The sequence below is a fragment of the Etheostoma cragini genome, chromosome 16 (assembly GCF_013103735.1).
Source record: "Etheostoma cragini isolate CJK2018 chromosome 16, CSU_Ecrag_1.0, whole genome shotgun sequence".
In the NCBI taxonomy this organism is placed as follows: domain Eukaryota; kingdom Metazoa; phylum Chordata; class Actinopteri; order Perciformes; family Percidae; genus Etheostoma; species Etheostoma cragini.
In genome coordinates this window covers 12,815,058-12,887,146 of record NC_048422.1, presented here as the reverse complement: position 1 = coordinate 12,887,146, position 72,089 = coordinate 12,815,058, and the positions used below count along the sequence as shown (strand labels likewise).

The following is a 72,089-nucleotide window of genomic DNA, read 5'->3' as shown; positions in this document are numbered from 1 at the left end:
CCATTCCACCTCAGGTTAATCTTTACCCATTGCCCCGTGTCTAACCACTGGCTAGCAGTCATAAAGCTGAGACACGCTAGTTCACCATCTAGTGGCATATCAGCTTCCTACATTGCAACTATTTTTCTGAAAAAGGAATCATATTAACAACATGAGGGTGTAAAGGGAAGAAAGGCTTAAAACAAATGTACACAAATTACATCTTTAAAAACTCTGCTCAGAAAAAGGTTGCTTACTGTTGCTTCACCCGGATGTTTAACTTTCACCGAGCAGAATGATGTATGAGCCGAGTTTGACACTAGAAGTGTTTTCAAATTAATCCAAAAGTTTGAAGTGGAAACTTGAAACCTCCACTGTAGATGTAGGAGACATCTTTAAGTAACTTTTGAAATAAAAAATTACATTTTGGGGATTTTTCAGTGAGAAACAATGAGTAGATGTAATTATAAGAATGTAGTAGAACTGTAGTAGAACTAGTTCATTTAACTTTTTTGAGGGATCAAATACCAGACACAAAGTTGTTCTCCAAAGCAGCAGAATTTTCTTTTTTACATGTTTTATGTAACATGTTTTTTTAAAATGTTTATTTACAATTTTGTCCGCTTGTAAACTGGACCTCGTTCTTTCGGTCAAGACCCAACCTTCATGACCACAGGTGAGGGTAGGAATGAAGACTGACCGGTAGATCGAGAGCTTTGCCTTCTAGCTCGGCTTTTTTTTTATCTCAACTTTGCGATAAATTGAACGTAATACCGCACCCGCTGCACCGATTCTCCGACAAATCTCCCAAAGTATATGAAATCTCTTAAAACGTGCCTGTAAGAATTAAAGTAAAAGTTCCTACCGGATTGATAACAATCGTAGTCTGGTGCTGCTCCTTCTTAGGCCTCATACCAAATACATCCTGAACATATTTCTCATCTGCCTGGTAGAAGTGTGGTTGAGACATTATGATGGGAGCTCCTGGACACACAAAAAGATTCAGTTAGAAGTTGAATAATACATCTGCAATGCTAACAGATACCCATTTCTAATGGATGAAGCCATGGCCTGGAAGAGAGGTCATCAGGGGGGTCCCAACCTTCTCTGGGTCCCTAAACCACAACAGCCTCAAGTTGGCGTGTCAGCAGTGACTGGCCAGGTCACTGCCCCTCTCTTCCAGCCAACCGAATAACATTATGAAAAATACAGAAAAAAAACAGTTCATGATGAAACAGCTTTTGCAGAACATTTCCTTAACTACTCCTGGTGAGTTTTAACTGTTTTGGTCCACAAATGCTCCCACACTGCCGACTTAAGACGCTTTTTTTTGGACAAATACAAGCCTGGGATGTTAGTTCCACATTTACATGTTACTGCTCTTCTTCCCAACGCTTTAGGTGAGTGGCACTCACACAAACAGATTTCACCGTACACACAAATGTGACTCGCAAGATTTGTTTTGTCAACAAGGCAACAATGCAGGAATCAGGACACCGCAGATATCATAGTTTCCACACTTCTTACAGTAATGAAACTGTTATTTAATGTAACTGTTGTTATGGAAAAATTGGTTAATCCCAACATCCCTACTTCTTACCCTGTTTACATCGGCTGACATTCAGGAGGCCGGAGCCCAGGCAATTTCCAGCAGGGACACAGAAGCCTGCGTTGGCTGGGTTCACGGTATGATTGGCAAACACCTTGCTCGGGGGACTGAAGAGATACCCAGGGATCCCCTTCACCGTCACATCCTCCTCATACACAGCGTACAGAGACCTTGGAAACAGAGTCCAGTGCTTGTTAATCTTTTCAGGCAAAATTCAGTTCCGTAAAGCAACAAAGGTGGGGGTTTTGGGCAAATGTTGTACATGAGCTACGTGGTAAGCTGATTTACTGAAAGCCTGCACAGCACATATCGTTTTTTTTTTTTTTTAAGGGTTTAAAAGGTTGTGCTAACTTGTTACTGTGTCATAAACCTCGTCTGTGCTGCACTCTCAGTTCTGATGTATGAACCCTCAAAGAGAGTGGATATTAGTTTCTAAAGCAGCACTAAATAGGTAGTAACCTAACAGTAACCTCATTCAAGAGGCCAACACTGACCAGCCATGCACTCAGCAAAGCTAAATTGGTATAAACCCATATATCCAGACATAAATAATGATGAGGGAAAGGCTTGGGAAGACAATAATAGGATGATTGAGGGGAGAGCCATTTCACTAGCCAATTCAAGCCTCAGAGACAAGACCAGAACAAGAATGATTCTCTAAAAATGGAAATAGAAAGGCCAACTTAATTAAAAATTCATTGTATATTACCTAAAGCTGAAAGGTCAGCTGTGCTCAATAGGTAACCAGACAAAATGAAAGGCAAAATGAAAGAAACAAAATAAAAACAAAAACCCCATCAACTAAGAATGGCTTTAAGCTAATAAAGAAAAGCAAGAAAAAGTACCCAAATGGGGTCAAATGTGAAAGCTCACACAACTCAATGTTTCTTGCCTTTAAAAAGCCCAAGATATTTGGGAGTCAAGTATAGACAATTATACGTAATGATTTGGTGCATTCCCAATTATATTTAACCTCCCAGCAGCCCTTGGTCAGCTCACCTGCACAGGTCAGAGGAGAACATGTAGAGTGTCTCATTCTTGGTGATGACTGGATGGAAAAATGCTCCGTTGGTTCCATTGATCATATTGCACTCATCAGATGACCACCAATTCAGCTTGCTGCAAGCATACACACAAACAAATATTATTGGTAATGTTTTTAAATCAGATCATCATTTATAAATATAAAAAACAAGGACTTTCGGACATAAACAATGCCCAGCACCCAACCACTTCCTAATGTTTTCCTTTGTGAAGGACTACTAACCAATCTTTTAGGCAAAACCCATGTTGTTTAAATGTTTTAAATAGTGGGGGCTTGAAAAGACTTGGTAAACCCCTGCTGTAGCTTTGTGTTTAACTGACAGATAAGAGTGGCTCAAATCTTCTTACTCAAATCTTTGCAAGAAAGCAAATATGTGGATTCCCCAAAACATCTATCTACTACTACAGCGCAAGCTAGCTAGCAAGTCCAGTATAGAAAGTCATTGTTATACATTTCTGACAGATACAGTCGGAAAAAGGTTGAGACTTTCTTTCATCCATTTCAAGTGCAACAGAGAGGACTAACATTGGTGTGGCTTATAGACATGAATAGCTCTGATGAAAGACACATATACACTGTGATGTGACAATGGCAGGACAAATCCTATCAAATAGGGGAAAAAAGCCTTAATTATTTGACTGTTTTGGTAATCATACCATCAAAATTGTGTAACCCAACTCTCATCCATTTAAACTACATGTAATCAATTTTTATCACTGAGTGGATTTACAGAGCAGGAGATCATTGTCATTTCTTTGCTGGAGGTGAGAATAAACATTTCCTGTACCTTTCACCGTTCCATGTATCCACTCTGGAAAAGTCCTTGTAGTTTTGCTGTCCAGTGAAGAAGACATAATCACCATCGTTTGAAGCATTGGTCTATAAGGAAAAATAGGAATGTTTTCAAAAAAACAGCTCCCGCACAAGAAACTCTTGATTTTCTGTGATTATAAAAAAATAATAATACACTCTCTGTACAATTATCCAATATATTTTCAAACTCCAGCCTGTTAAAAGCGTACAATAGCATAGTCATAGGCTTAAATGGGACCTTATAGAAGAGTCCAAAAACATCGTCCAGCTCGGGTATAAAGGTTCTGAGGGCTTTGAGTAGGCCGTCTTCATAACCCCACAGCAGCTCTCCCACTGTGTGGGTGGTAAACAGGCCTTCCCCGGTGCCCTGCATGTAGGAGGAGATCAGATTGGCGATGATAGCCTGGTCCTTGAATTTCTCCATCACCGTCTACCAGGAGAAAGAAGGGAAGACAACCTGTTGTGTAACGCCCTGATAGCATAAGCTCCTACGATTAAACTAGTTAATTGTGTAGAAGCTGTAAAAATGGCAAAAACATGCAGCATGTGAATTAAAAAGGTTATAAACATAACAACTTTGTATTGGATTTTGTAGTAGCTAAAATCATCTAATAACTGTTTTGGGGAGGGGAGTAAGTAATTTATTTTATATTATTGAATAATAGCTGTAACCTGTGTGTGTTGTTACTCCGTATAGTGAAGTACTTCTTATTTGTTTCCAAAGCACTGCTACTCCTTGTAAGTACATAGAAGACATATTTATCAATTGATCTTTAATATCTTGCTTTAAAATATATTACACAGTACTAGTGTTGTTATTATCTTTGCCGAGGCTTCGAAGCGTGTGTTGAGAAATCCCGGAAGTTTTCCGGGACGAGCGTATCGAGGCTTGTATCGTTTTGGACAAATGACACTACTTTCCAGTTTTAGAATATTAATATTGCCCCTGCTGCTGTTATAATATGACCGAAAGATTGATTTACACACATTTGAAGCCACATTCCTCTCAAGGCAATCCGTTTATTATACACTTATGTTATACAATCATTATACCAGCAGAAAATACACACTATGTTGAAATTAATGGATTACATGGAATTAACTTTTTCTCTTAATTATTATTTCTTAAAAGGGCGCTATGCTGTTTTCCTGCAGGTTTCTCTATAAAGCTCCCCCTACCACTTCAAAATAGATATTTGGCTCCTATGTTTATTTGTGTCTGACTCCTCGCTCGGTCAGTCTGCCGTTTCCTCTTTATCTCTTCCTCCGACAATGCTTTCCTAGCTTTCTGATTATTTTTTTCTGGCTCAGCCATGACCATAGAGTAAAAAACCCTAAAGCTTCCTGACACCGAGGCCTTTTTCCACTCACAGGCGCTAGGGGGGAGCGAGACAATCACCCCAAAAATCATATAACCATTCCACCGACTCTGAAGGTGTTCAGTTAAGGTAAATTAAGCTAAAATAAACTACACGTCAAATCATTTTTCCCAGCAATGATTTCTGTTATTTTAGGTAGTTTTTATCATGCTGTTAGTTCCAAGTGTAATGTGATGCTGTTAAAACAGGGTGAAACGTCATGGTTGACAGCTGTGATTACTCGCAATTGGTTGGATGGGTGGATGTGCGGGACTTGGATACTGCAGCTCCACCGGCAGATCACTACTGCGCGGACTCTGTACATGATGGCAGTGCCCTTCTACTGGATTTAGGCTTATTTTTGTACAGTTGGAAGTGAAAATGTGTCGTCCATCTCTTTTTTTTTCAGAGTCTATGATTCTAACACTACTAGTAGTTTATGGATTTCTGCGGCTCACCATTGCAGGGATGTTAACTGTCCTGATGAGGTCACTCTCTGGACCTCGGGACATATTAGGCTGGAATACGTAGGTCTTAGTGTTGACAGCTGCTACTTTAGTGCCATTATCCTGGAAGTCCACTTTCTCCATAGGCCGGTACTCTCTGTGTAGAAAAACACAGAACCAACAGGGTTAAGGTCAAAAGTTAACGGTTGATAGTTCCGTGCCACAGTGCTGCCGCCAAAAGTGTTGAGAGAAAGAAAAACTTTTAATAAGGTTGCCAAGAATCTTACAGTAACTACACATGCAGTAACTGCATCTTAGACTGCAGAGAAAATGCTATTGTTAAATAATGATAAAGTTCTGTATTCAAAATCCTAACTTTGGCTCAATTATAGCATAATGCTGTCATTTTCTTTCATGACTCAAATTCATGTGACTGTCAAAAAAAAGAAAACACATCCTTGTTGATGAATGCTGCTGTGATGCACTTTCTGGACAAATCTAAACTCTCCTCCACAAGTGAATCTCAACTGTTTTAAACAACCAATTATAATCTTCTTGCAACTTACAACATATATACAGTACGTGAATGAGTAGGTAAGGAAATTACTAATAATGGCCTTTTATCAAAAAGCTCCACAGGAGGTGCTTCAAAGTGCTCCGGTGTAACTGATCAGGGATTCAGCAGAACATTTGTGACCATCTGGTTCAGCTTCCAATGAGGCTGTAAAGATGTACAGAGTTGAAAAATATAAGCAAGCCATCTCAGGTATGTGGTAAGTGGTTGACAGGGGTATTTAAGGTAATGGATTGGCAAATAAAACTTTTTTCCTACCATTATGTCAAAGAACTGCCTTTTGACAAAGTAAATTGCATTTTGGGCAGAAAAGGATAAAGGAAAAAAAGAATATCTCAGCAGGACAAATTGGCATCTGTCCAAAGCTACTGTGTCTGTCTGTATTAATAGACAAACAAGCTGCCTCAAGCTAGCCAGAGACAGGACCGCACCAACAGCTCTCTGCTTCTGTCTCTGCAAGATGACATGGACATTTTTGAAAAGAGAATAATTTAGCACTTGGCAGAAACACAAATTCTATTTTGTCTACTATTTACAGTAGGCACTTTGTCTTTCTGAAAACTGCAACAAAACACACAACCCACAAGTGATTGTGAGGTTTTCACAACAAGATGTACTGTAGTCACACTGTTCATATGAAAACCTAAATTAACTGTGCTATACATTGTTGCTGTAATTCTTTATACACCTTCAGGGAATGTCAATTGTTCTTAGTTAAGCCAAGAATACCACTCAAAACTATTTCTTTTAACAATTCTTGATAGATAGATTTGTAGAGTTATATTCTAACATTTTGTATTATAGTGTATAATGTATTGCTTGTGCATTTTTTTTCGTAATGTGCACCACTCACCTGTGCATCTTTGGGTCGTTTCCTTCCGATTTGTGTTTCACTTAAAGGAGAATTCCGGTCGATTTCAACATGTGGCTCTGTTTTTTATTTTTATTTGTAGTGCTGTCAGTAGCAAGACAAAAGAATACGATCGATGCAGATACTCCGTGTTATTCTCCGTCTAGATTTTACACCCAACAGGCTTAAACAGGGCAAGTTCTACACTTGTTTTTTGCCTCTAACATGCTCAAATGTCGTTGCCAGTGCCTACTCATGTGCAGTTATTCCTTCTGAGTGAACACAGCAAATTGTGACAGTATATAGAATAATAGAATAGAATAGAAGGCCTTTATTGTCATTATACACAGGTACACGGCATTTGTGCAACGAGATTAAAGCAATCCCTTTACAGCGTTTACACAAAAAATATGAGAATATAAGATAACAGTATAAAATATCAAACATCAAAAATCAAAAATATAAAGTCAGAGATACAAAGTGTAGGTAGTGCAGAGAAAAAAAGAGAGGGGCGGGGGGTGCTGGCGCACAGTCCTGAGTCCGGAGATATACATACATAAATCAGCTTGAATACACATTGTGTAAACATAGATAAGTGTTAACAATGATGTGATTGCAGTAGATGTGACAGAAAGACATAAAAGTTGTGTTAATTCAGCCAGTGCACATAGCTCTGTTTATTTCCTGTTTTCCAGTGAAGTCCACACTAGTTGAGTAATACAACTTTTATGTCTTTCTGTCACATCTACTGCAATCGCATTCACTGTGTTCACTTATATATATATGACAGATATAACTGCACATGTCTAAGCACTGGTACTGTTATTCTGACCATGCTGCAATGGTGAGCAGCAGAAATCCATGAACTACCAGTGGTGTTAGAATCATACTGTGAAAAAGTATATAAAAACATTTCCACGTCCCCTGTTTAAGTCTGTTGGGTGCAAAATCTAGCAGGAGGACAACTTGGTGTAGACTGCACCGATTGTTTTAATTTGTCTCGCTACTGACAGCTTTTTTTTTTTAAATAGAGCTTTACATGGTGAAATTGACCGGAATTCTCCTTTAATCTAATCATAAGCTTGTAAGCACCTTTGCACTTTGAAAGGTGAAACACTTTGTTTCCATCATGTGAGCTGTAGTAACATTTTTTACACTGACTTGACAATTTGGCATATTCAGTTTATTTCTATTCAAGCATAATGTTGAAAGTTTGGAGGAAGTGAAATTGATTGCAACTGCATCCCCCCCCTCCTTTGATCCATGTGGCTGTTTTTACTGTGACATCTTCACTTCTGTTTTATTGAGTAGATGCCTAACGTTAGAGAAATAAGAGTAAAGTCTTTCTCTTTTTGCTCTCTCACCTGTATGTGTAGGGTCCAATCTCAATCACAGCAGGCCGATCCCCATCCAGCACCTCCATGGGGTTGGTCAGATTAAAGAAGTAAAACTGCATGTAAATAGGGGCCGGTGGATTCTCCCAGGCCTCAAACGCCTCAGTGCCATTCTTCAAAACTATTTCCTTAGGGGGACAAAGAGCAGTGGTATAGTTCAGGCGCAAATCTGCTGATGACTAAGGTGACCTCTCAACATATGACAAACGCTACTGCAAGTGGTGAAATCTCCATTTGGATTAGCAGTCATGATATGGCATTTAATTGTGTTAATGCTGACTCCGCAGCATTCACAGTGTTGTTATCAAATTCTTTATTCTTCAACTTTGTTTGGTCACCTCTAACTTCTGCATACATTCAGCTACAAAAGCCATTTAAGTATCAAAATGTTCAGCTCTTTAAGCACATGATGGGACGTCAACTTCTTTCCTGCTATTTATACTTGTTGAAATATTAAGCTTAAAAAAAATGAATTACAGTCAATGGATCAATGTTCAAATCCTCTTGAGGCTTCTTTCTTTTGGAAAGGCTTTGAAATACTTTTACCTACAGACAACAAACTTTAAACTATTCACAAAACCTATAGCTATTACAATAGTATTCAGCTTCATGATATCTTTTACAGTTTTGTGGTATCACTGTTAAATGTTTCATACAGGCTTTTTCTGTGCATACAATGGAGTTAGGCTTAATCTCATTTCTCTGTTTTATACCTTCCCCTTAGATTTGCACGTTTACGTGAGAGTAAGGACTGTCCCGATACTCTTTTTGATCAAAGGGTAGAGATAATGGGAAGGGATACATACCCCTCAAAACCAAGCAAAGACATAAGCTTACTTGAAACGGAAGGGTACCCAGAATACACTGCATGACCGGCAACAATGGCTGCCAGATTGACCAGAGAGTCCCATAAATGAAGGCATTTTTGGCTTAAATAATTGAGTTAAAAATCATGACGGTCTTGTTTTGTGCTCTACACAGTACTGTACATATATATATTTGCAACCGTGTTCCTAATTTACACGTTTTTTAACAACGCTAGCTTGCTATGCTAACGGTACATTGTAGACATGCATGGAGTCCATTCAAATGTGAAGAAATGTGTGACTGTTGTGCAAATCAACAATTTTATTTCAACACTACTTGCTTTGGAGACATCAATACGTGCTTTATATATACCGTCCTGTATCACACCGGGCCGCAGGAGGACGCAAGGCAGCTAATCCACTCTCGGGCTCAAAACGAGCAGAAGTTTCTTAAATCATGTGTTCATGTTGTAGCCATTCATTATTGTATTGGTACTACATTATTGTAGTAATTTGTAATTAGTTCCTGTTCATGCACTTGTACATTGTTGTTGGTTATGATACGGGACACTGGTGAAAGACATGTGAGGGAAACTTTACTGGCCAACATGGATCAAACTGGTCTGGAATATCAGAATGGCTGTAGTTTATTTGTTCGTGGTCTTGTGTCTTTTTTGAGCGTGATTTAATATGTTAGTGACATGTATGTTATGGTTCTGATAGTTGATAATGGTTGTGTAATCTAAAATGTTTTTATGTCATGCTTTTGCCTGTTATGTTTAATTTATTGGTCAATAAAGACTGTTAAAGAAAGTGTTTCTGAACATCAATGACATTCAAAATGGTGATAACTGTAACACATAACACACCATGCAGTGTGTATACAAATATGTATTTCAAACAGACCTAATTACTACACAGATAAGAACATCTGCACCAGCATCACCAAAGTAAACATACAAGAACTATCAAATACATACATGCATATGACACTGTTGTCAAAACCAACGCATTCGACATAGACACACTTGCAGACGACATCTGGGAAGTTTGTGATCAGTCCTGTATGGTGACGTAACCTCAACGAATTGGTTTCTCATTTCATAGGGGTATGTTTTCACCGCTGGCCTTCCCACTCGGTTTTGAGGGCCAAGGGGTAAAGGGTAAGACAGATAATTGAGATGCAGCCTAGTATCTCGTGATTTAGTGGGTTATGACATCACTAGAGAGGGAAGCCTTGGAAAATCGTCTTAAAACCTCCTATAACTTGCTCTCACGTCCACAATATTTACTTGCCATACACAAGTTGTACGTCACAATGTAGCTATTCTTGTCTTATTTCAACCAATGTGCTAATTTAAGCAATAGGCCTCATAGTTTTTGAATTAGCTGCCTCAAAGCAACAACACCCTCTCTCCTTATCATCCACGCCAAATTTAACGATAGCATAATCCAGTCTTGAGCACAAACCTGTTTTTTAAACTGTGATATTAGAGTAATTTATACTTTAGCTACACAAACAACACGTCTAAAGCTTCGGCAACCTCTTGGGATGCTCAAAGTTAAGATATTTCAGTAATACGGTTTAAGGTTTTCGACATGTAAACCAGCAGCAGTGCGCTTCTGAAACTCAGAGGCGAAATCGAAACACAGCAGGCTGTCAAGCTAGCTAGCTAACTTTGTTAAGTTAGCATTAACAGACACCAAAATGTCTAACGTTAGCCTGTTATAAAATGTTAGCGAGAAACCAATTTTTAACGTACCTTCTCAACGGCCGACTGTACGAAATGTGTAAACACGTTAGACAAGACCAAAGCAATGCCCGCGATCAGAAGTAGTATAGACAAAGCTCCGGTGCTGTAAATGCAACATGACTTTAGTAGCATGGTGAAACAGCAAACTGATATCGAAGAAAGGTCAAGTTGGTCCCCTCGGACATTAGCAACCGTCTAGCGTGTGTGTTGTTTTTGTTTTGATGGCCCACTGCGCCCAGCCAGGAATTCTCGGTGAAGCAAAGCCAAACATCCGGAATGAAATACTTCCCTATTACCACTTCCGCTTTCTTCGACAGTCGACGGCTTCCTGGAGCATGCAATACACTACACTGATATATTTTAAATAGCCCATTTAATGCAAGTTGCAATTTAAGATGCCACAACATGACAGTGCTATTATAACTATTATGTGGTAGAAAAAAAATGTTTTTTTCCGCGTTAGCTGGGTGTTGAAGGCCTATAGGGACAATATCTGTCTTGCATTTAAAGAATCTTTGTTATTAATCGCATAACAATGACGTCATTCCTTAAACCAGTCTTTTCTGGACAATTTGGTTTCAAACTAGCCTATGTTTGAAACATCAAATATAAGCTTTTATTAGTGCAATTAAATACAATCCAGCAGTTGGAATGTTAGCATAGCCATGTTGAAATTCAGGTTATTTGAGTGTCTACAAGACCCAGAGATTTCATTGCATCTTTAAAAAATAATAATAATAAAAATGTACATTTTGTTAATCCCACAAGGGGAAATTACAATTTACACTCTGTTCTTATTACACAAAGGCCTGGATTACACACACATGCTCAGTACTCATACATGCACTAAATGGTAAGATGTCAGAGTGAGGGGGCTGCCCATGGAAAGGCACCCCGAGCAGTTGGGGGTTACGGACTGAGCTAATGCCACTGACACAGATAGTGGCAGTAGCAGTAGCACTAGTAGTAGTAGTGCTGCTACTACTGCTACTGCCACTATCTGTGTCATAGTTAAAAAGAAGAGTTTTTGTAGGTTCAAGACTAAAAATATGTCTGGCAATGCAATACCAATACCAAAGTGGACCACATGCCTCATATTTAGGTTTGTAGTAATTTGATTAAATTTGATTATATTTTGTTTGCCAATATGCACCCATTATGCAGGATATTCACTAAAAGGCCATCCAGGGTGGGGTCCTGCATTTTAACATGTCTTGGCTGTCTTTGGCCCTGGTGTTTTGAAAAAGAGGTCAATAGAGGCCTACATCAACAATGATCAAATGAATTCAGTTTATTCAACCTCCCCGTACAGTAACCCCTACATTTTAAGGGATATAATACCCTTGAGCAAGGAACTTAATTACCTTGAAACGTTTTGTGACCAAATAATAAAAACCGGTAGTTTACATAGGCTAAGAACAAGTCAAATATTTTCTCACATATACAAAATAGCTTGTATTTTAGGGTATGTATGAAAAAATTCCGTGGAGACACATTTTAGCTACTTTTAGAAAGAAAAAATAACCTACTATCTATCATTAAAACATTCTTCATAACGCAGACCAACAATGTAGTAAATACCTTTTTCACTAGGTGTCACTATCTTGACATTTACCAAGACTTCATGCCACCTACATTCTTTGGCCCTTAAATGGCAGTATGGGTATTACCTGTTGAGTCATATAAAAGGGGCCACACCTTGACTAAGCAGACTATAAGCAAGCCAGCGTCTCTATGTCACAGTCCATTTTTTTCAAATTTTTCTTTCCCTGGTTCTTTAGGCATACATTCTAAAATTACACAATTTCAAAGATGGCTTAGTGCTCATACTCATTTAGGAAATATGTTCAGATATGTCCGGGCAATATGAATAGACCACCAGACTGTAAATGATGTATTGTATACTTAAACAGACAATATTGAAACATTTGAACATGCCTTTAAAGAATAGTTTGGGTAATTATTACAGACACACAGCCAGTGAGGTAGCTCAAGTCATTATCTCCTCTTACGAAATAGCATCAACATTACACCTCACAGCTCAGACACGTTCTTACCTGTTTTGAGACGTTTCGTTGTGCTGTTGTGACACAAGCCTTTTATTATCAACACAACTTCTTTGTTTTGGTGTATTAAACCTTATGAAATACACACTGATTTTAAACTTAAAGACCAGTTAAAATATGAATTGAACTCTGTCTTTGGATCCAAAGAAGTCTGAGATTCATTAAGCAAAATGTAGCCAACGTTTTGGACCTTGGCTCACATAGCCTACTAAAAGTTTCAATATCTTGGCCCCTGTTGCATTCATTTGGACATTTTTATTAAAGCCGGTCTCCCGCAGGTCCCCCAACTTTATGAAGGTGCAGTTATAATTGTGGGCTTGAATTGGCCATTATTAGCCATTTAATCAAATTTCATTCACAAACTGACTGATTTTGTAGTTTAATAAATGGTTTGAAAGATGTGATAGCTCCCATAGACGTGTTGCATTAATACGGATTTCTGTTTAAGTGTGGTTCTGTGGGAAATACCCCTTTACCCGGAACATGAATGGGGCACAATGGAGAACAGAAGAGGGCTCGCTCTCCGCGGTCACGAGAGTACTGGGAGAGTGACGTCACTTTCCTAAACCGGGCAACAGAGCCGTTGAGTTGAGTCCCGAGCGAGAGACAGGCAGGAGTCCGTGAACAACTTTTAATGTACGCGGGCCGTGTCGGGGCACACAGTTTTCTCCTCCTTTATGCATCCTCCTCCTGTTCGGCTTAGCTTAGGTTCGCTGTTTTGTCACCGGTCCGGTAGCGAATCTGTTTTTGGCACAAAAAAGCGGTTGTGTGTTAATTTCTTTCATGTGTCCAGTCCTCCTGCGACCTCAACACATAACTGGGTAAGTGTGTCCAGTAATTACATATCATGTAAGTAGTTGTTGGTCGAAATGATATAGTCATGTTTAACAATGCCTTATAACTAACGAGAACTATTTGCGTGTCTCAGTGGTATTAAAGACGTACCGTTCTGGTTACAAAGCGTCCAATCTGATTGTTTGTGTACAATGATGCAGGTCGCGCGCATTTGATAGCATACTTTTTGTGCTAAACTAGTACCCGTGTTTGTGCGTGTATTCATCATAGACTGTATACAGAGGTTTTCATGCACAACTTCTGGGCAGTAGGCTAGAAGCAAATATGCACAGGTAACGTTACTTGATTAACCGCGGTTTAAACTGCTTGTTGTTAACAGTTGACTGGATTTGTGCTCCAGTAGAAAGTTTGACAATGGATTCAGTAGTCATTAAGTAGTTTGCTGTCTAACAGTGTGGCAACATATTTGTTTGACATCTCTCTTTATTTTTTAAATTAGCTTCCTTTATAGATGTTAAAATTCCCCAACACTTCTTATTTGTTTTCACCCCATTTGCCATTGATTGGGCTGCTAATATTTAACAGAACATTAAGATTTGCATTAGAATGTGGTAGGCAAATGTATGTTAATCTGTGGCTGGAATGCTGCAAGAGGAGCTCAGACATGGCTGTCCTTGATGCACCCGACCTACACACCCCTCTCAGTATCTGCCCACATAAAGACTTTTTGAAATTGAAGAAAGAAAAAAAAAAAACTCTTTCTAACTTGTGATTTGTGTCTGCAAAACCTTTTTAGTGCATGCATTTGAAATAGTATTTCTTCAGGACCCAACTGCCGGTTATCATTGCAAAGCGTTGAAATTGCTTACATGGTGTTCTTTGTTGAAATACATGCAGACACAGAGCAATCTGGAAATGATAATAATGAAGTGAGGGAGTAGACTTTTAAGTGGAATGCTCACAATGATATTTTGAGAGTAAATCAATGACGAGGTCATTTCAGACATGAAATACTGGAACTAGCTAGAGGCAGTTAAGGTGCAAAAATACAGTCACCAGACATCCCCATGGGCTCTGTGGGGATTTAAAACATCCTTATAGGAAACAATACGAAGCCGGATACCATTTCCAGCAACATGTTTAAATTAGAATTGCATGTGGGACGCAAAGACCATTCCCAAAACTACCCATTGATTGGAGAGGACGAGACAGGAATGTGGAAGTGCTTCTGATTTGTTACAGCTTAGGAGTGCTGTGATTATAAAAAAGTAGTGTACACATTTGCTTTTGTGCTGCTTATGAGGCTTTAATAAACATTATTTTGTTTTTATAATGAAAATGCTAATTTATTAAGGCTGTAGATTATTGCCACCGTAAATTAGTGCTGCTGCACTGGACACTAATACCTCATATGGACTGTAAGATGTGTGGATATAGCATCACAAAATACCTGATAAATCAGGTAGTTAAGTCTTCCAGAAACACATTTGAAATAGAGACAAACATCACTGAGGCTGAGTTTAAACATCTGTCTTTTTTTCTTCACAGCCTTGACTAAGTGATTGAGTGAGTTACTGCATGGATCTGACTGAACATGAAGAGCCTTAAAGCAAAGTTTAGAAAAACCGATGTAAGTACTGTAACATGTGTTCACGGCTGTGTAAAGTGTGTGTACATGCAAGCATGTGTGCACATGTGTATGTCTGCTTGATTGAGTCAGTGTCTGTGTACATGCCTTGAGCAGTTGCGGATGATTTTCTCAACCTTGGGGTCAGCAGCACCCCACGGCTTGTTGATATTTTACTATTTAAGAAGAAAAAAAACAGGTTGGAAAAATAAAAACAAATAGATTTAATCATAATGTCTGTGTAATCCCTTTTAGAGCTTACTCCATGCTCCTGTAAATGGAAAAAAGAATGACATGATCAGATTCACAGGACAACTTCTCAGCTTAATTGCAGGTGTCATGACAATTTTAGGACCTAAAAACAGGATGATGTGTTTAAGAAACTATGATCATATTATGGTGTAATCAATATGACAGACTTTTATACAGACATGTTGAGTCGCTTTGGAAGGTGACTGTGATGCAAATTGTTTGTTAAGCCTACAAAGACCACAAATCTCCTTAGATACTGTGACTCTGCACCACTAGATGAGGTTTTAATCCTGATGACAATGAATCAGTCTTTAGGGAGGAGTTTCTCCGTGTTGGTTCAGTCGTTCAGTCGGTCACAGTCTCAGATACTCTACACTCACAGGAAGTGGGGCGTCTCCACTGTGTCTGACTCATCTGTTGTCACAGTGACCGTAATGACACAGAACCAAACGCCAGACAGGAAAAAGCAGGAGGGTTGCTGAATGAATGAGATAAGTTTTAGGGGATGGAGGGAGTGTCAGAAGTAGAGAAGTTGGTGAATGGAGAGAAGAATGCCTACTAAATTAGAGCCTTGGTTTATGTAGACATTTTCCATGAGTGTGTGTCAGTGCAGGAGGGTGAGCTTTGGTTAAATGGCATGCTTTGTCGAGAGACTGGCCCACAGAGGAATAATTAGGTGGAGTACATCCCTGCTTTTTCTCAATTATAGCCACAATATACAGCAAGGCATAAATAGTGTGTGGAGAGCAAGACCTTTTTTTTTGGAGACTAAAATTAAGTCACTAGGGACCCACCTAGAGATCATCTGGAAGAACATTCAAATTTGAAGGAATACAGAGGCACGCATATATCAATAGAAAATAGAAAAAAAACATTGCATTCCAAGTTTTTGATCAGATTTGAACAGCCTGCAATTTTACATTGGTCTACCACCTTATATTAGTAAATGATTGCAATGATTCAGTCAGCTATGTGGAGGATTACAATAGTGTCTATTGTTAGAAAATGTTGAGTCCAGCATTGGAGACCAAGGTTACGGTAGTTCCTTCTTAGTGCGTGTAATGGATGGTGGCTGTGTCACCTTTACTGGGTGTTCTCCAGCCCAAACGTGTGTTGTTACAGTAAGTGTTGGAAACTGTTTGAGATGGATGCTTTCAGAGTGAATGCTTGTCCTCCCTGAAATAGCCAGTCGTAGGCGGCATGAGCGAAAAAAAGGGAAGAGCTGTGGATGTGAATGTTGCTTAGAAACACGAATAAAGCCGTTTGCAGTCGTGCATGCCTTTGCAGACCTCTCACCCACACACATGGTCACACTCTTTCACTTTCTCTTAATTGTAATACATCACTTTATCAATTTATTGATGCAGTTCTGGAAAGGAAACAATGGTTGTGCTGTACCAGTCATATACAAACACCTAGACAGTTTTGATTGCTTACCAGTTCTCTTGCACTTCTTGTCACACATTATATAATAACATAACAATAATGAGGCATTATTGTTTTGTAGAGAACTACATCATTTAATCTCTATCTTCTCTTCAGTTTTGTAAAATACAGTACAAAAATACTTATTTTTAATTAAAAGAAAGATCCCTTGATTTACTGTACGTAAAAACAAGAAACCTTTAGTGAAATACAGATTTGCTTTTTATGCAGAGGTATCCTGGGTAAAACAGTGCCCACTTGCTGAATAAAATGAATGGTCATGATTAAGTTATGCAGAAAATGGTATCACAGGCCAGCATGTTTATCCTCTGAGCCAATAGTCATTCCATTGCTTTTTATAGAAACCCTGAACAACCGTAATAGAAAGAAATTATCTTGGTGGTTCTATTTTAGGCTGTGTGTCAGTGACAGATTTCTCAGGAATGTTCCCCCCCCAAACCCAAAACCAGCCCCTTAATTTTTTTTAAACAAAGTAACAGAAACTAATGTTCGTAAATAGCTTCACAATGAAGTAAAGAAATTTCCAGATAATGTGTAATGGAATCTGTTCTTTAGTGTCAAATGTTTTCTAAATGATTTATTTAGGGGATCCACCTCTAGCCAAGTGAACCGAGTGCATCAGGCAGCCAAACCTTTACTCAATCAACCTCAACATGAGGCCTAAATGAGGTATAAAAGATGATACAGGCAGTATAAAGGCTACATGCTCAACCTGAGGATATGGCCTGATAATAAAAAGCTTGATTGTGAATTTTTCAAAATCATGGATGGTTCACAAATTCTCAATATAATTCAAGCGCATACAATAGACTTTGTATCAATCATCAACCACACCTACTGTTTAAATTCACAACTAGTATTTCATTTTAAATGATCTTCCACATCATGAATTTCAACACTGCTGAATTGCAGGAAATGAATAACTAACAATGCACAAAACATCTAGAACTTTCGACTTGATGCGATGATACAGCCATAAATTATATCTCTGAATATCAAACTCAAGATACAGTAAGGATTAAGTACGTGCGGGTATGCATTTATTATGCCTTGTGATTGTGTTTTAATGCTTGGCTGCACATCTATTTCCTTCAGGTGACCACATGGTACGGGGTGTAAGAATGTTCTATATAATCTAACTTTGTAGGCACTTTGAGAATATTTAAGGTTAGGAGGTTAATAAATCACGTTGCCCTATGCTAAACTTTATGTTGTAATGTGCTGTATTATTGATTACTCTGTTGTACCAGACTGTATCATCCACATACCTAATGGTGATTATTACTCGTACTGATAGGAAATCTGTGAGTCAATTATCACTCTTAGACTACACATACTCCTCCAAAAAAAAAAATACTAATTGCACACCACACAGGCAGCCATTTCCATCATACTGCGCTGGTTTAGGTCATTTTTGTCTGAAGGATTGAGGCAGTAGGCTGCAGAGTGCAAACTGCATTGTCATCAAAATGAATTGAAATGAAACTGGCATTTAAAGCAGTGCTTGAATGACCTACAACTTCCCAACATTTGTTACATTCTTCCCAGTGGCTTTATTAACTTGATGCTGGGTAGCTTTATATGCATCTCCTCTTTTAAATATGACAAAAACACAACCTTTCTTAACACATTATATGTGGGGTGTGCTTATGATTGTTTTTTGACCGTCCAGTATATCTGATTGTTATATAAATCAATGCAAACTGTCCTAAATTGTTCAACCAGGCTGACTTATCAGAAGGTCACCAGGTTAAGTTGACTGGCTATCTCAAATGCTGCACTGTGAATGTGCTGTAAGGCTAAGTAGTGTAAAAAATGCCGCCTACGCTTAAGGTGCTTATGCATTTCCAACCTTGATATTAAACAGCTATATTGCTGCACTTAAAAAAATGAGAACTGAATGTGAAGGATTTTCTCACAGATTATACAGCAGAGGTAATAACAGTATTTCTTCTGCACTGGGATCATCACGGCGGTTTTGTGGTTGTCCATCCAAATTTTTAGCATGCCAGTACCTAAAAGGGTGGACACCAATGTTGCTTTATCAGCAGGTGTGTAGTTATGCAAGGTCAAAGTGAATCAGAGGAATGTGTGCGTATGTGCCTGTGTTAGACTATGTGCCTGCATCAGAATGTTGTTTCAGACGCTATAATGTCGTTTCTGGGAATGGGTTTGGCGATCGGCTGCAAAGAGACTTACAGGCGTTTTGCTTTAGCCATGTCTGTCAACAATCAGCTGTCAGAAATGGTTTAGTTGTGACCTGCACCAATAATGAAGACAGAAGACTATACAAATCTGTACATACATTTAGATCCAGCTTTGATAACCAGGCCAAAATAGTACTCTGCAATACTGTACATAGATTTAAACAAAGCACAAATCAGTTTTTACTATGTGTGTATATATTGTGTGTGTGTGTGTGTGTCGGTGTGTGTGTGTGTGAATATATTTGTGTGTGTGTGTGTGTGTGTGTGTGTGTGTGTGTGTGTGTGTGTGTAAAATCATTCTACAAACATAATAGTTTTCCATGAAACAACCTTAAAAGTATAAAAAAGGCATGAGTAATTATCTTTTATATAGGGAATCTTAATTAAATCTTGTAGTGTGCGTCCACCCTTTGAGACCACATTAAGGACTCCTGCTGTCCCTGCTGGTTGAGCAGAGCTGCTCTAAATTAGTTAATTTGCTTACACTGTTATCTTACTCTCGTCCCCTTACTACCATCCCCCAAGCACGCACACTGTTTACTGGCTGTGCTGTTGTGCACACATGCACACACATACACATCCACAATCTGTGTTCGTTAATACGCGTGTATTCTATTGTTGACTGTGGTTCTAGTTTTAAGCCCTCGCCCAGACCTTCATACTGTCACACTACTTAAACCTGCTCCCCCAGCTGCTAGACTAAGCAGGATTACTTGAGGCCTTGACACACACACTTTCACATCCATGTGCATAGACCGGTATTCACAGCATATGCACTAACACACACACCCGCCCCTTATCATCCAGTCTCTCTGCACTTAATTAATGTGTGGATCATGCTGTCTTTTCTATCTCAACACAGCTGTGTAATGGCTTCAATTCATCTGAGCTATATGACCACAGTGTACATTAAGGGTTGCTATAATTATTATTAAAATTTATAGAATCTGAATTTAACACTGAAGGGATTCCTTCTTATCAGGAGTTGTGAAGTGTGTCTACTGTGTTAACTAGATCATTACTGCAAACAAAATCACATGCTGATCATCTGAAAACATTTCTTAAAAAATGTGCACCGCGTTGTTGAAAACACTAGCTCATATTATTGTCCCTCTTTCTCAGTACATCGAGGAAAAAATGTTACACCCTACATTTTCCATAAAAGTTTAAACTGCAGTCACAAAAAAAATCATTTTCATACATATATATATATATATATATACACATACATACATATATATATACACTTGGCTGCCACTTGGATCCGCCTGATTTGGTTTGGCATGGAATGGTTTGTTCTGGCTGGGTGTACTGAAACGGTATTAGTTCTGGGAGTGACAGTAAAACCTCAGGGACTGCCTAGCATTAATCTGGGAGAGGGGGTGGAGGAGGGGTGTGTGTCTGTGGATGTGGTGACAGGTGCAGGTGACAGTACAGCAGTCCAAGGGATAACTATGGCGCTGTTTACATGTGGTATATTATCTGTAGACATACAGCATAATCAGAGTCTACTTTCAACAGAAAGTGTTAACATTGATGTAAAAAGACAGAGAAGACAATGCAGAGAAGGGAAATGAAAGGTGCTATGGGTTCATCTATCAGTTGGGCTAAACCATGTCAGGAAGATGAGCAACCCCACAGGCCTATTCACCCAGTGGTCGACCAATATGTTTTTTTTTCAATGGCAGAATTTAAATGAACATTTAATAACGCATTATTGTCTGTATTGTCTCTATTTAGTTGGAGGCTATAACTTGCAGAGTAGTTTTTAAAATACAAAGAAAAATAACGCCTTTTTCAAAAAGTTCCATACTTGTGTGAAAAATGCTCAACAATTACACTTACCGTCCCACAGCCATCAGAAATAACATGGCCATAACAGCCATGTTATTTCATCTTCATGGAACTGGCTTTATAGTCTAGTGATGAAGAGTCCTGTCTCTATGATAGTACTAGTGTGCCTACAGTAGCCTACTGTATATAGCATGCAGAATATTAGTCCACCTACTGGTGTGCTTGCCACGGTTAGTTAGTTGTTAATTGCACTTGCCACTGTGGTTGTCCTAAAATTTACTAAACTACGGACTTGAACTGGTTTAAAGTAGTCCAATGAAAGGCTGAGGAAAATGGCTTAGAGCCTTTTTAAACATAGATCCAATTAAAGCAGGAACTGCCCCTGGGATCTCTTAATTCCTTATCACTTGTGTACGTACAGCCAGGAAACCTGCTCGTCAGCAAGTACATGAAGCACTGAGCATGGTAAAAGCAGGCGGGTGTGATCCTTGTGTCTGTGCATGTGTTTGCATACTCATTTATGTGTGGGTGTGTGTTTGTGCATGGGCTTGTTTGTTGTCTTGCGTGGCTGTGAGGAGATGCAAGGTGCTTGTTTGCTGCGTTATGTACATGAATACACATGTTTGTTGCATTTCTTAGGACTGCACGATACGAGGAAATTATTAAATTGCGATTATTTTGAATGATATTACGATTGGGATATGATTCACGATAGAGGGGATGATTATTTTTGTATTCTCATTTTCATTGAAAAATATTATTAAAATCTAAAAAATTTGAATGATTTTATATACTGTATTTTGATAAATTGTAAAGCCCTAGGATTTGTTTATGAAGATTTGTTTGTGAAGGTTCATTTATCAGTCCAAGTTCAAAGATCTTAAGAAAACTGTGGCTGTACACCCGGTGAAGCATGACTCACTAGACTGTTGACAAGGTTCAGAATGACATGTAGATGAAGTAATGGTGTGAGCACCAGAGAGATAGACAAAAGCAGATAGGGTGGATAAGGGGAGTTCAGTTGAAAGGTTGTAGAGAAAAATAATAAAAAGTATAATAATAGGAGAAGAGAGACAAAGACGAAGGAATACTGAGGAACAAGAACTGGATAAAGGAGGATAGATTGGGATTGAGAGTGAGCAGGAGAGAAACCCTATATGAGTGAGAAGGGCGGGCTGGCTACCCGCCCTGGTCGGGTTCAGATGAGTTGTTTAGTTTGGCCTGCGCCGAACAACTGGAACAATATTCATGCAAGGAGATGGATGGAAGGAAGGTTAGAATCAGTTCACCAGAAAAAAAACTATGAGAACTTTCCTTCATGAGAGACTTTTGGCATTGCATTGCTTGATTTGCAGTGTAGGTCTGAAAGCTGTTTATGCTCACGAACATTTCTGAGATGTGTTTTTAGTTCCATCTATTGTTTTGAGTGGTGGAAGAGTGACATGGTTTTATGGATACAACTTTAAAGTAGAGACAAAGACTGTTTCAGATGTTTCCCAAAAGCATGACCTTGGACCTCAATAGATTGATCAGTGAGACTGTGATATTTCTTTTTTGAAAGTTTTATTTGGCTCTTTGTTCACTGACAACTGTGTGCATAAACTACCCTATCGTGCCTGAAGTGAGGTATACCGTATATTTTTGCCCTACTCCATTGACTTTATGAACAGCCCTTGAGCTTAATGAGACTTTCCAAGTCCAGCAGTGTTTATTTATAGGGCAGGAGGCTATTTGTGTCAGGAGGAAGTGTTACATGAGGGCTATTTTTTACTGCCAGTCTTCTTGCACCCATAAATGTCCTATGCCGGACTTCTGCATCAATCCTTCAAAACTGCATTCAACAAAAAAAGAGCTTTGTAATAATCTGTATGCAAAGAGTTCTAGCAGTAAGATCATGTATATACAGTATATTAGTCTCATGTGGCAGACTATACTGCACTAAGCAAAACTTAGTATACACTTTATATTGTCACAAACCAATTCATAGAGTCATGGTGACCTCAGAGTACTCCTGTAACTACATAAGTTGTTTATGAGAGGAGCACAAGAAAAGCAGTAAAATTAGAGGCTAATTAGAGAGGTCAAATGGAAATGTAGACTAAATTAAGTGAAGAGAGGGTAAGGGGTGGGGGGCCCAATGGATGACATGATGACTGTTTAGTTTTCCTTTCTGTAAAGTCTTAGTGTTGATGCACTTTCATCAGTGGAAAGGCTGAGAGAGACGTGTAAAACAATAAGAAGATCACATTACATCTTTAGTGTAGAGTTAAAAAATAAATACAATGGCATTCCAATGCGGTTTTACTACCTTATGACAGTCTTGTTCTTTAAAATACTGTAAGTTTAAAGCAGAAACAAAGTGCTTTTTTGGCATTTAGAGTACGAGTTCCTCCGCTCCACTGCCTTTTAGCATTTATTCTCAGTATTAATAAACAAGGAAAGCTAGAAATAACTAAAATGAGGATTAAAATGACGTACAATCATAACAAATCCTTTTTTGCAAACCTATTCATATATAACAAATGAAAACTAATCACACAATGGCATACCTATGATCTAAAATAAATTGATCCTTTTAAAATGTTTCATAATTTGTGTTTCTCAGGCACAGATATTCTCCTTGGCGGCCTCTGATGTTGGCAAAATTGGTTCAAAGAGGCACTCCTCGTTGGCAGACATTGATGGATGCCATTCAACTTTGCTGTTGTGTGTGTCTCTAAAGGGGAACTCCACCATTTTAAACATTTTTACAGATCTTAGGGAGTAATACTCCTATATGTGAAAAAATGTTCTATGAAGGCTACATTAGCTGCTACTTTAATAACACACCCGATCACCGACCCAACTGTTGGTGCGTTGTAGGTAATGTGGGCATTATGGTTCAAATAACTGGATAGTATTTCCACCAGTCAGACTAACGATCTGGATGATGTAGAAGCGACAGCGGCACCCCAGGGTTGCTGCACTTTGGTGGCGTTCGTGGCCGCTATATTGAATATAAACAAGAAACTGCTTGGTTGCTTCTCTATCGTCATCGTGTTAAAGCCACCAATAGCACGCCAGGTAGATTAGCCAGTTTGCGATGGGTTCGGCAGGAGAATTAAAAGTGGAGGTTTCCAGACCGAGCTGCAGGTCAAAATCAAACCGCTGGCAGAGTGGGTGGGGTTTACTTGAAATTCATTAGTTTTGAGGGTAAAATATATTTAGAGGGGACAGGGTGATTCTAGTCAAATTGCTGTTAATCTAAAACAAATTTGCCAAAAGAGAAAAATGTCATGATTTAAATTTGTTTCATTATCTAAACGTGTGGCCCAGATTGGGCAGGATTGTGAAATACATGGCAGCATTTTTCATCATGAAAGCAACCATCTGGTCTTTGTTTAACAGTTCTGTCTACTAACTCTCTTATTCTTGGTTTGAGTTTCTGTGTGTGTGTGTGTGTGTGTGTGTGTGCGTGTGTGTGTGTGTGCGCGCGTATGTGTGTGCGTGCGTGCGTGGGCATAGGGCAGTAAGCGGTTTCAGCTGTGGCCCGAGAGAAAGGATGTATTGTTTGAGGACATTTGAGCATCTGCTTTGTTGCAGATAAGGAGGGTTTGAAGGTAACAGCCACTGATCAAAGGGCAGAGAGATTTTAGATGTGTCAATCTCTGTCTTTCGTTTCGTTTTGTCCTGTACATTGTTCACTCTTCCATCCTCTCCACGACTTCCTGCCTGCACTCCTCTGCCTGTCAACCACTCTCTCAAACAAAGCATATTGTCGTAATATGTATAGATGTTGTTCCCCTCTGGAGTTTAGTCTATGTTGGTTGTGTGTCTTCCCTCCCAAATAACCTACTTTCTCTCTGCATTTATTTATCCTTATCTTTCATCTCTGCATGTAATCCCAGAAACATGATTCTCATTTACACAACAGACGAATCTGGTTTTGTGTGTGAATTGGAACAGTGGATGGGGTTGTGTTTTTATGTTCAGTCACCTCTCTAAGAACCTGAGAATGAAGGACTTTCATTCAGTTAGCTGTATTTTCATCCTAATAATCCTCTGCTGCCTTGGTTGTTTTTTCCTTTTTGTCACTTTCCATTTCCTTTCCATATTTCCTCTCCATCATTAAGCCTTTAAGTAAGTCAGTCTCTATTTGCATTATCTTTAGACATGATACTTCCTGACTCAGCCTACTCTGTTTTTACCATCGGTTTCCCTTATCTTATCTATTTATGTCAAGTATTTTGTTTTTCTTGCCCAACAAACAGAGGGGCCTGGTCGCTCGTTCTGTCTGTCAAACACTACAGTTCAGAGGAAGATTCCTTGATAACTGCCCAAATCACCAAGAAATTTGTTAGGGTCATTTTTCATCCCCAGAGTATGACTAAGAATGATGTTGGTGCCACCGTCAGGTCAAATTCCCCTTACATAACATCACAAGGAAAAGTATCTGGAAATCTGGAAAAGTAATTCCTGGATTTTGCTGTGGATAGTGCGAAGTCCTGGTTTTACCTTTTCACATTTTTGTTTCATAATCTTAAGATATCCTGGGAAAGGATTTTCTTTTTTTTCAGTGCGGGTTTAAGTGGGTGCACAAATGCAGTTCATTGACAAACAATAGAGTAAAGCTTAAAGAGGTCAAGCGTAACTTAGTTTTATAAGCTGTACCACTTTATGTGTGGAAATATAGCAGCTCCCTTCAAATAACCTGTATTCTGCCGTAGTGAAGGCACACGGGACTACCCAGCAAATCAAAAAGAAACAAACACGTTTTATCTGTACATCAACAAACATGTTATTTCGTCTGTCTGACTAAAGGTTTTCTAACGTAAATGTTGTTCATTTAAACTCCACCGGCTCTTAGTAGCTGAACTCTACAAACATACTAAATGTGATGTAGGAATTACTGTTTCCCAATCTTAGTTTGTTTTTCCTTCAGAGGACTGAGGAAGTTTATAGAAGCAGAAAAAACGCTCTGAGCAGAAATGTTTATGCAAAAACCATTAGCTTCACACACACTTGATGGGCATCTGTTTTCTTTGTAATTTATTCCAAAACTGTAGTAATGACTGGATGTTTGATGTTGTGATTCTATAATTTTACTTCACAAATAGATACATTAACAAATGTGAGGCATGTGAAGAGAGGTGGGGACACAAGGACATTGACTCATTAAAATATAACGGTAAAGCAACAGAGAACATTATACACATTCTGATATATACTCCTCTCTCTGTTTCCTTTAGTCTCTCGACCAATTAATTTATTGCACTTCTTTTCCTCACCTCTTTAGCTGTCTTGCTCCTTGTTCTCTTGTCCTTGCAGCCGGCCTCAGGCCTGGATAAACAGGAAACACTTAGTGTTATCAACCGACTCTTTGTGTTTCTTTATGAGACAGGCTAAAGACAGAGAGAGAACAAACACTACCGTCCACACCCTGATCCCACTCTAAACATAATCATGAAACCAAAAGAGGGAAAACCTGAAAGAGAAGCAGGCAGACAGACAGAGAGAGGACGGGGGGCAATCGGGAAACGGAACTGAAAGCAACAGAGGAAGTTAGATCCTTTTCACTTCCTGGTGGGACAGACAGAAAAACGGTGGTCTTACTGGTTTATAATCACAGGATTAGTGACCCATGACTTATTGGTTGTGCAAACCAATGTGAGCTAAAGCCATGCTGTCCAGTGCAAGCCAATGTAGGCTAAGCCGAAAGTGTTCAATACAATCATCCTTTAGAGTTGTATTGTGTTGTACACTGGTTTAGATGTTTTTCAATGTGTGGTGTTTGCACAGTATTTGACATGTGATATGCTGTGTTTTGTCCCCATTATACATCAGAAGGAGTAGGGCTGCAACTAATAATTGTTTTCATGAAAGGGGCTATTATATCAACACATTATCAAATGTTAAACAGGTCGCTTGTATTGATGAACCTACTGAGAATTATCACCTGCATCCGCAGCTCCTTGGCTTTACGGCTCTTTAGCGCTATCACAACGTCATTTTTGGCCCCAGCAGGCAGCCGTTTTTAGCCAAAAGGCCCACTGTACACTAGCTGCTCAGGAGCAAACTGCAGACAGACAGAGACTAGCTAATGAACATAGTAGAGCATTTAGCAGTTAAAGAGCCAGATATTTTCCTCAGAAGTTTGGTAGAGACCGAAACCAGCTTAAGGAGAGTGAATATTGTACTTACATTCGATTCAGAAACACGACTCAAATAAATACAAATTTTGCTGTGGAGTGTTTAATCAGACGATTTGTTTCACTATTATGTGACTCATCGTTTGTCCAGTCAAAAGTCCAACACCCACAGATATGCCCAACGTTGCTTTTTAGGAAGCCAATTGTAACATCTGGACAGGGACTGCATGTGGAAACTAGCCTTTTGGCTAATTTTGCACATTTACAGAAGTATGTATTAATATGCACTGTCCCTGTAAAACAAATATTCAATATACAATCACACAACACGAAAGTCAGCATATCCTTAATTCTTGGAAGCTGGAACATTATCGTGTTTGGCTTTTTTGCTTGAGAAATTAATAATTAATAGATTATCAAAACAGTTGCTGAATAGTTTCCTGTGACTAATTGTTTCAGCTCTAATGGGTAATTCTGTTGACAGGGGTATTATTGTGTTTTCTGTGTTTTTTGTGCAATGAGAGTAGAATATTAAAAAATAATCAAAGGTATCTCCTGAATATTCTTTGTCAGTGTATTTTTAAGTTCTGTCTATTTAAAATCTAACCCTATCATCTGAGAGCCAATGAGTGTTTTACCGTCCAAAATAGAATTTTTTCTAGGGTTTTTTATACCAGCCTACTTCTAGTCTCTTGTTGAGTGTACAAATGCATACCATACAAAAAGTACCATGTACTGTCGTTTACTTTAAGGACATGAAGATATTTTTGCTATTGGTGCACTGTTTGCTCTTTCAGAAAAGCCAATTGTTTCTACATTATGCCCCTTTTTGGTTAAGAAAACTCCACACTTTCTTCAATCACTTTTTGTTGGAGCTGAGACCTGTGCTGATTTTGCTATTTTTTATATCTCTGCCAGTATGATTATTTCATCAACCTCCTGCAATGACACTAATTGTGTATGCGGCCGAAACTGGAGCAGCACATTCCGCTCCTCTAAACCTGTCTATTACAATGTACTGTAGTCTAATGCTATCTGCGTCATTCTGCTTTGTCGTAACGGCCCGTCGTTTTTTGTCCAGCCTATTAAAATCACAGAGACCATTAGGCATGATTGTGCACAGTACATCAGTGTTTCCCTTGTAATTTTTTCTATTAGTGCTGTTCAGTAGGGGGTATTTGTGTTGGTTGGTGTTCAGAGTCTATTCCCATTTTCTCTCACATGCAGTTCTTGTTAATGAGACCAAGACAGGAGAACTTACTGCAAATATCTATAAACTTGTTGGTTTTCGGATAGAGGTGTTTTTTTGTAACAGTTATATAGTGTTCAACAATCAAAATAAGAGCTACCCACAAACTATTTAATTTGACCCAAAATAAGTCACCCACCTAAATTTTTATTAAAGCATGGATATTTGTAGAGCCCATTAGAGCCCATTAGTCATTGGATGGACAGAAAATGTGTTCAACCAGTGTGATGCTTCAGTGTACAGAGAGGAAGTCATGCTCAACAAGAAACAAATGTAATTTATTATGAACAGTCATATAAACCCCTTTGGGTAATAATTCATATTTCTCTTTGATAGAGAAGGGGAGTGTTGACTCTACTCTGTAGACACAGTGGAGGTTCAGATAAGGTAAAACCTTTGGTAGTTTCCTAATTTTAGAGTGAAACTTGTGCCTAGAAGGCAGTTGTTAGAAGACAGAGTAGTGGGCCTTTCTTTTTCTTTGCCTTAAATGTTCTGCAGTTTCTTGATTCAAAGCAACTGACAACCAACAACGGCGTGAACAAATCTTTATTGAAGCGACTATACAGAGAACTGCCTGACCAGTGTTTTGAATGATAGCAGAAAGCCCTAAAACAAGAAAATATAAACCTAGATCCCTGGACCTTAGTTTTAAAATGTTGCATTAACTCATACCTTTTTTCTGGTTTTCCATCTCCATAATACCACACTCTATCTTAGTAATTGCCAGGTAACTCCTCGTATTGCCCTCTTAGGTTGGACAGGGTTGTATGGTTAACAATCTTTCATGGCAACTCTAAGTGTCCTTTGGGCTTTTCTGTAAATCTTGGGTGGGTACATCTTCAAGGATGAACATTGATAGTAGTTTCATCGCAATGTGTATTTAAAAGCCTAAATCTTTTCACTATGAGACATTTTACCAGGATAACTCTGTAGGCTATTTAAAAAGGATAATCTTCCATCCAGGCATTGTACCAGTAATTTGTGTCATTTCTTAAGCAACTCTGAAAATCATTTCATACCAGGAGTTAAATGTTTGCTGTTTGAGTGGAAACCAGGAACCGGGATGTCCAATATCGTAAGATCTAATTCCTGTCCTGCTGTATGCCAGTGTCTAGAAAACATCCCTGAGAAAAGAATATTCAGTTATTCAGACATGAGAAAACCCAGCCTATTGAGTCTGGTTTGATCAGATGGGTCACCGGGAAGTTGCAACCAACCACACCATGCACTAGGGGGAAAAAGCAATGGGTAAGTGGCTAGTCATTCACCCAAAGGAATTTAAAGTTTACTTTCAGGGTTAGATATAGGAAATAGGATTTAGATCCATCTATTTCAATCAGCTTTGTTGGCAGACCTTTCATGCAAATAACAAGTGTCAATACCAAGAGATCTGGTAAGTTACTGAATTGTCAAGGTGCACACAAGTTAGGCTTAAATTTAACTGTACCAGCCTGAATAAATTCCCATTAAGTGACACTTTACCATCTGCAAGATGTGACTGCTGCTATAATTTAATCTGTCATGTATAGGAGAGGGTGGTTTTGCTGCTATTTCCGGATTACAAAGGCACTCAATTACACCAACGAGTTCCGCCCTTCCTGATGTCCACAAAACCTGATAAGTATAGTACTGGGCACTGTGTTGAATAATATAAACAAACCACGCTCCAAGTTGCTTTTACGCTCTCTTTGAAGATTTTGGTGAAACTCAGGCAACAGGAACACTAGGTATATGGTGTATATTCCTTTCTCTATTTCCTTATTCCTCAGTTATGTACATCTTTTTCTTTTCAGTTTTTCTACCATCTCTTAAAATGTTTTTTTAGCATGCGATTGCTTCCGTGCCCTGCAAGCGGCATATGACTGGCTGTATAATAAAATCATGAGACTTTTCAGACCAGCATACTGTGAGGAAAATCCAGCTCTGTGTAAACAAGGAATCCTAAACTACACATATGGGATATGCCCTTTTATAGCTTTAGTTCTCTCTGGCTTTGTCATGTCTCACTGTCCATCAATCATAGAACAGACAGCACGTTCTCTGACTTTACTGTTCCACTTTTACTTACCCCACAAAGTACCTTAGGGAATGCTTTGCTCACGGTTTGCCCTAAGAAATAGTTTAGCAGAGGCAGCCATCCAGGTCTTTTTGCAGCTTGTTTAATGATCAGTTCAGTTAGTAGATGATAGTCTAACATTTGCCACCCTCATCATAAATATAGCATTCCCTGTGTGAAATAGCTCCTTTTTTTTAATGATGTGTGTTTGCAGAGGTGGTCAACAAGCGATCTGACCCACCAAATGTATAACTCAATCCTGGTAATAAGAGCAAAATCTTTTCTAGATTTTAATTTTTTAAATACGGTGGCGGGGAGTTGTCAACGCACTGAAATTGAAAGGTGCCCTGTGAAATTGCTTGTAAACAAACTAAAGTTATGCTTGCATTTACTGTTTCTCACTATAATGCATTTTCCTTGAGCATGTTGAATGTGTGTTCTTCCTCATATAACATTTGCTATTAGTGGAATAGCGGCAGCATGAATGTGTTTATCGTTGCCTGCCGCACATGTGCGTGGGTCCTCTTGCGTGTACGTGATACAAACAAAACTGATACTCACGTTGCTCCATAGTGCTACTAGTGGTCAACAACTCCACTGGGTACCTTTTTAAGAAGAACACAAGCAAAGAAAAAAAACATGAGCAATTACAGAAATGCTGCAAGCAAACAGCTTATGAAGGATACATATGAACATGCTAGAGATAAGTAAAGGGCTAATACTACTAGGTGTATTGCCAGTATTTTTAATAATACAGGAATTGTGCAATCCCAATGTAAAAACCCAAATGAACTTCAACCTCCCCGTGTGTTCATCTATTTTTATGATGACGTTGCTGAAATTCTTATGACTTTGTGGTATAAAGGAAGGTTTTCCCTGATCCTGCATTTATTTTGTAGTAACTCTAAATTGGTCTTGGATATTTTTGGAAATACTTTCAGTATACCCATCACTGCTCATTACAGACATGAAAAGGCACCTGGCAGATATATCTTTGTCACACGTCTCTGTCAGTGCTCAGCTGAGTGTTTTTATATCCAATCTGTTATTTCCAGTCTGTCAGAGAACTTTCTCATCTTACATAGCCTCCTAAATTCTATCTCAGTCCTTGCAACATTTAGTGCTTTGGAACCTGCATCACAAAGAGTGTGTGGGGGTGTACAACAATTTTCCAGAGCTCTTGGCCAGAAAAGCAAGAAGATTACTCTGCTCTCAGTCATCTTAGACTTTGTTTTAAGTTTACAAAGCACCAACAATTTAGTATTTTTGTTTTCCTCAAAAGGTACTCATTAATGCCTCTGTGGATCTGGCTGTAGAGCTCAGCGGTCATCCTAGCTGTTTCACTGACAGAAGGGATTTTTATAGCCCGGCAATTTTCCGCCAGCTGTGCAAAATGTATTGCAGTGATTGCATTTGTATGTTTGCCACCGAGGCTATTTACAACATGTATTGCTATGTTGGCTTTTTGCTCTCTCAAAATAGGCTACAGTTTGCCACCCCAAGTCATAGAGTTCACCCCCTTATCACATGTAGCAGGTCAGTAGGCTATCGGGTCAAATCTATTACTGTGCTTTATCCTAATATGCACAGACAGTTTGAGGGAGACTAATGAACTTGTGCTACCAACTTGTTTGGGGTGGAGAAGTTCAGTTCTGCCTCTCACTCTGTTATCAAGTTAAGGTAACCTTATTTTACAGCAATTTCATTAAACACATTTTCTAACTTCTTCAATATAATATGTTCTCCTTCAAATAAGCAGCTACTTTTTTCTTAGTTTAATATTCCTGATTTTGGTTAATTAGGTTGTGGGTCCATCGTCCTTTTTAAATGGTTAAAGGTGCCCTGCCACACGTATTTCATTACCTAGTGGTAATGTCTGAAGTTCTACCAAGGACTCTCTAACACTTTTGTGGAATAAATGCCTTGGTTACCTTGTTTCAAGCCATTCTAGCATGGTATAGAAAGCCTGCAGGAAGACTCAGCTCAATTTGTGCCAGTTCTCGTTAATATTGAATGAGCTAAGCGGCTTCACTCTGATTGGGTAACAGCTAGCAAACGAGAGCCCGGCTATCAGCATCCTTTACCTAGCGTAACTGGGCGAGTTCATGAATAGTAATGAGCTTTGGCAACATGACGTCAGACTGACCAGCTTTTCTTGTTGCCCTGATTTCTCCGCTTATTTCTTTTCAGTGGCTAGAACTGACAGAGGAGGTAGCAGTTCATTTTCACATTAAATAAATAAAAGGAAAAAAGGTTTTGTGTGGCAGGACATCTTTTAATATACAAGTTTTTATAATGTAAGTTTTGTTTTTTGCCAGAGGTACATGCTGATGTGGACAGCTCTTAAAGTTTACATAATATATTTTGTGCCATTAGACTGCAGTGAGTACTCCAAGAAAGACAGTGTATGTCTATGAGATCATACTTCGTTTTTAAGTATCTGACATCTCTCTTTTTGAACAGCCTGTCAGTGATACAAATTTGGGGTCATTTGGTTTGTGTATGTCATTACGTGTGTGTGTGTGTGTTTTCTCACGTACAGGTACAGTATGGAGACAAATGTTTTGTGTGTGCCACAGCAGAGCCAAAATAAACTTTTTCCCTCTGAAGAAACATTACTCATATTTAGGGCATCTCAGCCATTTGGGCTGCAGCGTAAGGTTTGTTAATGTGTCTGTAAATGTTTAATGATACACATCCTTATTGGTAAGGTATACATTATTATTAGAGATAGTTAATAACCTATAAACTTTCTTAGAATTAAAACCATGGATACATACGTAATATATTTGGATGATGGTGCAGTGCATATGACAAGTGCCTTTGGTGTGGGGGACATATGTTCGATTCCCACTGTAATACATCAATGTTGCTGAGCAAGACACTTAACCCCTCGTTGCTCCAGCGTTGTGCAACCTCTGACATATACAGTAATTGGAAGTTGCTTTGGGTAAAAGCATCAGCTAAATGACAGTGCTTCATTCTCGCAAAGAATGTTAAATGTCTTAATGTTGGTGATACTAATGGCTTGGTTTTGTCTTAATCCTCCCTTTTAGGTCAATGAGTGGAACAAAAACGATGAGCGCCTGCTTGCCGCAGTGGAGCATGGCGAGGTGGAAAAGGTGGCCTCGCTTCTCGCCAAAAAAGGTGCCAGCGCTGTAAAACTGGACACTGAGGGCAAATCAGCGTAAGCATTCCTACTATTATCTAAAAAAAAAATAAAGCAATATATAGCAATCATTGAAATGTTCTTTTTAGCACAAAAATACTCCTGTAGAGTAATTAATTGACTGAGTCCTTACTGTGGCAGAGCTGTGGGAAGCAGCTTCAATCAAAGAAGAAAGGCACTTTGAATTAGAGCCTGACCGATATATTGGCAGGCTGATATAATTGTCCAATATTAGGCCTTTCCCAAACTATTGGTATATAATGGCTGATAAAATTATGATTTTAACAAATTATCATATTATAGAAGTGAGAACTCTTAAATAACTACAAATAACTAATGTTAGGGAAATCTGTTTAAGTTTTGTTATGCGTTTCTGGATTATTTAAAAAAAATATATATCGACATATCAGATTTTTTTATTAACCTAATATTTTTATCAGTATCGGCCTTAAAAATCCTTTATCGGTCAGGCTCTACTTTGAATCAGATCTGCTGCACTGACAAAGATGCAAACCAAAAGCCTAAGTAGAATACAATGTGCAAATCTCCAGTTTATAGCCTGGTTTCGTAATATCTGACAAGTTAATACAAGTGCAGCTATTCAATTGCTAATCAGAGACTGAAGAAATAGCATGATTTTGATAATGAAAGTGGGTCTATTAAATTTCAGGGAAACATCCCATGGATGTGAGTTTTGTGTTTTCCTTTCAGTTTTAGCATGACTTATAAACTGCTACAGCATATGCTCCAACGTCTTGGGCTTTTGAAACTACATTCACATTCCACAACACTATGTTAAAAATGAATGACCAATCTAAAAATACAGCTGTTTTTCTTAGTTCCTGAAAGGTTGACATTTTCAACCATTCATTCAGCCGCCTTGAAATTCAGCGCTTTTGAGAGCAGATTAATTTCTGCAGAGGCGGTGAAGCTCACCAGTTGAGAATGTTGAAAACAAAAGGTTAAGGAGTTAATATTTGACCTTTTTCCCGAAACACAACACACACTGACTTCAATGTGTTTAGCAGCTCACAGAGAGCCAGAAACATGAAAACACAGGAACAAATGCAAGGAGAAACGAATGCGCAGAACCTCACATGCTAAAACAAACACAGGCTTTTTTTAATTCCATCAGTAGTTCACATTCTTGATCTCTGTGTGCGACTAGAACAGAGTAACACGCATTCAGATGCATAGTCACAGCCTTTGTAAATCATGATGAATGTGGTTGTTTGGCATCTGAACTCTACAATGTTTTTAAGACACACAAAGGAGGAGTCTTCAGTATCTCTATGGTGATAAAACCTGATTGAAAGGCATGTGGGCATAGTTGTGCAAGTGTGTCACGGTGTGTGCGTGTGTATCCTACACACACACACACACACACACACACACACACACACACACACACACAAACCAAGGGAATGCTGGCCATGTGTAATGATTTTCATTCTGCTCACTGAGCTAGAAAGGGGATGTATTGATTGCCTACTCCACACATACGCACAAAAATTGGTGTGTGTGTGTGTGTGTGTGTGTGTGTAAATGTAAAATAGCTGTCCTACAAACATCTCTGCTGTTGGGATTTTATAAATATTGACAACTGCTGCGTTTCTAATTTGTTCATTGATTTGGGTTTGTGTACAGTCTTCATGTGGCAGCTGCACGTGGACAGACAGACTGCCTGTCAGTCATCTTGGCCCATGGAGCGGACCTGTCATTCACTGATGCTGCAGGTATGTACTGTAGTTATATACAGTGGGGTCAAAAGTTTGGGCACCCCAGGAAAAAATTTGTATTAATGTGCATAAAGAAGCCAAGAGAAGATGGAAAAAATCTCCAAAAGGCATCAAATAACAGATTAGACCTTTGTATATGTCACAAAAAGTTAGATTTTATTTCCATCACAAAACAAAAAAATGGCATCTGCAGAGTTAATACCTTTTACTGCCCCCTTTGACAAGTATCACATTTTGTTAACGCTTCTTGTAGCCATCCAAGAATCTTTCAATTTTTGTTTGACTGTATCTTCGCCCATTTTTTCTTACAAATGTCTTCCAGTTCTTTGAGATTTCTGCACTGTCTGTCACGCACTGCTATCATACACTGTCTATCCATAGATTTTTCATTATGTTGAGGTCAGGAGATTGTGAAGGCCATGGCAAAACCTTCAATTTACGCCTCTTGATGTAATCCACCGTGGATTTTGAGTTGTGTTTAGGATCATTACCAATTTGTATCAAGTTAGTGTTAAAAATTTGTTGAAATTTTATTGAATCCATTTTTCCTTCTACTCGTGAAATGTTCCCTGTGCCGCTGGCTGCAATACAACCCCAAAGCATGATTGATCCACCCCCATGCCTAACAGTTGGACAGAGGTTCTTTTCATTAAATTCTGTGCCCTTTCTTCTCCAAACGTAGCTTTGCTCATTCTGGCCCAAAAGTTCTATTTTAACCTCATTGGTCCACAGAACTTCTTTCCAAAATGCATCAGTCTTGTCTATATGTACATTTGCAAACTTCAAACGCTGATTTTATGAATGTCTAATCTGTCATTTGATGCCTTTAGGAGATTTTTCCATCTTTTCTTGGCCTCTTAATGCACATGAATACAAATTTTTACCTGGGGTGCCCAAACTTTCGTGCCCCACTGTATAGTAGTAATAGACAAATCTGGATTGTTTAGAATCTGTATTTCTGCTTAAGTGGTCTTTTTTCCCTCAAAGAAATCTTATAAATATAAAGTATAATGTAGACATATGTACAGTGTGTGTCCACATACATTATAGTGCCACTTCTATAATGCTTTCTTGTGGTTGTTTTCTTTTTCATTCAATTTGAATTGAATTCTGAATTCTTTGGCCTAAGGAAGATCTTAACGAAGGCCTTTTTTAATTAATGTTCAGGTTTCAATCCGTTACATCTGGCTGCCAAAAACAATCACATTGAATGCTGCAAAAAACTCATTCAGGTAAGTGAAGGAGGTTTTAATAATTAAGAAATGATTTGTATTTCTAAAATTGCTTCATCATATTCAGTTCCCTGCAAATAATGTGACAATTTGCAATCTATCAAGCCATGCTTTTACACGCAATATGGTCCCACAGTAATACGATATTACTGCTATTTTTGTATTGGTTAAATACAATGGCTGTACTGTATTTTAGGTTCAGCTACATTGTTTTAAGATCTGTACAACAAAAAAGTGTAAGAAATGTGAGCTAAGAATGTTTTAAAGGCAGAGCATAAGTTCTCCCTCAGGACTTCTTCCTTGGCGCATTACTTGGTGTAGCCAATAAGGGAAGTGTGAATGCAAGAGCATGAACCGTATGCCGACCTACACTCTGACTTGTCTCGCTATTCTGTTAAGGTGTCGGAAAGACAGACAGTTTCACTGCTTCATTACTTCAGTCTGCTGATTGTGTGTGCACATGTGTATACATCAGCAGATCTCAGCAGGAGACGACAGACACTTTTACACACACTTCCTGCTCTGATCTGCTGACTGAAACTATCTCATGACAGCCTGCAGCATCTTAGCAACACACATCTGCCTTTCAAACATCCATACAAGCCTGCTGGTACACAGCAACATTTTTTAAAGCTCTAAACATCTTTTTGCCACAAACTGCTTGTACTGTCTTGTACAATGACACAACTGTGTTTTCACTTGACATGAAGATGCACCAAAAAATGGAAGTATTGCCAGAATTGTAAGTTGTTAAGTGTTTCATCATGGTTTACTACTAGCAACAAATAATGCTATTATTCCAAAAATTTGTAGCAGGTCAACTATGAGGAGAAAAGAACAAAAACATGTAAATGCAGTTTTTGCTGCACATGTTTGCATTTTCAGTGCGTCTACATAAAGCGTCAGTGGTAAACTAGCGATATACTCAGATACTCTGCACCAGCATGAAATGCAGCCACAAAGCATTTGGGGTTTTTAAAATTATTTGGAGACTATTTCACGTTCTCTGAAAAATGTGAAAAGTAATTCAGGGAATTGTAAGAATTCACTAGACAGACAAGGCAGATCGGAGGAGTGGAGACTAAATGTAATTACAGCAGTTCATAAGATAACGAGCACCAAAATGTATTGCAAATGATGGCACAAAAAAGTATAGGTATTTAACAATGGAGCGCTTTTTTTCCTATTCATTCATAATTCATGTATAATTCATTGATTTGCACATGTTTTCCCTGCAGAGTAAATGTCCTATAGATGCCGTAGACGGCTCAGGAAAGGCTGCTCTCCATCACGCTGGTAAGTGTCTCACAGTCTTAGAGTTAATTATGCAAAGATGCTTTTATCCAAGATTAGTCTCCTTAGACAAGGACGTGGGAAAATTTCTTGCTAGATTAAGTTTAAACTCTGAGTTTATTTGGATGAAATCCTTTACCATATTTGGAATTTAGTGATTAAATGTGATTTCAGCTAGTTTGTTTCCATCAAAAGTTCCTGTAATACTCTTGCAGGTTTTTATTCAAACTAAACACTGTGTGAGAGTGATGGGGAGATTCTCACAGACCTCATTATAATTTCTTCAAGCTGCCTCCTTTTTCTCTTTCAACATTGTCTGCCTTCACATAGTGTGACTTCTCTTTTGAACTCTTTTCAGTTTGTTACAATGCTGATGTTAGTTGACATGCATGTTTAGGTAAATTTTAGGTAAAGGAAAGTAGACTGTCTATTCATTTTAACACATTTTAAATTAATTTGGTCTTTTGGAATTTAGAGGAGATGAAGCTGATACATTCATCACTCATTTTGATGTTAGATAACTGACTTAGGCCACACTGCTGTCTTCTTGTCATGACTGACTCTGTTTTCTTTTATCCTCAGCTGCCAGTGGGAACATCCAGACCATTCATCTGCTGTGTGAACTCAAAAGTTCCATCAACCTAAAGGATGCAGTGAGGGCTTTTTTATTATAACTTCCTCTTTCTGTCTTTCTTTCCCAGATTTATTTTTCCCTTGCATGGTAGTAATGGGGCTCTGAAACAGGATGAATAGAAAAAAAATGCTACATTCACTTTCATTCATATCACTTTCTACTATTTTATTTCCAGAAAGGAATGTGTTCAAGGAAGGTTGATCTCTCTTTGTACGCTTTGGATGTTCTTTAAGATTTACCTGTCTACTGGTCCTGTGTGTGCAACAGGATGCTTTCTGTAATCTACTGTCAAATATCTTATATCCCTGTTTATAGTTTGGTCTGCATCCCTGCCTTTTAAGTTTACGAGAGCAGACTGCAGTTGTCTCTCACAGCTGTAAATCAACAATATGAAGGCTCCTCATTAATTGACATTTCCTCTTGTTTGTCCTTCTCTGTTTAATGAATGATTAATATTGTACACGATTGTGTGTATGCATGTACTGTATGTGTGAGGTAGGGGATCAGTCTACTGTGGGAACTCTGCTCTCAAGCCGCAGACATGTGGTCTCCATTGCAGTGACGCTCCATGCTTGTGGTTTTACCCAACGTGTGTGTGTGTGTGTGTGTGTTAGAAAAAGAGAGCAAGTGAGAGAAGAGAAATGTGTTGCCTATTTATTTCTAATTTAAATGTATAGTCAGGTCATGCTCGTTTAAGCCTCTGACAACTTGTCAGAAGCTTTTGTTGTGGCTTTTGAAACTGGTTCACGCTCCCACTTTGTACCACTGTCTGGCTGTAAGGATTTCAAGACTAACGTATAGTGTTTGCCAGTTACAATTAGAGAAGGCAAGTCTTTTCCTGCGGCATTTCATGTGGTCTTCAAACATTTCTTCCTAATCAATCCAAAAGCTGTTTTTGAAGCTAAAAGACGATGCTTTAGTGCTGTTTCCTCTTAAAATGAAGACAAAATGGGATCATTTATTTTCCAGCTATAAACATCTGGAAATTTGTGTGAGAGATGTGAGAAACTCTTTCTGTTACTCTTTCTTGCTGTTAGCGGACATATAGACTGAGAACCACAAAGTCCTCTGGAACATATTGCTGTTTCTTTACTGAGCAGAACATGCCAGCTTGTTAGCCTCAGGCATGCATCATGGCTGTAAGAAATATCTATACATGATCTATTTTTGACTTAAATAAACACACAGCAAGATATACAGAGAAACCTCTGCCAGGTCTCACATATGTCAGACAAATAATGTTTATAGAAAATCAAGTAAATGTAAACTTAAATTCCACTCAGAGACAGTACTATGTAGTGTAAAAGCTTCCTTATGTTTTCAGTTTGAAAGAAATATATTTCTGAGTTACTTAAAAAAAGCTCAGCCTTGACACAATTCAGATGTTGCCTGTTCATTGTTTGGCATCGATGTTTTTAGTTTGAATGGCTCAAAGAGTCTGGGAAGACTGCAAAAAAGGACAATTTGGAATACACATGATTCTGATGATTTTCTTCAAACCAGGTGAGAGTCATGTAGTTGGTAATATACAGACACACAATACAGTATAGCCCGATATCGATATTTTGGGAGTTTAATCATAAGAAATATGTATGCCGGCAGTAATATCCATTTTTATTTATATATTTATTTATGTGTTTGTGTGTACACAGACACACACAACATAAGCATGTTCATATCTGCAATAAACTAATATCAGCTAGGGAATGGCCCTCAATTATGTGCGTACGACCTAAAACAGGCGTAGGACGGGTGTACACCGATTCCTACACAAAGTTCGGCATTTATCAATTTGAATGCGAGCGTGGGCTGCAAAAAAATCTCACGTCTGGTCTGACCTTGTGTACGCAAGTTTTCGAGTTAGTGTGGAATTGCGGTGCAGCATGTAAGAGGAAAAGATGAAGTCCTCAGTTGATTAATTATCGACAATGGCCAATCTGTCTCATTTAGAAAACCTCTACAGTGGACACACATAGCCAACACACTTGAGCCACGGTGGAGGGGGGGGGACCCTATACACGCCAGAAAAAGTCTGCATCATTGTTTTAGCTTGTGTGGTTCTGTCTAACATCAAGCAGGAAAACAGGGTGCCATAAATGTAGTGATAGAGCCAGATGACTGGCCATGTCGTAAAATAGTAGGGGCAAGTATTCAAAACCGAGAATATATGTTGGGGATATTTAAATTTAAGATTGTTTCGAGCCGCTGTATTTATTAATGTACGACCATTCTTACGCTCTGATTGGGATGATACAAGTTTTTCATGAATCCCACGTGAAGCCTGTCGTAAGAGGATTTCTGCGCTCATATCTGCGCTGGTTTCTACGTTAGGTTGATAAATGATGTGGTCTTTATTGGGAGTCATAAGAGTAAATAAATTTGAGTATGTACAGTATGTGTATTCTAGGCGGTATGGTAAAAATTTTTTAATGGCCATGAATAAGTTCTAGTCTGGTCCAGCGGACGTCTACATAACAGGAAGAAGTTTAGTGAGTGATTTATTACCTTACCTAGTACTAAAATACAAATTTAGTGGTATTCAGATGGAGTTGTACGACCCGGGAGTGAGGACCTTGTACATAGTTGCATGACAGGATAGGGTAGAAGGTAAGAAAAAAACAACTATTCTGTCAACTTCTTTAGGCCTCTGTAATTATTAAATTACACAATCTAATCACATTTTGTTTCAAAAGTTAACAGCTCACTGACGTTCATAAATTTATTTATATAATTTTATAGGGTTGCATGCTAATGAGTTGGGAACCGGTGGTTTTTAGTAGCGTAATCCTCATTCAGCAGCACATTAAGTGATAGAGCTAGCACGATCACTTTTGTTTCCACTCTGTCATTTTTAATGAGTAAAAGGTGGTATTAAAGTAAAGTACTGTGTCACATGTTGTACTAACTTGATACTAACCTCCATGTCGCCCAGTCCTAGTGTACAGTATCTATGGCTACATAGCAACCACCACAGAAAGTTAAACATATGATTCTTTCTCTGAAAATTATACACTGGTCTATTTTGTTTCTCACAAGTTGGTGTGCCATTAGGAGTGTATCAAGCTTTAAACAAGGACATGTTTGTTTGTGAATATTTGCTTTGATTGACAGGCCTCTCAAATGATCACACTTTGCTGTGATGGCTGCTGCTCGATGTTAGCTTGGCCCAGTCTCTACCTCGTTTCCCATTTAGTTTTCTGGCCCTACACTGACAAGATGGCAGCAAGTTGTAAACACAACTCAAATAAAGTGTAGACAAAAAACGTTTTTACACCTGTGCGCTCACGTTCGTCCACACAGACAGACACGCAATCTATTACCATGAGAAGACATTTTTCTGTCTTTTAGATTCCAGAGAAGAAACAGTTCAGTAGGAACACAGACTGAGCAGAGCAGACACAGGCCTGTTAAAGTCTTCAGCAGAGCTTAGAGAAACCCACAACATAGTTTTGTTCTCTGTGGTGTGTGGAAGCAGCAGCCTTGTAATATAAAACACAGAGCTGCTGACAAAGTTTACAGTTTCTTGACATTCTGCTGCTCCAGTTGGACATTACTTTGGAATTTTTTCTCCTCTTTGTTTCACTCACAATATAAATGACCTGTGGAGTAGTCTTTTAATACAGTTTAATGCTGAGTTTCTTATCTGTTGTACTAATGGTGGAGATGATGTTTTGGCCTTCCGGGCTGTACAACTCCCTCCACAAGCCCAGCCAATCAAATGTTTGGGTTTGATTTAGTTCATAGATGGTTAGGTTAAATGTCATGCTTGGGTTTACGATCTGTCAACCATGGTAAAAAATGTGGGATTATGTTGCATGAAATACTGCCTCAGTTGCCCAACTCAAGGCAATAAACTCTGATTCAGCCCATTCATTTAGAACTGTACTGTAAATATATAATTTCGGTGATTTTTCCAAAATCTACTTGTCTCGAGAAACTATATCAACATTGTCTCTTCTGTTTCTCTGCTGGGAAATTCATTTAGGAGACATTCACTCCTTTTTCACATGGATCTGAGATTTCTCTCACCACACAGACACTAACTATACTTCATGTCCAGGCCCACGTCCTGATGTCATCAGATATGTTATGTAGGTGTGTGTTTGTGCGACCTCCATAGTATGATTTTAGTCGTATGTCTAATGTTACAATGTCTGTTTGTTCCAAAGGACGGACTGACCCCTTTGCTGTTGTCAGCCAAACACGCTCATGCTGAGGTGTGCAGCACTTTGCTGGACTGTGGTGCTGAAATCAACACTTCTGACAACAGCGGCAGGTTAGGGTACACACAGTCAGGTCCACACACAGAAAATCCAGAAATTATGTGTAATAGTAGTGATGACTGATTACAGACACTTGTGTTTTTGGATGATGGATAGATGTTGCATTGGTGATCAATATTTATTCTACTCTGTGTTGCAGGACAGCCTTGATGCTGGCCAGCGAGTCTAACGCCGTTTCTGTTGTTGAAGTTTTGGTTCAGCGAGGAGCTGATCTGTCAGCTGTAGATTCACAAGGCCATGATGTTGTACACTACATCAATCTGTCGGGCAACTCAGAGCTCAGAACTGCTCTCACTGCTGCACTGAACAGACAACAGGTCTCAGGTAAGAGTTGTGCAAACTATCTCTCTCTCTCAATCACACACATACACCTCTGTGCAGAGATTTGAACTGCTCTGGTTTTGACACAAAGTCAACACTGCCATCTGGAGGAATTCTCCCATACATGCTCAGAGCAAGCTTCTCTAAATGAATGCAATGTCACCTCTAGTAGAGAAATTTTAAATATCTTTAGAGTAAGCTCTGTTATCACTTATTTGATTTTTTTGTGTACATTATTGATGTTCTTCCTTTTTTCATTTGACAGATACAAAGTCTCCTACAAGTCCTCAGGTAACAACTCCAGTCGGTGTTTTTTTCAATAGAGACAGAGCCCATTTAAGCCCCACCCCCACCGGAGGAGAGAACAACTCTCCGCTCTCTATTGACTTGTATTGTGTTAAGGTTCCTCCTTATCAATGCCGTCTGTTAGTAAACAGTAGAAAAATGCCTGAAAGCTGCTGTGTGGTGATATGCGCCAAAAAAATTGAAGAACCCATAACTTAAGTTTTTATATGCTGCTGAACTGAAAAACTGAGCTTTCATTTAGACAAACTGGATACAGGCGTGAGGAATCAGCAGAAATGATGGAAAAACTTTGGGATCCTGACAATAAGCTAACATTATGCCCAATGTTATGTGTGCAGGATGCATTTTGTTACCAAATCAAAATGTAATTTTTAACTACACATCTGTAAGTTAAGCTGAACCATTTTGTACACAGTATGGAACAAGTGTTACAGTGGAATGTGGATAAATCAGAAAGCTATAGTATTATTTTTGCAAGTGCATTAGCATGCCAATACATAGCTAATATTATCTATATAGCTGGTAGACATAGGTTGATACAATAATCAGGTACTTTCGTTAGCGTTTCAGCCATTAGTTGCATAATGGCGCAGATTGTTTTCCCCTCCGGTGGCGCAATGCGCTCTGTGTCTATACTTTACTTTAAAAGTCCTTACAAACAGGCTATTAAAGTTACTAAAACACCTGAACTTACTACAACTAATCAACTATTAATAGTGAAAGTCTAACCACATAGTGATCCACATAGTGAGGAAGAGCCAAAGCCAAATTATGTCTAATTTTCTAACTACAACTCATGGGTTGTGGTTTAGTATCAGCGTTTCTTAAGTGTTGATATTAAATTTCATTAGCTTGTAAAAAAAAAAAAGTCTTACTGTAGCATTCATTGATTGACCCTACTCCTACTAACCAGCACTGAATCACTCCTTTCTTTTTCTCTTTCCTTGCCTTTTTTCTCCTCTCTCTTTTGCTGGCTCCTCAGCATGATCAAGTAGCTAAACTAAGTGATGAACGGATCACAACTCCCAAAAAACGAAAAGCACCTCCACCTCCTATTAGCCCACTGCAGGTAAATGCACGTGTCTCTTTGTATCTGTCTGCTTGTATCAGTATGCCACACTCTTTATTTTAATGCATGTCTGCAGTATATTCATAAAATGAGTAGTCAGACCTCTAAGGGTCTGTTTACATAATACCAGTTATATTATTGTTCTCTCAGTCAGTCAGTCTCGCATTAGTTTATGGTTGCTTAAGTATAACAAAGTATTTCACTCATGTAGTGTGTTCATTTAATTTATGTACTAATCTGCCATTTGTTTTCCAGGGGTTTGGATTTAAAAATGTACTTAATACAAATATCTAGGGCACCTAATTGTTTTAGCAGGACATTAACATTTTGTCCCTGGGGTTTTTGTACAAACAGATTATAAAGTTATGAATTATAAATAATTTACTGTACTCATTTTTTTTTTAAAGCTGCACACAAACAAATCTCAACTTTTTTTCCAACCAAGTCATGATAATGTTTTATGAGGAGAACAAATCCAAAAAACCAATCATCTTCACCCTTCTATAGAGCTCTGGACCCTCCTCTCCTTCAGTCCTTACCTCTGCTGGGACCCCAGGATCCAACAAAAGTGACACTCCCAAAAGATTCAACTACAAGGTAATACAAAGCATATCCATTAAAACAACAATGTGATTTCTGTAGGGCTTAGTCCTATTTATTTAAATAAAAAGTTCAATAAATGTACAAATATTTTATCATAATTATGTAAGGGATAATGTAGAAAGGCGGTCATAATTGTAAATTATTGCTTTTTGCTCCTAATTATCCCGCGTATTACACGGCTTATTACATGGCTACTCATACAGAGGTTAACAGCTGATAAAGCCTGCGTCCTGGTCGGGACGGTTAACTTTACTGCTGGTGAGCATAGCCAGGTCGCCCCGGTGGGGGACTTAAACATAGAGCTAACTAATGCTCTGTTTGCACTGTTGCCATAAGCTCTGTAAGCAATCCCTGTATTCCTCTCTCTCACTTTGTGATGTGGTATTAGCTCCGTATGAGCACAAAAATTTATTTAAAAAAAATTAATGTCTTGATTCACAAAATAGTTCACAAGAGTCTATCATTTCAACTACATCCGCGTCTGAAATAACAGACCATAGATGCTGGGATTGACCGATCAGAAGGAGACACTGTATCAGTTGTAATAGGAAGAAGACCCACAGGATCTTTAGAAAAAATACAGTATATTATGTAGCAACTTCACCTTTTATATTAAAAGGTGTAAATTTACAATTAGGTATGTTACTTTTTTAAGTAGGCTCTCAATAAAATCTCAACAAACAGAAAATTAATGTAACATCAAATACACAACATTCTTAAAATTCCACTCCAGAGACATTTTATACCTAACTAACTCATGATTTATGAGTAGCATTTCATGTACTAATAAGCTAAATTCTTGCTTTCAACCTTCATACCCTTTTCCCTCTGTTTTCCTCCTTCTCATACCTTATTCTCCTTGTCAATCATTTGCTCTTCTCCCCTCCCACTTCTCTGTCCCGCCACACCTCCTTCTCATTTAAAAGGAGGATGAGCTGTTTAGAGGAACGACATTAAGAGAGGAGGTCGAGAAGCTCCATGAGGAGAGAAACATGTTGCTGGAGACAATCGAAGACCTGAAGCAGTCGGTGGAGCAGACGGCGACTGGTCCCGCACTGGATACAAAGGTGATTAATGACTAGGCAACACTATAGTGACTGGATTTATATAACAGATGAGCAGATTTGAAAACAGATGTGGTAACTTGAGCAGTCTAAGTAAATGACGTCAGACTTTTAGTTTGAAAAGTAGAGCATTAAAACACAGTGTAGGGGACAGCACATGCATTGAGTGTAATTACTGGTATATAAACATATTGTAAATGAATCTTCTATCCAATCTAATTAAAATGTCTTCCTATTTGGATAAAGAGAATTCAAAAAACATTTGCGCTAGATATATATGGATATTTTGGCATGGTGGCTATTTTGATTCATTTTTAGTAATTTAGTGATTTCTTTTTTCTTTGTATCACACGTTTCTTAATAGTCTTTCTGGTTGTTAAAATCTTAAATTATCACTGCTTTTGTAAGTGTAATAATATACTCTGACAAAAGACAGGTGTGCATTGCTGAACCTTTTCACCTTGGGCATTCTTAAAAGGAGGTCTAACCAAAGCTTTAGACGTGTCATAACTCGTTGTGTTTTTCAGTAGGTAGCTTGTGGTCCTTAACGTTGCTTTTCTGTCTCTGTGTGCCCCTGCATGTAAATGTATGTTTGTGTGTGTTTGTGTTGACAGGTCGAGCACAGTTTAACAGCATCTGCAGCTCTGGTTTCTGCTCTCCAAGCCAAGATTAATGCTCTGACTTTGGAGAATCAGCAACTTGTAAGCAAACTCAAGGTATGCAACCCATTCATCAAGGGTCCTAAGGTTAACCATAAACCAATGAATGAGCATACTCAAGGCTTGGGCAGCACACTGTATACAGTGAAGAAAAGAAGTATTTGAACACCCTTCTATTTTGCAAGTTCTCCCATTTAGAAATCATGGAGGGGTCTGAAATTGTCATTGTAGGTGCATGTCCACTGTGAGAGACATAATCTAAAAAAAAAAAAAAATCCAGAAATCACAATGTATGATTTTTTAAATATTTATTTGTATGATAGAGCTGCAAATAAGTATTTGAACACCTGAGAAAATCAATTTTGATATTTGGTACAGTAGCCTTTGTTTGCAGATCCAGAGGTCAAACATTTCCTGTAGTTTTTCACCAGGTTTGCACACATTGCAGAAGCAATTTTGGCCCACTTCTCCACACAGATCTTCTCTAGATCAGTCAGGTTTTTGGGCTGTTGCTGAGAAACAGAGTTTGAGCTCCCTCCAAAGATTCTCTATTGGGTTTAGGTTTGGAGACTGGCTAGACCACGCCAGAACCTTGAAATGCTTCTTGCAGAGCCACTCCTTGGTTATTCTGGCTGTGTGCTTCGGGTCATTGTCCTGTTGGAAGACTCAGCCTTGACCCATCTTCAATGCTCAAACTGAGGGAAGGAGGTTGTTCCCCCAAATTGCAATACATGGCCCTGGAAGATTATGTCTGTCACAGTGGACATGCACCCATGATGACAATTTCAGACCCCTCCAGGACTTCTAAGTGGGAGAACTTGCAAAATAGCAGGGTGTTCAAATACTTATTTTCCTCACTGTATAAGCAACTGCTTCACACTCCTTATGTGAGACACAAATAATCTAAACTATAGCAAACTAATAATATATAACAAGGCAATGCACAAATACAACAATACTAATAACAAATAAAAATGGTCCATTAAAGTAATATTTTAAGGACAATACAAGCACAATAGGTACATATTTCCAAGTCTGTCTTAAATAAAACAATACTCACACATCCATATGTATATAAAAAGACTTACTGGTCACTGTAATCATCCCTAATGTCCATGCTGGCTTTGAAGAGATCTTCCTCCAATGATATTCCAAAATTGGAGTGATGGGGGGGGAAAAATCCACAGTCCTCCCCCAATGCAAAAGGAAACATAAAAGTTTAAAAGATTACCAAAGATAATAGAAGTATGAGTTATTGGTCAAATCAACAGGTTATCTTCCAAAGTTACTGTTATTTTAGTGCAAACTTCTCTCTTTATTTTCTTGATAAATTTGCCTATAAAAATCTGAAAATAGTCAAAAAGTAAAATTTCCCACAACCCAAAGCAATCTACCGTATTTATATAGCTTGTTTTACTCAACTGACAGTATAAAACCCAAAGATATTACTTTACTATTATAGAAAAAAATTGTAAAGTAGTATAAATAATATAGTAGTTCAAATGTTACTGTTAAATATGAGCTTAATATAAACTATTCATTTAAAAAATATATAAAAATTTGAAATATCAAATCAGAAACTTTGGTTTTGAAAATTGAATTTATCATCAATATACTCAAAAACACACATTAATAAATGGACGTAAATGTGTAACAAGTGATTTTACAGCAGCTCAAGTTAATAAATCCTCACCCATCATAAAAGTACTGGAAAAAATATTCTTTTCAAATGGTCCTCCCTTTCCTATTTCTATTTTATATGCAGTAAATTCCTTTTTCTTTATATTAGTGCTGCTATGATTAATCGATTAGTTGACAAACAGAAAACTGGTTGGCAACTATTTTGATAACTGCTTTATGATAATAATCATTCTTGAGAACTGCTTTTCTTGGTCTTGGTTCCCTTCATCTAATGACAGACTTTAGTCAAAAGGTTTTAGCTGATTTGATTTGATAGTGAGACTTTTATGTTTCAATCCCTCACCTCAGAAACATCCGTCCCTTCAAGGAGGTGAGGACCTTAAGGACACCAGTCGCCCAAACAGCATGGCCTCCAACTCCTCCTTCCACTCCACCCAGGATGAGTTTGATGCACTGCAACAAGTGGAAAGGGAAGACGGTTCAGGCGGCGTTTCTGTCAGACCGGATGAAGAAGAGAGTGAAGGAGGGAGAAAAGAGGAAATCAGACTGTTGCGACAGGCGCTAGAGAACGTTCAAGTGAAACTGCTGGAAACCAGGAAGGAAAACCGATCGCTTCAGGCCCAGCTGAAACCTGAGCGAGGCAGAGAAAGAGAGGAGGTCGAAAGCATGGGTCAGAAAGGAAGACAGGAAGGGTTGATGGAGAGTCTCGCAGAGCTACAAGCAAAGCTGACAGACACTCAGGAGAGATACCACCAAGCTGTTGAGGAGGTGGAGGAGCTGAGGGTACAGATGGGAAGAGGAGGTGAGCTGATGGAGAAAAAGGAAGTCCAGGAACGTTCATCATCCACACTTGAACATGAAGTAAACCAGCTGCGGGCCCTGCTCATCCAATCAGGATCTGAGCAGGAAAAAGCAGCTGAAAGAATCAGACAGCTGGAAGGAGCGCTCAGTAAGGTGGAGGCAGAAAGACAGTGCGTAAAGGAGAAGGAACAGAAGACTGCACAGATTGAGGCGCTGTACAACGAGGCACAAGAGGAGATTAGGATGCTCCAGGTAATAATGGGCTTTTTTTCTCTCTGAACCTCTCTGTGACTGGAAGGGCAATTTCATCAATTTTATACATCAAAGCCTGTTTACACATTTTAGGGAAGTACTACTGCATCTAAGGGAGCTGCACAAACTCATAAATTGAGTCAGGTGATGTCACTGGCCTGGCTTTTAAAGGGAATGGGAGATCACACTGATTGATTCATTGCATGTTACACCCAAAAACACACCTATGATTAATTAGGACACCAAGTACAACCCTTTTGAACCATGACTGGCGCACGGACCCTTTTTTACGCCATTAAACTAGCAAAAGTGGATTCGTACACGCCCTAAACCGTCTGCGCCAGGCGCTTCACGCCATGCACGTTGATGGTTCATGTAGGGCCCTACAAGTTCAAAAATGAAACCTATCTGCATGTGTGGAGTTAGAAAGAAGTGAGTTTAACCAGATCTAATCTCTGCTTAAAGCTAGTGGCTCGAGGCTACGTTAGCCACTACTAGCACAACACACTCACGACACCATCTCTGATGGTCGATGGCCAAGTTGCATTGTGGGTAATGTACACTAAATTGATAGGGAATTCTTTAAAGATATAGAAGAGCGTAGAGGAAACCGCTTCGATACTGATTAATCCATTTTCATAATCTTTCGATTATTCTTTTTATTCTGCTTACTGTGCAGGGCTTACTTCTTGAAGTCAGTGACATGTTTCATGCTTTTTCTCTTTAATTTGTCTCTTGTTGTTTAGGAGGCTCTGCGGGGCACAGTGCCAGTTGAATCTGCAGCCAAAGACTTTGAAGAAATGAAAGCTGAGCTAAACGAGGTAACTGCCGGACTGCAGCGCCGCTTGCTGGAACTCTCACACTCCTACAGTGAAACCAAGAGTCAGCTAAGTGCTGCACAGAAACAGCTGGCTGAGAACAGTACAGCCTCATCTCCCTCCTCAGAACAGCAGCAGGTCCAGGAGCTGAGTAGCAAGGTGGAGGAGCTGCAGACGTTGCTAGCTGAGACAGAAAAGAAGCACTCTGCTGCTCAAGAAGAGATTTTACTGCTGAGGCAGGAGGCAGATGCTCAAGCACAGGGCTCTGTGACCCTCGCCGACCACACACAGGTGATGTCATCTCTAGGAAATGCCATCAAAGAGTTGGAAAGCCAATCAGAGGACCTGAAAGGGCAGCTACACCAGAAAATCTGTGAAGTGGAAGCCCTTCAGAACAGGTGAGGAAGAAAACTGTGATGTCACATGTGGTTCATTGATGCATCTTTTTTCTTTTTCTAGAGATTACAGCAATTAGAATAATACTGGAGGATTGTAAATAAGTACACTGTTCATGTACAATCATGAATTACATGTACTTTGAGTATTTACATTGTATACTTCTACTCCACTACATTTTACTTTTTATTCCATAACTTGTTGACAATCCTACAAGGTGATTGATATGAAGCTGGGCTCTCCTATTGTAGTGATAGTGTAGGCTGATAAAGTTGACCCTGTATCAGAACTTAATAATCACTAGTCAAGTGATTTGGTAATCACTAGTCAAGTGATTTGGACTACTTTGGCAGCTTTAATGCTTTTATTGTCTGCTAGAAAATAATGTGCTCTAGACACTATTTGTCACCTCATGGTCTTTGTGTCTATTTCACAAAAAGGTTGACAGCAGAGAAAGATGTAACCCCAGATGATTCAGTCTCCCGCCTGGAGCATGACACCACAAGAGAGCAACTTGAGGGTGAGGTGAACCGCCTGACGCAGCTCCTCCAGGGAGCCCTCAGGAAGCAGGATGAGATGGCTCTGGAGGCGGCTGATGCATGGCAGAAGGTGAGAAGAAAGAGGAGCCTCAGATGTCTACAGAGGAGGACTGTTAATTATCTCTCCTGATATAATTTTGAACCATGCATTTCTCACAACATACCTATTGACACTCGTATCCATCTTCAGGCACGGGAGAATCGTGCAGAGTGGGAGGCCCTGCAGGAGCTGGTGATGTCGAGGGAGAAGGAGAACCAGACGCTGACCTCGAGGCTGGCTGAGTCCCAGGATGCTGTGTGTCAGCTCAAACAGCTGGTGGAGAACCACGTTGCCTCAGAGCGAGAGAAGAACAAGAGGGTCAGTAAAAACCTGGTAGCCACTGTAGAAGTACCATCACTATTGCAGTACTTTACACCTTAGTAGTGTCTGTCCAACTTTGTACGGCTAGAAACATGATTTAGAAATTGGTCTTGATATTTTTTCAGCTACAATTCAAACTAAATTTGAGACAGTCTCGGTGATCGCCAGTGATCACTGCCCGTTGCATGCTGGTTAGATTTGTGTCCGACTTGATCCTGACTGGCTATGACGTCATGCACACGTGTGCAGCGATAATCTCACGAGATCAAGGCAGCCGCAGGTTTGAGACGCAGGCCGCGCAGTTGCTTTTCACTGACTGCAAGACCCAGACAGAGACAGAGCATGCTGAGAAACGCCTGACTCTCAGCTGATTGGTTCAGAATTGACTCAAAATGATCATGTTTTATATAAACTTCTAATTGTTTTTTGAATCCAAGATATTTTAACTGTTTTTTATCTGACTTAAAGGCTTATTCTGTACAGAACACATTTGTAGCTGATAGTGACGTTTAGAAGTTAAAGAGACGAAATTTATTCAGATTATAGATCACATGCAGCTACTCTGCAATAAAAGAAACAATCGGAGAACTGTACAAGCTGATATATGGGTCTAATATTTTATAAAATTGGAATCTAACTACAGTGTTTCTGTCAGTTCCTGTTCAGCTTGAAGGCTGCTGGAAATGGCTGGAAACTGTCCGATTCGCTGTCCCCCCCCCCCGGCCGCAGACGCTTGCTCTTGTCCACTTTACAGACGAGGCGCAGTTCATCTCGAACAAGCCTGATCTCTTTCAAGTTCATTGTTTCATTAACTGTGTGTTTTTTCTGTTTTTTCCTCTCAGATAGATGACCTGTCACGCGAGGTGGGGAAGCTGAAAGATGCCTTAAACAGCCTATCACAGCTCTCCTATAGCTCTGGCTCGCCCTCTAAGAGACAGCAGCAAAGCCAGCAGCTGGAGACAATGCAGCAACAAATCAAACAACTACAGTACCAGCTAGCTGTAAGATTTGGTCAACATATTTTTTAGATGGGAAAAATGAGCGTATTGAACTTAGAATGTAAAATGTATTCCCATCATATCTTCTTTGTAGGAGTCGAAGAAGCAGCACCAGGAGATAGTGTCAGTCTACAGGATGCACCTCCTCTATGCTGTCCAGGTATATTGATCCATTCATTTTTTTTCAACTCAAATAGTTACGGGTTCACCCGAATGCTGAAGAAATATATATTGTTCTCACCTTCCAGTTGTGGTATCTAGCCATGCAGATAGTTTGGGTTTTATTTGCCATGGCATGCGTCAGCAGAAATCTCAGATTGACAAACCAAACAGTTTTTTTTTATTAAACTGGCCCTTTAAATCTCATAGTAGTTTGGGTTTCACATACTGTGTATTTATTTTAGTTAGTTTACTAAAGCGGTGCCGTGTGCCTTCAGGGTCAGATGGATGAGGATGTCCAGAAAGCCTTGAAGCAGATCCTGATGATGTGCAAGATGCCAAGCCAAGCAAAGGAGGCCTGCTAAGACCGACTGGGCCTGGTTTCCCAAAAGCATGTTGTAGACGAAAATGGGAAGTGAACTGCTGCTGACCCCCACACGTCCTTCCGTCTGAATTCACACGTTGCTTGTGCTATGTGCCAACACATAGTGCCTCTGGATAAACCTTGAGTATTTGTTAATGAGGAACAGGTTTACAATCAAGTTCATTGCCTTTGCCAATGTCATTTTGACCGACTTGATCTTAAGATCATCAATCTTACTATGGAAGATGGTTTTGGGAAACCCCAGCCCAGCATACAGATACTGTACACCAGCCAACAAATTAATGAATCAAGCAAGTGGTTCCAACCAAATGTATAATCTCAATGTGCATGTTAACACTAAACTATCAATTTGCAGTAACCTTAAATCACATGCAGTTGAACAAGCTTAAAAATGCAAACATATATGTTCTCTGACATAAATATACATGTGCACACTAATCAGGCCACTGAAAACTTGAGTTTGATGTGGTTGGTCTCTGTTACAATGTGCGCTTAGAGAAATAGACTTTGTTGGCACTGCTGTTGCAAGTATCTTTTTCATGATACAACAGTGCAAGTATTATTTTACCTGTTGTCTAAAGGTTTCATGGTTGTCAACCTTTTCCCGATACAAACTAAATTATTTGTGCCCGCTTAACAATGCATGTGACTTTCCTCAACGCCATGCCCAAAAATCACATCGAAATGTTTTTGTGGTCGCACTTCAATGAAGACAAAGCTTGATACTGTTTGTATTGCTATTTTCCTGTTAGCACAAACATTTATAAAAAAATGTATTTTACTGAATTGTAATACCATGCCATGTTTTCTAAAATACTGTACTTTATTGATGAGGTTTGATAGCTGTATTTTTGATGGCCTTGTTTTGTGTCTGTTTTGTGTGAATGAAAATCCTTTTTCCTTGAGTATAACGCATTATTTGGTCTAGTGACACCTGAATTAGTTCATTTTCCTCATTTAACATAGAAGGGGTTGAAAATGATGTTTACTGTAGTACAAAAATCAAATATTTCAGTTATAACAAATGCCCAACAGGATGGGCTTAATATGTTGTCCTTTTGACTCAGAGGAGAGTTAGAGGTACGATTTGTAGTTCTTACATTTCCTCTTGTCTTACATTTAAGGTCTTTTGTTCAGCAAAATGTGTAGTTTGAAAGCAAACAGTTGAGTCTGCTGTTATCTGCCTGTAATCTCAGTATTATTCAGGCTCTGCAGTACTTTCAACTGAGAATTACCATCAACATCAGTAATTCTCAGTTGTAGATGCCAAATTCACCAGGCTTCCTTGTACTTATTTATTTACATTTACCAGATTCAGTACAATATTTTTCCTCTGTCTTTCTATTTGTGATGCTCCCATCTCTTTCAGTGTTTCTTTGTAGGTACGGATATACACTGTACAGAATACATTTCAAATGCATTTTCACATCACAATCCTTTGCCTTAGTACTGTACTTAGAGCCATACACCCTTGGATTTTACCCTTCTTCTAAATAGTGTTTGAGATTTTTTGAGAACACATCCAACACTAACGTGTTCAACTTTTGTCACATTCATTTGTATATGACTGACTGAAGCTCCCTCCCTTTGTCAAACACTCAGGAACTTTTTTTACTGAACTGTTTTACACCCGAATAAGATATGTTAGAACCCGAATAGTCTGGCCTCACAGATGTACATTGCTAGGATAAAGCCTGAAGTCCCTCCCCTCTCGCTCTCTCCGCTATTGGGGCTCAGCACCGCCCACGATGGTTGTGATTGGTGCAAAGAAAAAAAAGACAGCGTGTTATTCCCCCTATCCCGAAATAGATGGGCAGTGTATCTAGACCAAACTCCAGCACTGATATAGCGCTGTGAAGCAAGGTCTGGTCTTTTAGGGTTTCTTGATATTGGAAAAAAATTATAATAATTATTTTGGTCAATATTGAAATTACAGTTATTTAACACAATTACTCATTGACTTTTGAAAAAATGTGGGAATTATTAAGAAACACCTAGAACTGTTAAATTTCTTCATTAATTTTCCCATTTGAACATTTTCCTTTAGAACACAAGACAAAATAAGAGTTTACTTGCAAAACGTAACGTGCAAAATAACAGTTTTTCACGATTATTCTGTTTTTGGTATCATTGGGAGCCAAAATCATAATCATGATTACAATTCAGATCAATTGCACAGCCCTTGAGCTTTTGCTTAATTTCACAAGTTGTAGAATATCAAACAACCTCTCCCTCTTTTTCTCTCTAGGCCTTGACTGAAATGTTTTGTTACAAGAAAAGGAAGAAACAACTCTTCTGTTCGTTGTTTCTTCACTGTTTTGTAGTCATGAAAAAAAATGCTTCTTTGCCAGCTGCTTTGTTGCCCAGAGTAATACATTTTCAAAATACTGTACAATCGTGTGTCTGTTTTGTTTTGCATGTCATATTTTAAAACGTGGTCACGTTAGTTAATTTGAAACCTTAATAGCATGAATAGAAAGTGATTGAAATTAAGTTTTTGTGTCATGCATACAACTACAGTACACCAAGCATGCATGCAAGCCATCACAGATTAATATGAACTGGATTCTGAATTTCACCTATACATTTTAAAACAGCACAACAACACTGCCTTTTTTTACAAGCTTTTGAGACAAAGTTGGTCAATTTAAAGCATTAAAACTAAGCAACCATTACACGCTTACATATTTCAAGGATTTTACACTAAATTATGAATGCATGTCCTATACAAAAAATGTTCACACAGCTGACACAATCTATTTTCCTTCTGAATATCTTTCTGCCACACTCAATGACCACACAAACAATACTAGTTCTCAACTGGACAACTATAAAGACCTTGATAAACAAGCAAGACACAACAAATGATTCAAGGCTTTACTTCAGAAGGTGATTGTTATAGGCCCATTACATGTTTGGTTTCCTTACCTTTCCTAGCACAGACAGAAGGTGTTCCTCTGTTAGCCTGAAATAGGCCACACTGTTTGTTTATTATAGTCAATTCGGATTTATCTATTCTAAACATATTTGTGGCAAGTGTTTTTGTGATGCATGACCACTAGATGGCAGCATCGGCCAAAATTGGATGTTTTATTGCTCCCACAGGGCTGTCCCACTCACACTTTACAGATGGGTGACAAAATATAGGTACAAAAGCTAAATAACATGAAATGATTTTGAGTATGGAAAGTATGTGAATATTGCTTTTACAATCACAAGCCATAAACCTAATTGAACTCCTTAAAGATATTTGCATCCCACCACCATCATCAAAACACCAAATGAGGGAATATCTTTTATACAACTTGTATTTTATCCTTCCAGCCGAGTTAAAGATACTTTATGCAAAGTAAGCAATTGAAGTGATTCTGCTAGCTTGGGGGTATTCCAACACCTAGTCACTTTAAGTTGCCGTTTTCCTTTAATTAATTCTAATATAAATACATATATACATATTTAATGTTCAGTTTCTTTCCTTCTCTAAGTGCATGCATTTGCTCTACCCACTTTAAGATTTAGAGTAAGAAAAATACACTTTAAGTTTGAAATAGGGGTTGAATAGTAGAAAAATAAAAAATAAAAATCAGGTGCATTATCTTCCTGTTGGGTTAGGCGCATCATCATCCATGTCAACACTCTGTCCTCCCTCAATGTCCACTCAGCTTTGGCTCTCAGAAGTCCTGCCAGCCCGACTCTGGGTAATTCATCTGCCGTTGTGTTTTCTCTAACCGGTGGCACAACTACCTCGTTTCCTGACCTGGCCCTGTGTTCTGCCTGCTGGGCAAGAACACACAGACGCATATGCACGCAGGAAACTACTCTCTCTCTCACACACACACACACACACACACACACACACACACACACACACACACCTCTGCCCTTACACGACAACTTCCTGTCAATCTTGCTTTCCCACACGTTCTGCCCTCAGGCCTCGGGGGTAAGTGGAGAGAGATCTGTGCTGTGACCCTAATCCAGCTAGGACCCATAGTTGTCTGTGAGTGACAGGATGAACCCTGCTTGGCTAAACTGAAATATTCAATTTGACTTTACTTAATGTGAATGATTAAACATGGGGCTGCTTTATAGTCCTTTCTGTTGTTTATTAACTACGGTTAAATTGACCTTTTTTGTGTTTTCCCTCAATGTCTAATGTCTTCATAGTTAGATTTAAAAAAATCACATATTGTCACAAATGTTCTTAACTGCTTCTAATAAAAGCAGAAATAAAACAATTGGCCAATTAACTTGTTATTGATGGATAGAAAATTAATCATCTATAACTTGATAATTTATTGTTTAAAATATTTTCAAACGATATTGAAAAGAAATCTCTCTGATGGTAAATTAAATTGGGGTTTGGACTGTTGGTTGGAGAAACACGAAATTTGACTAAGTTACCTTTGGCTTTGGGAAAATGTCAGAACACTAACATTTAGAAAATAAAAATAGTAATGATTTACTGAGAAAACTGCTGCAATATTGTCTTGATTGGAATATTCTAAACCAGATGTTGTGATAAAAGGTATAATTACATCCAATTGAAAAGTATAAATATCTTGCACATAATATGACATTACTCTGTAATCCAGCACAGATGATCCGGCTGATCTGGACTAGAATTTGAAATAGAGCCTTTGTAATGACGACTTGCCCTAGAGACAGTGCAGTTCAAAAGGGGTCCATGAATTAAGCCCATAGAACGCCAAAAGACAGCAAACGATGAGGGGACCCAGAAAGGAACACTGAGGACCCTCAGAGCACAGATAAGGTGTTTTATGACTGACACACTTTCAAAAAAAAGGAAAAAGAAAGACGGCTTATAATATATCGATACAAAAAACGTGAAAAGGTGAATTGATTTAGAATGACTCTATGTAAGGAATAAAGAGTTCAGAAATGAAGTGAATAGAATTGTAGACGATGTTAAGAAGTCCTGACAGAAGGTCGAAGCCCGGGAGAGGAAGACTGCGGCTGAAGGAGCCCATTCTTTGAGGAAATGAGAAGAGCTTGCGGCCAAGAGAATAAACATGGAGAAGCAAGAGTAGCAGATGAAGGAGAGAGGGAAAAGTGTATATGTTGAATCACTTGAAGGATGACTAATCTGCCACAACTCCTCCAAAGTGGCGCACAAACCTGTAAAAGCAGCCAGAAGCATGAGGAGCAGGAAGAGGGGAAGAGGAAGTTGCTGATGAAGAGGAGACTTTTCTAGTTAGTTTACTGACAACCATGACTCACTACAGATTAGGCACGCAGCAATAAAGTCGTGCAGTTTCAGCTCCCAAATTGCTACTTTTAGAACATTTTTTAAATTTTCTATCCATGTCTTTGCTAACTATTTGTTTATACTGTGTATTTTCTACCAATCAAGGTTTGTGGGATTAGTAAATATTGTTGAATGGCTTTTTCACAAATGTGCGTCATAGGCCGTGTGCTTGGTCTCAGTGTGCAGGCCTGCGTTATCTGCTCAAGTGTTGCTACTTGTACCTGCCAGTATGTGTCGTTTCTGCTGTTGCTTTAAAGATGTATTTCCTAATAATTTGGCTGCTATTAAAGACATCTTGACTCGGTAATCCTTTACCCAAGTATGACATAGTTATTAATGTACATCATTGTGTCCGTTACAAGTTGTGAGACAAAGCTGTCGTGTAACCAGCTGTTGCGAACTACATGTAAAGCCTTCAAAGCGGAGAGGTTCCTCTGCCTGGTGACAACCTTTGACATTTCTGGGCTGGAGCTGAACTCTGCTCTGAGACAGATCAAACTGTGGTTAGTTGTACCTACAATAAAATATCAAATGTTATATCAAAAAAGAGAAAACCTAACCATTAGGAGTTTTATGTACTTTTGGTCTGGTGCTGAATTTCTGTAAAACTGGACTAGACTGCACAGAGCCCTGACCTAAACCCCATCAAACAACTTAGGGGTGAATTCAAACATTGACTGCGAGCCAGGCATAAGCGGTGCTAGGATGGGTCTGTAGCCACATCAAGGAATTACCAGATGTTTAACATAAAAACAATTGTTGTTGATTTCGATAATCTGGCTGCGGTTTCCCCAATTCACTAGTTGATCCAGTCCAATGGAGTCACCTGGCGCCACCTACAGAGTCACGCCTCACTGTATAACATCAGTGCCACAATCTTGTGGGAGAGCCTTTATGGAAAAGTGGAGGCGGTTATAGCAGCACATGGTTTAGAACCAGTTATACCACAAACACATAAATGCGTAATCTGCAGGTGTCGACATATTTTGTGCCATTTAGTGAAGCTCATGGTTAAGGTTATCAACTTGAGACCAAACCTAAACTTATCAATGAATAAAATGTGCTTCAATTTAATGAAATACTGGCAATTTAACACTGGGAATACACTACCTAAATCTCTTGCAAATACCTTGATAGGTCAGCATGCAGAACTATCTACTCATTTCCTCTACACATCCACATACAGTCGAGCTGGCCCAGGCCTCTTCAGAACACTCATTTTTTTCCATAAACAACATTTTTGTGAGTCTACATCTACAAGAGATTATTTGTTGGCTGACTATCTGTTGTACTGCAGTTTTAAATAATTGTATCGTGACATTTTACTGTGCTCACTGCCTCTTAGCAATGCTGGGGACATTTGGCTTTTGGCATCGAGGCTCCTATTATTGGGGAGGTTCTGGTATGTCAGGAATCTCTACCATGATAACTTCAGTTATGTTCAGAATAATAGCAGTGTGTTTAAAAAAGTGAATAATGCTCAAAATCCTTAGAATAGTTTTTTAATTCCATAATATCAATGCATTGCGAACACTGCACATTCAATTCCAAATCAAAACATGACCAAAATTGATCAAGTTTGTGCTATACCGCCACAGAAAAGGGAATGTTAAGCTGTTCAAAAAAATAGCAGTAATCAAAACAGACTCAAACATTTACTGTATAAACTGAAAAAATGTCTCAAGGGTTTGCGTTACTTTGAATGTCTGCACTAATATTTAGCTGCATAACCATTATTTCTGAGAACTGCTTCACATCTGTGTTGTCTGGAGTCTACCAACTTCTAGCACCTGTGAACAGGTACTCCAGCCCAGGACCATTGAACTACATTCCACAATTCCTCTGCAGTACTGGGTTTTGCCTCAGAAACAGCATTTCTGATGTCACCCCACAAGTGTTCTATGGGATTGAGGTTTGGGATTGGGCTGGCCACTCCATAACATCAATCTTGTTCATCTGGAACCAAGACTTGACCCAAAACACACCAGTAAGCGAGCAATGTCTTGTTGAAAGGCATTTCCTCTTCAGCATAAGGCAACATGAACTCTTCAAGTATTTTCATGTATTGAAACTAATCCACAATCCCTGGTATGCATAACATGATTTTTTTAACCACCATGCTTTACTGTCTTCACAGTGTACTGTGACTTGAACTCAGTGCATGGGGGTCATCTGACAAACTGTCTGTGGCCCATGGACCCAAAAAAGAACACTTTTGTTCTCATCAGTCCACAGAATGTTGCTCTATTACTCCTTTGGCCAGTCCATGTGTCCTTCTGCAAATTTCAACCTATTCCGTGCATGTCTTTTTTCGGTAATGGGACTTTGCTTCTAGCTGATAGCTTGGATCACATAGCCTTCTTGTTCTTGCGTAACAGTCCTCACAGGTAACTTTAAGTCTTCTTTGATTTTCCTGGAGCTGATCATTGGTCGAACCTTTGCCATTTTGGCTATTCTTCGATCTATTTAAATGGTAGTAGACCATTTTTTTCCCACGTCGTTCAGGCTTTGGATGCCATTTCCAGGCATTTTAAACCATTTTGTCTGAGCAGCCTAAGAATCATTTTCTGCGCTTCTTTATATGTTTCCACTCTCCAATAAACTTTTTAATCAAACTCCACTGTTCCTCAAAGCCTGGAACGACCCATTTTGAGAATTTCAGTGTAAAATTCACTATAACCAGTATGCACAACATTTGTTTCCTTCCTTCCTTCCTTAAATATGGGCCGTAATTGACACCCGTTTCTTCACAGAATCAATCCCCTCACTAATTGAACACAACACTGCTACTATTTTGAACATACCCCTTTCAATTACAGATTCAATGACACCGAATGAGCAGCATGAATGACATGACTGTTGGTTTCTAAAACACTAAACAGTATATTATTTGCCATGTAGAAATATCACTTCTACCAAAAAATATGATTTAAGTGGTTAGTGATGTTGGACTGCTATTATTTTGAAAACAACCGCACTTGCATGGTTGCAGTCATGTTGTCATCAGGGAACTTTTAAGTGTCACTGATCTGCGGCTCACTCCTTGGCAACATTGTGTGTTTACACATGTATTTTTATGGGAGGTCTGACTGTAACACTGTGGAAGTGGTGGAACAAAACTGAGAAATTAAACAAGTTTGACACATTTCCAGATTCAAATTTTTGTTTTAGGTAACAATTTTGCAGCAACTGTCATCACATTACAGCCTTCCCCTAATCTCTCACTTCACCTATCTCTCTTTCTCCTTCACTCTCTTTTCCTTTCCTTCCTCCTCCACTTTCTTTTTATCTCTCCCTTCTGCTGCACATCTCTATGGTTTGTCAACATTGTTAACATGCTTAAGTTCCATCTAATGCGACCACATTTTATTGTCGTATAATTAACTGATGTGTGCAACATGTTGTTGTTGTGTTCAACCGTCAAGCTGTCAAATGTTCTCAGTTTGTCTAATGCAGGCTTGCCTGGAAACAAGACTCTGTAGTAGACGAGTGGAGGGGCGTAAGAGACGCATGCAGCTTAATTGCTGCAAGATGTAACCTCGCCTGCAGCCTACTAGGGCCCACAAACACACTCATACACATTCAGACACATGAAAGCATGCGCATACACACGTTTCAAAAAAAGCACGCAAACACGCGATCAATTATGTGTACACATAGTATATGCAGTAGAGAAAACACAAACTGCTTTAAGTGTTTTCCTAAATTACAACATGTTGGGATTTGTTGCGCCACGTCCCAAACATCATAGTCACATTCCTTCTTTGTTTGCTGGTGGAAAACAAGGTTTTAATTCTACAACAAGGCTACCCTTCGATGGAGAAGATTCAAAAGTCCTTCTCTCTGAAGCAAACCAAATGGAATCAAAACTAATTGAAATAATTCAAAAAAAATCTACGGGTTTCGTTTCCTTAAGGCGTTTTAAGACAGTCTTTGAGCCAATGGATCTAGTCCAGTCTAATGGATAAAAGATGATATTAACGCAAAGATGCTTTTGAGTAATCTAAATTTGGCTCTTGGTAGAATCCCATGAAGCGTTGAAAGCGTTGATACTGAATAGAAATGACGAGAGGGATCAGAGGGTAGAGAGACATACAGGAGAGAAGCTCTGACCTGATTCGGTCTCCAAAAATTTGGTCTCAAGCCACAATGGGAGCTCCTTTTAATTAAACCATTACAATATAATATTTCTAGGATTGCTGAAGCCGTATACTGTATGTGAACAACATAATGCAGTCAGAAACGATAAAGAATCTGGGACCAGTGCACAGGCCCATAGAGAATCAATTGGAAAAGTTGGAACAGGTGACTGTAAGAGTACACTGGGACATTTCCTACGGGAAAACATAAACTTTGACTCAACTTCAGCAAAAGATCACAAAATAATTCACAATATTCAGTCTCATATTGATTGTTGCTCCGGGCGGCACATTAGGATGACATCACAGATTCCAGCCTTGGTTCTCTGGTTTCTCGCTATTTGGTTCCCCTAAATAAGAGATTTGATGGTGCTACATGGTGATGACAGCAGATGTGATTTTTTAAAACTGATTGGTAGTCCCCTGCAGCCACTACACCATCTCTGGGCACCGCTGGTGTATTCCCTGACATCACTGAGCTGACGGCAGATCGGCTGGCGGCAGCAACCCAGGTCACTGAGATACAGTTACACACACTCACAACTGTGGAAGACCCCAACACAGCAGACCACAGAGAGGTTCACTAGCAAAGTCCTGCACATAAACACTGCATGCAGTGTAAATAGTTAGACGCATAATGTATCTGTCCGTGTTGATTTGGGAAGGAGTGAAGTTGCAATTACAATGTAAAGACAAGTGTTTACGTATTTTTTCTCGTCTTCCTAAACATTATTTAGTTCAACAGTTTCATGATCCACTGACTTCTGTCTTAGTGTCTACAAACCTCCAATTTTGCAAGTGTATTGTTGATATTTAATAAATACATGACCATGTGCTGCATCCCAGATCAGAAGTGCTCTTTCCCTCTGTCTAATTGTGGGATAGTTGGATGGGATCCCTGATCTGAGAGAGTTTTGGCTACAGATCCAACCCCCACAGATGTTTATTTCTGCATCTGATTTTGCACAGATTGATTGCAGCAATATTGTCTGGAGGAGGGGTAACACTGCCTTTGATTTTCTTGTTTGTTTTTTACATTATGGCATCTTACAAATATGTTAATAGTGATGTCTACATAGTTGTGTCCCAGGGCACCTACACTTTACTTTGTGAACCAATCATATAATCACATATATTTGCAAAAAACACATATGATCACTTGTATATTGTATGCAATGTGTGCATGTAAACCATTTGGCAGGAAGCCATGACAAAAAAAACTGGAAGGGAAGATGTTTTGTATGGTGTGTCAATGTTAGATTGTATTAAAAAGTCAGGAAAACATCTTTATTTGACTATTTATAATTAAAGTTGGATAATAATGTATTTCCCAAGAGTCCCTCTTACTCCAAACAGACTTTGTGAGTTTTCCTATATTACTGAAGTGTATGCCTGCTCACAGAAGAAGTGGAGACCCTGTGATTTTATTACCCTGTCCTGTGCTGTGCTGCTGTTCCCACTGTAGGCCAGGCTTCCCAGTTTCAGTCCCTCGCGTTCACTCCGGCCTTCCCACATCAGGTTCTGATGAGCCTAACTGGAAACACGTGCTCCACGCTGGCTCCCCCGACAGATGGGACAATATCATATTATTAATGACAGAAAGAGAGAGACAGAGGGAAGGCAAAAGAGAAGTGGGGAAGGAAAATCCTCCCTCCTCAAAGGCTTTTTGGTCTTAAATAGCTCAACACTGCACTGCTGCTGCTTCTGAGGAAGTTATTATAGGAAGGCAGCACGGCTGTGTTTGCATATGGAATAGCATCTCAATCTAACTTAATACTCAGCCGGCTTAGCCCCATGTCACTCCTCTTAGAGCCGCTGAACCCTGACCCTCGTGCACACTCTTGAAAAGATATCTAAAGAATGTGGAAATTCCCATTTATGTACTTTTGGTTTGGAGCTGTTTTGTGTAGTTGTAATTAAGGACCATCTAAATATTAGGCTACAGTTTCCAATAATATTTAAATAATGTTGTGCTTCCAACCTGGTTGCAGGTTAGAGTAGACCACACTGCTCGAGTCTCTAAATGAATGAAAGCAATCTGCTGCACTTCTGATTTGGAATGAACAGAGATCAGTGGTTTGATGTGGTTACTCTGTCTGCCATGTAGTAGTCTGCCATAAGTCTTTATTTACTCAGAATTCATAGCAAACAACTGTAGTCCTTAACACTGTCATATGTAAACTTTAATGCTGCAAGGCATGAGCTTCAGCAACAACCATTTTGGCTTTTGCACATATTACCATCTACGACAGTTTTATGTCCCACACAGACAAAAACACGATAAGAAACAAGAAGAAGAAAAGCGATTTCATTATTATTTCATTGTGCCCGCTCAGGCCATGTTCATCAGCACCTTGACAATGGGTTACAAGGAAAACATCCTTGGGCTACAGGCTTAGTCACAAAGGACGAATTCCCTGCACCGAATTACTCTGGGAGCCAGTAGCCTTGTCTCCCGCCAGCGCAGGAAATGCTGAGCATTTATAGATCGTAGAAGTATGGGGGTGAATTGCAAGAGAATGGACATGACCTCTTCCCTTTTAAGATGCCAAGCTGATCTTTGGCTTAATGGAAGCAAAATATTGCTAGCAGCATAATAATAATTGAATAAGGTTTGGGTTTTCCACAAACCTTTGTGTAGGTCAGTGCAATGAACAGACAAATAACTCAAATAATCTCTTAAACTGAACTGCACAGGTACAGTATTTTGCACAAAAGAGCACACACTGAGAGACAATTAGGTGGTCTACTGCTTTAATTGCTTTTTTCACCCCCAGTCACTAGTGATTCACTTTGTATCAAAGTACCGGAAATTACATTCACACTGAGTCAAACCACCAGAAAACACCTCTGTCTCTCTCTTTCATTCTCCCACACACAAACACACACACACACACACAGGAAGGGGTCTGAGTTTGTAGCCAAATGACAAAGAATTTACAGGCGTGTTGTAAGGACGTGTAGATCTAAGTGTGCGCGTGTGTGCGTGTGTGACAGAGTGTGTGTGAGACAGAGAAAACAAAGAAATGGTCTTGGACACTTGTCTATGAGTGCCTTATTAAAAAGGTGAGAAGTGAGTGCAGTGTCTGGAGGAGTGGGTTAATTGTGCTCTTAAAAGAGGACATCAAAGGGTGGCTGGTGTCAGGGCTGAGGGGCATGGGAGCAAAAGATGATGAAGAGGAAGTGGAGGAAGAGGAACAAAAGATCCTGGGTTGGCTCATAGGAATGGCTGGGAAAAAGGCAACAAGGGTTAAGGTTATACCAATTATTTTGAGAAGCAAATGAGGGAGACTGGGAAAGACAAGATGCTTTTGTCAAGGGATGAAGTCAAGAAAGGTCAGACTTTAATATCTCAACAACTATTATATGGATTGCCATGAAATTTGGTACTAAACATTCATAATGCCAATAAATTAAATCTTATTGGCTTTACCAATCCCCAGATTTTTCATCCATCATCATAATCTACAGGTTAAAGTTTCCCATATCCAGTCAAATATCTTATTTTTCACTGGATGGATTGCTACAACATTTCTTACAAACATTCATGCTTCCCATCATCATATGGTTGCCATTTGTGGTTGTCAGTGACAGTGAAATATCTCAACGACTATTAGATGGATTGCCTTTGAATTTGGTTCACACATTAATGTCCCCATCAGGATGAATTACAATAGTTTCTAAAAATCTAAATCCTTTCCTCTAGCAAACATCATTAACTAATGCCATTCCCATCGGCCCCAGCTGTGCTTCGTCTTCTGTGGTTATTAGCAAATGTTAGCATGCTATACCATCAGCATGTTAGCATGCTGGCATTAGTATTTAGTTCAGAGCACTAATGCGGCAGTGTGGCTGTAGATTCTTAGTCTTGTTCTTTGGTAATTTAGACGAAAATGTAGTTTGTTGTATAAAGTACATTGAAATCAATGCATACATGTGTAGTGTGGCTGAATACTCTTAGTCGTGTTGCTTAATAATTGACAATCAATTATCAAAAGGGCTGTAAATGAACTCTGTTGATCAGCTAACTGATAAAAAAAAAAAAAAAAACTAACTACTAATATTTACAGTGCTATATTAGACTTGATTTGACTTCCCAGATACTTGAACGGACTCAGGCGTGCCTTGTGGGCACATCCCACTCTAAACAAACTTAATAAAGCATCTTCTGGTCCTCAGATCAATATGTTTTAGCAAACACAACTCTCTATGATTACAAATAAACTTTGATATTGGTTATTAGCTCAACGATAGAAATCAAAATGTAACAAATCTTAACCGGTGATTAACTCTTGACAGTAACGGCTTCCCAGATGAGCTTTGAGCCCTCATGCTCCCTGACCTCCTGATTGGTTGTGTTTGATGTAAACGTAATGTAGCATAGATGATTGGACATTATCATTGTTCTAATTAGCCCCTCTAACAGGCAGCTGTAAAGCAGATGTAGGAGTGCAGCACTCAGACTAAACACAGCAGCGTCACAGGAGACGGATTCACATTCCCCGATATCGCTGCTGTCGGGTGAAAACCTCACTTCTCCAATAACTAAACTTTTTAGAGGCAAAGAAAACCAGCAGTGTTTTTGGCCTGATGACTGTATGCTGCATATTTGTTTTATCAAACAGGTTTTGGACCAAACTCATCAAAGATCATGTCAATTTCAGTAATAAAAATTGGAGATACAAGATTTTATGCTTCGCAGAGCTGATAATAAAACTTCACCAAGGCAGAGAAACTCACTGAGAAACCACTCAAGTACATTTGTTATTACATTCACTAGTTTGCGCTTTCCAAGTATGCATTTGTTTATTTTTTCAGAAGTGCTTGGCTTCTTCCCTTAAAATATTATGTTTTGATAAAAAATGTGACATGGCTTCTTGGGAAAATAATAATAAGCAGACCCACGCTTGACTCCTCAATGCAAAAAAGAACTTTTAGGAAAGACTTTCTACTATTAACTATATGAAATTCCCTTAAGGTTTGTAATAAAGTAATTCCACCAATAAAAAAATATAGGATCATCCTTTAAAAATGTGCCACATTGTTATAAATTAAACATTCCGCAAGTATGTAAAGCCGTTAAATGAGATCTACCCTGACCCGCTAAGACAAAAGGCTGCTTACATATAAATTCATGAAATAGCAATGTTCCAATAATACACTTTGTGTAACATGTATATTTATGTAACGTGTATGTATGCATGTATGCATGTATGTATGTGCATACACATACATAAAATATATATATATATAAACACACTATGTTCATCAGCTAGTTGCTAACCTTGTCTGTTTTCTTTTTTACAGTCGGTGAGAGCTTTTTCACTGAAAACAGCTGCCTGGTGCATTTGCAAAAAATGCTGATGAGATTTGTTTTGTGTTGCTGCTTTTATATAAGGGTACACTTTTTTTTGCAATTTATTTTGAGAAATCTTGTTTGCCTTACTGTACCCTTTTGTTAAATCTTACCAGATACATTTGTAGCTCATGTTCCTCAGGTGAGGGTTTACTCAGTAAAATCTCCTGTTGTTGTGTTTACCTAACTAACTTTTTTAATGTGTACTGAGAAATTACCTTTGATTGTAACCCCTTTCTTCCACGAGGCGCGTCTGCGCTGTGTTCGGGAGGCGTTGCAACCCCCATGAGCAATCGCTGCCATTTAAGTCAATGCTTGATATTCCACCAGCTGGGGCATGGCGCGTCCCAGAAGCGTGCGTGAAGCAGCTCTCCGCTCTGCTAAAGAGCCCAGCAGAAAGTGAAACTTCAAGACTATCCAGTCAATTTACCAAAATACACCCCAAAAGTCTTTCTGTAGACCAGTGAGGAAAGTTTGCCTCACTCAGCTCTCCCACAGCAGCTTTGTAAGAATTCAAAATCTATAGTGAACTTTGTCTCCACAAATTATGCCAATTACAGCCATTTGAATCAACATAAGCAATACATGCTTAAAAAAAGAACAGTTATAAATGTATGATTGAATAAAAGAGATCTAATTCATGTCCATTGACAAAATGTGAAACACTTTTTGCTCATGTGAACCACCATGTGCTCCCTGGGAGGAAGAAAACATGGACTCAAATGACCCCAGGTGTTGGACCTCTAAACTGTTGCTCTATAGGAAACGGTACACAGTGGCAGGTCACACCGGCAGGAACAGTAATGTCCTAATCCCGAGGAACAGAACACTGAAACAGAGCCGATTTTCTTCTCACTAGAGTTTTAATTGCTTTTATGTATATTGAATGCCCACATACACACAGTCATCTTAAAAATTAAAGCAATGCCCGTGCTTACGTGACACTATAACATTGGCCTCTGAGGTATTCCCTCCCAGCACCCGTCTGACAGTAATTACAATGATTCATTTAGTTTTATTACAGAACAGACATCTCTTTTTGTGTGTGTCTTGGCCTGGGGGAGACCTAAGTGTCTCTAAGTGACGGGTCTTTAATTACAAGCACAAACAAACGACACCACGTACATATGTTCTGGTTTACTTTAATGAGGGAGACACCAGCATGAAAATAATGTCATCACACAAAGGATTACTGAGAAGGAGATATCAAATTCTCAATTTTTTTAATCTCCCCTTGCGTCTTTCTCTCTGTCCTGCTGTAAAAAGCAATCATCATGACTGTAAGTTCAGTAATTCAATCTGCAAAATTGCTTTGCTTCACTGCTGTTGTTGAGGCAATGAATCTGCATGTACTTAGAGTAATGAATTAGCTCTAAAGTATCTGGCCCTTAGATTCACTATTCATCACAGCCTTACAGCAGTTTAACCATGTGTTTCTGATCAGTTCAATTAATCACTGTTTATCTGGGTAAGGTTTCTCACTGGGAAAAACAAAACACCAGTTTTTGTCTACGTCATGCTCTCTGTCTCTGTCACTTGCTGGAGCATTGCTGGTCAAATGTTGAGAGAAGAGAGGGGTTCAATTACAAACCAAACTTTGGCCAACAGGTAACACGCCAATGGTGCCTGAGAGCGGTGTGCACACATGTACAAGCTCTAAGGCTATTTTTTGTGTATGGGAAGATGTTTTTTTTGTATGTTTGTGCACATCCGTGTGTGTGTGTGTGTGTGTGTGTGTGTGTGTGTGTGTGTGTGTGTGTGTGTGTGTGTGTGTGGGTGTGTCAGTATGTCAGTGTGTGACCAGAAACACCAGGCAGTGTGAGTTATGGTTAGCCTTTGGATGTCTCTGACATGAAGAAACGTCAGAGCCTCTTAGTAAATGATTAATCAACAACGTTATTTGGACTAATGCTGTCTGATAGCATATTTCCTGGAAGCTCTGGAATTTGTCTTCACAGCTGGACTTTTACAAGCTCTCTCTGCTCTGCAAGGGAGTGACAAAGCAAGAAATGCAAGAGTGTGGCAGTGTTGCAACAGTCGAGAAACATCTTGGCAAGAAGAAAATAGCTGATCCATAATACATTGAAGACTGAAGATGTCGTTTAATCTCAGCTTCCAAACTCTGCAACACTATCGACAATAACAACAAACTAGTAGTGGTACTTTTTATGATGTATTACAAGCACACCACGTTTTTCTGCCTCAGCTGAACTCAAACTTGCAAATACAGGCTTGAGTTTATCTTATCTTGTATCTTAGTGTTGATACATTTTGTTGCATTTAACCTCTCTCTCCCGCTTTCTCTCTCCATCTTTCTTAGATAACAACTTCGCCACTTGTCTTTATCTTCCAGACAAATTGTTCTCGTGACATCATTGCTTGCTGCATGTATCACAGCCCACCCACTCTTTGCAATACTCCCCCTACACACATCCCTAAAAGCTTTAGCTCATTTGCTTAGTTTATCACTAGCCATCATCTTTCTTGCTATTCTTTGGGATGGTTCCTTTTTTTTTTTTTTAAATAAAAGTAGAGTAATAAACATTGAAAATGTTTAAAAATGTGATTACCCAGACCTTTGTTTTGAACAAATTTTATTCTGAGTTTATAGAGGTTTAAAAAAAAAAAAAAAAAAAAAAAAAGGAAAATTGGGAATTTATTAGTATTTGTCCAGTAAAGAAATACATTTCAGTTTTGTTTTTTGCTCTATCACAAGCTGAATATTTTGTTTCCCTGGACGCTTATTCAACCTCCCAACTTCAAGAAAACTCCTTTTAATGTCACGCTAGAGGCTACATATACTCCATACATAAATACTACATAAATCCGGCAGCAACGAAGCAATCCCAAAAGTGGAACGCCGTGGACATAGACTGAGCTTTTTGGGAACCTATGTAGTTGTATGTATGCAGATATATTTATTTGAATGTGCATGAACTACAAAAAGAACAAAAGGGCCAAAAAGACCAGGAGGCAGGCTGACACACTGACACACTGTAGGCAAAAAACTAAACATGAAGGTGATGAGAGAGACAAACAGACCAAATGTGGGGCAACCTGTCGTACTGAGCTAACCGGGCAGGTACGACCTACTGCTGGAGATCCCTACATGCTGAACACACTCTGAATGTTGGATGGCTTTAACAAGCTCCCCACAGGCCAAACAAAACCATTGCTAATATTAATCCAAATTTGAAATTATTGGAAATCTGTACCATTACAAATTTAAAAACATTCATTTGGCAGCTGCTTTGAAATATTTGCGCTTTTTTCAAACCTAACAGCACATTTTTTTTACATAAAGCCTATGCCTTCTCAAAATGTGCTCCAGTTTTACGCTTCATCAGAGAAGACTACTCTCAAATGTTAAGAATGGAGCACCGCTGATAGTTCTCAACAAACACTTCACAGAGAAAAGGGAGCTAGATTTATGATTCCCACAAAAATAACATTCAAAGACGAACTAACTGTTGCTGGAGAAATCGGACATGAATTGTATCTTTTGTAACTCAATCCCTAAACTATGGGATCAGACAAATCAACCTTTACACAGATTTGAAACAGAGGAATTTAAGATCTGGTAGGAATTGTTTACCCAATTTGGACAAAAAAGGGTTCCAAAAATTCTAACTGCAGCTGCTAAAAATGTGAAAAGGGAAAGTTTCCCCCTTCAGGAGATTTCAGAAGCTAAACTAAAATGACCTTCTGCTGTTATTAAAATAACGTGCAGTTCTAGGAAGCACTTTTTCTACACATAACAAAAGCCAACACCTAAATCCAACAACTAACACATACAATGCTCAACAATTAAAGGACAAAAGACATCATTTGTAATCGCCCTTCAGAACAAGGTTAAGGTTTAGTTTGACGTGGTTGGGGAAACATTAGGGTTAAAATTATAACTTTGTTAAGGTTAACGGACCTCCATTGTCATGGTTCAAATAATAACCACTTGGTTAAGTAATTTGGTTAAGAAACCAAATGTTGACTGTTATAAGGTAAAGGGAATTTAACACTTAACTTCCATGTTAAAGTCCTCGGTTTGGTTGACCCATACATCGACCCCGATCTCCTCCTTCTGCAGACGTTGTTGCACTATACAGGTGCTGGACGTATAATTAGATTATCATGAAAAAGTTGATTCATGTCAGTAATTCCTTTCAAAAAGTGAAATCTGCATACTATATATTTATTCATCACACACAGTTTGATATATTTCAAATTTCATTTCAATTCATATCTTTTAATTGTGATGAAAATAACTGACAACTAATGAAAATTCCAAATTCAGTATATCCAAAAATAAGAATATAACAGCATTGCGGCGTGGCATGGAGTCGATCAGTCTGTGGCAC

General features: G+C 38.9%; 2 protein-coding genes across 3 annotated transcripts in view; one reads left to right on the top strand and one right to left on the bottom strand.

Annotated features, from left to right (window-relative positions):
- The window catches only part of scarb2c (scavenger receptor class B, member 2c), a 14,085-nt gene extending 3,188 nt beyond the window's left edge, over window positions 1–10,897 (bottom strand). The window contains exons 1-8 of the mRNA XM_034895582.1: window positions 10,638–10,897; window positions 8,039–8,196; window positions 5,263–5,407; window positions 3,685–3,876; window positions 3,421–3,512; window positions 2,588–2,707; window positions 1,580–1,758; window positions 845–963 (exon numbers count right to left, since the gene is read on the bottom strand). Coding sequence (XP_034751473.1) covers window positions 845–963; window positions 1,580–1,758; window positions 2,588–2,707; window positions 3,421–3,512; window positions 3,685–3,876; window positions 5,263–5,407; window positions 8,039–8,196; window positions 10,638–10,760 — 1,128 coding nt within the window. The 5' untranslated portion in view covers window positions 10,761–10,897. The remainder of the gene's footprint in view (window positions 1–844; window positions 964–1,579; window positions 1,759–2,587; window positions 2,708–3,420; window positions 3,513–3,684; window positions 3,877–5,262; window positions 5,408–8,038; window positions 8,197–10,637) is intronic.
- A 2,337-nt stretch (window positions 10,898–13,234) lies between these two features.
- On the top strand, window positions 13,235–53,972 carry rai14 (retinoic acid induced 14). Of its 2 annotated transcripts, XM_034895580.1 has the most exons (21): window positions 13,236–13,515; window positions 15,038–15,119; window positions 33,305–33,435; window positions 35,065–35,153; window positions 36,324–36,388; window positions 37,627–37,684; window positions 38,264–38,334; window positions 42,485–42,591; window positions 42,738–42,922; window positions 43,185–43,210; window positions 44,208–44,294; window positions 44,802–44,891; window positions 45,824–45,964; window positions 46,576–46,677; window positions 48,610–49,314; window positions 50,061–50,530; window positions 50,969–51,137; window positions 51,258–51,425; window positions 52,271–52,429; window positions 52,521–52,586; window positions 52,864–53,972. In XM_034895580.1, the coding sequence occupies exons 2-21, from the start codon at window positions 15,084–15,086 to the stop codon at window positions 52,948–52,950; spliced, it is 3,012 nt and encodes a 1,003-aa protein (XP_034751471.1). In that variant the 5' UTR covers window positions 13,236–13,515; window positions 15,038–15,083; the 3' UTR covers window positions 52,951–53,972. The 2 variants fall into 2 exon arrangements, with proteins under 2 accessions (XP_034751472.1, XP_034751471.1); XM_034895581.1 differs by lacking the exon at window positions 44,208–44,294 and having other exon boundaries at window positions 13,235–13,515.
- The last annotated feature ends 18,117 nt before the right edge of the window (window positions 53,973–72,089 follow it).

Bases quoted from the DNA above. Each gene is read 5' to 3' on its own strand.
- rai14 (XM_034895580.1), top strand. From the start codon at position 15,084: ATGAAGAGCCTTAAAGCAAAGTTTAGAAAAACCGAT. The intron at 42,592-42,737 runs GTTAGGGTACAC...TCTGTGTTGCAG, and splicing joins ACTTCTGACAACAGCGGCAG to GACAGCCTTGATGCTGGCCA. The intron at 45,965-46,575 runs GTGATTAATGAC...TTGTGTTGACAG, and splicing joins GTCCCGCACTGGATACAAAG to GTCGAGCACAGTTTAACAGC.